Consider the following 60,948-nt stretch of genomic DNA (forward strand, 5'->3'; position numbering starts at 1 on the left):
TACTATCATTATTCTAAAGCAGAGTTCTACATGCCTACTATAGGCATGTAGCATATGTCAAGCGTCAGATTTACGGGACAGCCACAATATTAGCAGGCAATAGTTCGGCAAAGCCAAGATCTAGCTAGGCTTCGGCTAAAGACTTAAGAAACTGAGACGATGACTAGGGCCCCACATATAGCATATTCTTTAAAAATATTTTCCATTATTTGATGCTTTTCACTAATAAAATTATTTAAATATAGCAAAAGAAAATAGGGTGTGGTCTTTATGCAAAATTCTGATTATGATCTTTGTTGGCCGGAGGATGGATTTTTTATATGTAAAATTGAAAGAAAGTATTGATAGAAATTTTGCTATGTACCTCCTGAAAAATTTTGTAAGATGACTACTGGGAAATATGCATGAAATAATTAATAAAGGAAAAGCATAATATAAAAGTGGTATATACTCTTTCAAATTTTGGAAGAATGCAAAGTGAAGGGGCAAACCCTGGTGGTCTTCATTCACCAATCGAATTAAAAGTGATGTTATATATTGACACTTCAATTATTATTAATGACATTTCATTATAATTTTAGCAAATAGAACATGGAAAACATAGAGTGTCATTAACAAAAAATTTGAACGTCAATTGTTAGCCATGAATTAAGGTTACTGAATTTTCTCAGTTAAAGACACTAGCAATTATTTCGAATTTCTCGCCATAATATCCGAATTTTCCCAATTCTTTTTCTCCTACTCTACTTGTCCAATATTTCCAAAACATGGACATACTCGATCATCCCTTTTCATTTCTTTCTGACTGAGATTTTTATTTTTCTTGTGAATATATTCCCTCATTGACATTTGAGAATTGAAAAAACTAAATAAAAATATTTATATAATTGCTAGGGAAGTGCATCTTGTAAGTGGTTGAGGGAAGTGCAAGCAGCTAGAATCTTGAATTTGATTGAGATGGCTCTTAAATCATCAGTAGCTTCTTTTCTTTGTCTCTGAAGTGTGTTGTTGTGAATTTGGCAAGGCTTCGCCCCGGCACAACTTTTGTCCAACATTTTCGCCAGCACAGTATTCAGTCCAACATTTTCTCCTCTTTGAAATTTTAAAGCAATTCTGATCTACAGTTCCATATTGCCATTCGTTTCATGATGCTTGGGTAAATACAGCAACAGTTGACAGATTGGTCGATAAATTGAGACTCAAAACTAAGAATAATTACTAGCAGAATATCATTCTCATCTCCCCAGTTTCCAAATGTATAATCAAATTTTGTAATCTCAACAAACTCACTTTTTCCAAGATCAATCCTACCTCAAAGCATAGATCTAATTGGACTCATATGATACATGAAACCAAGAGATTTCTAACTATGAATTTTGAGATAAAAGATTTTGGTGATGCATCTTTTGTGTTAAGCATACAAATATATCGGGATCACTCTCAGGGTATTTTGGAACTATCACAAAAAGGTTATATCGAAAAGGTTCTTAAAAGATATGACATACAAAATTATAAATCAGGTGACACCTCTGTGGTTAAAAGAGACAAATTTAGTCTTTAGTGGTGTCCTAAGAATGGTTTTGAGGAAAAAGAGATGTAAAAGATTCCTTATGCGTTAGCAGTGGGGAGTTTGATGTATGCTCAAATTTGTACGCGTTCGGATATTGCGTATATTACCGGGATATTGGGTAGAAATTTAAGCAATTTTGGATTAAATTATTGGAAAAACAACCAAACGGGTCTTGCGGTATTTGCAGAAAACAAAAGACTACATGCTCACGTATTGAAAATCAGATAAACTCGAGGTCATTGGATATACTGATTCCGATTATACTGGATGCCAAGATACTATGAACGAAATGTAAGGATATATCTTCTTGTTGGCTGAAAGTGTCATATCCTAGAAGAGTGCTAAACAGTCTCTTAGAATATCTTCTACTATGGCCGCAGAGTTTATGACTTATTATGAGACATCCAACCATGAAATTTTGTTGCAAAATTTTGTTACAAGATTACGTATAGTGGATAGTATTGAAAGGTCATTCAAATTATTTTGTAATAATAAGTCAGCAGTTCTATATTCCAATAACAACAGGAGCTCGACAAAATCTAAATATATAGATATCAAGTTCTTGGCTGTTAAAGTAAGAGTACAGAGTGGATAGTTATCGATAGAGCATATCGGGACAAACTCCATGGTTGTGGATCCGTTTATTAAAGAATTGTCATTTAAAATGTTTCATGAGCATACTACTCGTATAGGTGTCATGTTATTAAATGATGCACCGTTTTAGTGGGAGTTTATTATTTTAAATACTTTTACAATAATTTTCGGTTATTAATGTTTTAAGGATATTTTATACATAAATAAAGTTTGGATTTATTACACTCTGACTTTGGTATGGTTTAATCTCATGAAAATTTAATATGGACCGGTTGAAAATGGACATTTTATGATCACATTACATAAAATTTTCATGCTATACATCTATATCATGATTCATGTCATTCAATTATATCAATATATGTGACCATTGATGGGTCGAGTTACGAAATTGTAACAAAGGCCGCTTTGATCCTACTCTAATGTGATTGCTGGACTGAATGACTATAAATTCATTTTAGTAATGACAGTAGAGTTGAGCTCATACGGTTAATTGCAAAGTACAATTATAAGATTACACATATAGTCCAAGTAGGAAATTGTTGAATCCTTAATCCAAAGTTGAACTTATATGTGAATGATTATGTGTTGCATACTGTCAAATAAGGTTAAATTTAATTAATGTGATCAAACATGGTTTAAATTTAATGTATCTAGTAGGGTATATGCCTTTAATGTGGGGAGATTATTTTCTATTTTTATGATGGGTTGAAATAGGAATTCAAAAAATAACAGAAATATTATTTATAAATAGGGTTATGGTCTCCAAGTCATAAGTATTTTTGAGAGCAAATGACAAGGACCTCAACGTCAAAAATTAACAGTGACTTTGTTAAAAATATGAGTGAAATTGGAACTAATATGCATGGGTTATGTAGTAGAAGTCAGTTGAGTTCAAGAGTCAGGAGGCGAGGGTTCAACGAATCAGACATGCATTATAGTACTGATTGAAAAAAATCATGATTTCTCAATGAAACCAAATTATAAAGTACAATGATATTCAAAACCACTAAAGTCATCCAACTCATTCGATCATGCTACATAAGGCCACCTTCGTTTAAGGAAGAGTTTGTTGGACATTTTTGCCCCTAAAAAATATTCCTGCATGAGTGAATGCCTTGTAACCAGATGATTTATCACTAGCATGTTTATGTGAGTTTAATGATCTTTTTGGTCACAAAAAAGTTTAATAACCAAAGGATGCTATTTTGAGTAGTTGAGCGATCATTCCGGCCATTCACTCTATTCCCAATTAATCATAAAGTGAGCAAGTAGCGATCCATTCAATAAATCTTTTCACTACTCGCGAGGAAATGATCCCACTGAAGAAAGGAGAGCCTGGATGAAAGCTGCAAATGAGGAGACCTCTTGATGAACCCTTATCTTCGCAACCTTATTTTTATTTTTCTGCTCCTCTGCTATCAATCTATTGACCAAACAACCCACAGAAATGGATGTTCTTTCGGAGGACATCCTGATGGAGATCTTGGTGAGATTACCCGTGAAATGTTTGTTCCAATTCAAATGCGTTAGCAAATCTTGGTGCTCTTTGATCAAAAGCCCCCGTTTCACGCATTTGCATGTCACTCGAGCCAAGAACGGCGATCAGGAAGGTGTCATCCTGGTGAAGCGCTTCATCAAGGATGAGAGAAAAATTGTTTTATCATTCCATTCAAAGGATGAATCTTTATCTCTCCAGGTTGTGGCCCCTGATTTTGAGGTGCCGTACTCAACTTACCTCAATATGATTTTGGTCGGCACATGCCATGGCATAATTTGTCTTAAAAGTAATGAATCGGGTGGTATTTATTTGTGCAATCCTGCAACTCGAGAGTTTCTTACACTCCCTGATCCTCCCTTTCGTTGCCCACAAGGGTATTTTTGCCAGCTGGGTGAAATGGGGTTTGGGTTTGATGCAATCAGTGACGATTTCAAGATCATCACTTTTACAGAAATTACTCCTGACGAATACAATGATGATCTTAATTCCTGCAAAGTTGACATATACAGTCTCAGTACTAATTCTTGGAGAGAACTCGATCCAGACGTCACCCTGCCGGAATGGGTGTATAACCCACGCTTCTCTGTTTTATTTAATGGATGCTTCCATTGGTGCACACCATTAATTACTGATTCTTTTGGCCTCCAGATCCTTTCTTTTGAATTTAGCACTGAGCAATTTCGAGAAATTCAATTTCCTGATGGAGCACCAGACACTGAAGGAGAATATGGTATGCAGAAACTCATTGTCTTGGACAATTCACTTGCCTTGATGTGGTATAACATTACAGGGAGTCAAATTTCGGATCAGCATTTCGACATATGGGTGATGATGGAGTACGGTGTGCAGGAGTCTTGGGTTAAAAAGTTTTCCATAGGACCACTCTCAGGAATCGACTGCCCGTTATCTTCGTGGAACAGTAATAAACTGCTTTGGGAAATGAGCAATGGACAGTTGGCTTCATGTCCTGTCCTAGGTGATAATCGAGGAAGTCTTACAAAATACAACATTCATGGGTCTCCAACCACCTTGCAAGCTGATATTTATCATGAAAGTTTGGTTGCTCTCGGTGAACTATGCGGTCGTCGAATGAACTGAACTGGAGATCAAATGGGGAATTGGAAAAATCATGCTCGTTAGATGCGTTTAATATTGGTCGTATTTTTTTTGGTTTGATGCCTTAACTTTTACAATAAGTCTTTTCATTTGAATCATATGTTAGAAATTTGAACTTTAAGATTGTTACTTGGTGCATGTTTGATCTCTGAACCTTAATTGTTCTTGTTATATCAAAGTTAAAGAGGAGAAGAATGAGTTCCCCAAGGCTTCCCGTTGCCTAGAAAGTTGGACAAATTACACTTTATCCTCCTGTGATTTAGTGTTTTCCTACATAATCTTTTATAGTTTCAAAAGTTATACATAACCCCCTCATGATTTGAATTAAAGTGTCAAAGTGACGAAATGATCATTCGTAACGGAGTCACTTAAAATGTCAAAAATACCCTTATGTAAAGTTGAAAATTATTTATTAACCAAGGGGGATTATGTGTATATTTTGAAAATCATAAGGGGTTATATGATAAAGTATTAAATCATAAAAGAGTCATATGGTAAAACACAAAATCATACGGGATTAGTGTGTCATGTATTATTTATAAGGGTAATTTTGACATTTTTAAAGGTTTAATTACAAATGATCATTTCCGTCACTTTGACACTTTAATCCAAACTATTATGGGATTAAGTATAGTTTTTGAAACTATAGGGGGTTATGTGAAAAATTACTAAATCACAGGATGTAAAAGTGTAATTTGTCCTAGAAAGTGTAATCGAATACTAGAAAATTCAACCCCGATACAATTACTCTGTCTTTATTGCCGGTGACCCCTTTCGTTTTTGAAAGAGATGGGAGTTGTAGCATTGGAATGAGATATTTATCCCTTACATGTGCTTTGGAGTACTTTAGTAACCAGAATTTGCAACTGGCAAAATGAACCAGAATGGAGAATCAAGTAACTTAGGAGGCGCTTGGTTCTTGCTTTGGAATTGAAAAGGGAAATGGAATAATGGATAGAGGGCCCATTAATGAGGATTTTGGTCAATTCTTCCCAATTTAGTCGGGAATCATGAATGGCCAAATTTTAAGACATGATTTCAATATTTCAATTCTCATTGTATTGGATCAAGTGCACAGTATTAAAATTATTGTAATTTCAAATACCAAAACCCCTAAACCAAGCGGCCCATTGATTTAATAGAGAAATGAGTTGGATGGTTGAGAACAAGGGAGTATAAGTGAGAGGGTTCAAGGTTCAAACAGAACCCTCTCACTTACACTTAAGAAAAAATTAACTTACTTTAGTCAATTGTGTGGACAACGAAAAAGGGATTTTGCATGTTATTGCAATTTCAAAAATAACTGATATTTAACCATGGTTTTCAGCATTTGGAGTCCGCAGTATGAGTCTCGCTGGACTTCAGTTTTTCGAAGAGTGAAAACTTTCAACTTCTGCTTCTTTATGATTCTGTCGAGGGGATTTGGAAACCATGGACCAAGTTCTTTTCCAACATGTGAACTATGTCTGCCGCAAACATTGCTACAGAGGTCCTTATTTGGAACCACAAAATAGATTCACATATCAAATTAGTTAGAAATAAAATTTAGGAACTACATTGGCACTAGTACAAAAGTTTATAAACGAAATTGGCTATTTACCCAAACCAATTTATCAAACTATCACCAATTTTGCCGGTCTTACGGAATGGCGGATTAGCCATTAAAATTTCTTGACTATGAATTGCATGTCTGCATATAGTTGATATATGGTTTAATTGTTTTTCTTTTTCATTTTTTCCTTTCTCCTATCAATTCATGCCATAGAAATCTCTCCCATATAATATTACCTTGTGGACCAATAATATCAACAGATTCAGTACTATTTTTGAACTTTACATGAGTCACAAAAATATCAAATTGCTACAAATGACAGTGGTTCTTATGAAAATACCAACCGAAATACAAATACACAATGCTATTAAACACTAAACATGTCGCTGTTCATCCTATTTCTTAACTGAATATGAGAGAAATTTCCAAGTTGATGATGAATTTTAAAAAATTTCTGCAAAAGGGGTGTTTTAAGTGTAGAATTCCACCAATGCAATGCCCCATTGAATTTCCAATCTGCAAAAGAAAAAAAAAAAAGAAAATTACTTCATACCTCGCATTAAACAGATGTGAGGCACGGAGCCTTTTATTTTTCGATCCAAGGCTCATGTGTTTCTTTTCTTTTCATTTTTTTGGGCAAAACTACGCAGGCCGTTTCCTTTTGGAGTGTGGATTTTGTTTTTTCTTTTGTGAAATTATGGAGAACGAATTTTGATAGGTTGCAATTTGTTGCTAAATTTATAATTATTTGTCCCTTGACCTTAGCCAAATATTGTATTAATTGATGAATTCTACTCATATTTGGTTAATGGTCCTAATTGTGTCAAACATTTAGCCATAGATTGCCTAAACTTCAGCAGGAATATGAATGATTTACAGGAGTTGTAAATTGTTTGATTCTCTAGCCTATAAGTTCTTGGGCGCTAAAGCAAACATTGCAACTTAGCACATGAGCAACATGGCTCATGTATGGTACCATTTTTTCCCTTTTTGTATTAATCAAACAAGTCACATGTTGTATACTTGACCACAGAAAAAGAAAACATGTTGACCATAAAATGTTGCTTGTTTAAAATTAAATAAAATACTAATGCTATTACACCTTTTACTTTCCCAACTTAACAATAGAAATCAGTTTATCAAACTATCTCCAATTTTTCCAGTCTTATGGAATGGCAGATTAGTCATTAAAATTTCTTGAGTATCAAATACATGTTTGCAAATAGTTGATATATGGTTTAATGGCTTTTCTTTTTCATATTTTTTCCTTTCTCGTGTCAATTTATGCCATAGAAATCCCTCCCAAATAATATGACCCTATGGACCAATAACATTAATAGATTTAGTACTGCTTTTGAACTTTATAGGTTTGGTTTGTTCTTCCACACAATTTAAGAAAAGTTAATTAATTTTGTTGGAAGAATAAATCTAGCGTATCATCTTTCTAAAATTCCCTTACATTAAATGGAGTATAACTAATTAGCTTTACATTAAATAAGTTTGGTTATACTCAATAACAACTTACATTAAAAATAAAGTATTTTAGAGAAATTATAAGTTAACTACATTCTTCAATTGAATAGTGGATTATAATTTAGAAGAATGAAAAAGTAAAATAAACCTAACAAAGTGGGACATAGGAAGTAAAATTTAATCAGCAGTTCTATAAATAGGCTCAGTATAATCTTCCACTCTCCACAACCAAAAATTTTATGTGCCAATTGCTATACTGTTGTTGGGATGATGGGCATAGTGTTTAAACTTGTCCTTCTGATTCTCATGCTTTGCCCCCTAACAATCAACTCAAGCTTTCAGTACCTTACCTTTGTGCAACAATGGCCGAGAGGCTATTGTACTGTTAATCCAGCTAATCCAAGCAGATGTCAAAGAATCCCTCTACCAACCGTTTTCACAATCCATGATCTTTGGCCGGGCAACTTCACCAAAATTTTGCAAAATTGCACAAAGACTTCATATACTCAACTACAGGTAATTTCTATCGGGCTTTCTTATGTCTTGAACATGAAATATGCACTTACACAGATTCACTAATGTAATTATCATTCTTGTAAGCAGAATTTCCAGGATTGGAACAATAGAAACTTACGGTGGCCAGACCTCGCCAAACCATTGCCAACTATGCAAAATTTTCAAGAGCCGAGGTTTCAATCATTTTGGAAACATGAATGGAAAAAGCATGGGACGTGCTCGGAAAACATGTATCCCGAAGCTACATACTTCAGCAGGACTATTCAGCTTAGTCAAAGACATAATATTTTGAACTATCTCGCCACGGGCAATATATATCCCGGCAGCAATCCTACCGTAAGTTCGGTAAATTCTACAATTTACAGAGCTATCAGTAACCATGTGCCAGATTTGATGTGTGTGACTCCTCCCCGTCAAACTCCAGCCTTGGTAGAAATTGGCATTTGTTTCACTGCTACTATGACAACGATTATTGATTGTCCTTCACAATTTCTGCTAACTGGGAGTTGTGGCATCGGCACGATAAATTTCCCTGCATAAATCATCTCACCATTTCCACCACACTTTAGTACTTCTGATTTAAAAAATGGCATTGAACATCGTTATTGTGATGGAAGATCATGTAATAAATCAAATGAATTCTGAGATGAAGTGTGTGAAACAAGGATAATGAAGACAAGTAAAAGTTACAACATTACAAGAGAGCTATTATGGTATTATTGACTAGCTGTCGGATTTCATTCATTTGTCAGCTTTTACATTTCAAACTGAAGCATCAAACTAAATTCAATCATTAAATTTAGTTTGTTTTCGTTGCTTAAGTATAAGTTTCTTCTGACATTCATCTATATGACCATGCCTTGAAACAAATTTTAAGGTTTAGGGTGACAAACAATGTGTGCAAAGCAATTGCACCCAGAAGTTGTTAAAAAAAGGGAGACTTTTATAGTTCTATGAGATGTAGTCAGTTTACACTGCGTTCAGATTGAACTCAATGGAGCACTTATGCACATCAACTGTTCCTCTCTTGTTAACCAATTTAGATCGTGCTGGAAATAAGATGCACAATAAATAGTTCACGCTCTAAAGCTGAATGTAGATGGATCTTCTTTGGGTAATCCAGGACCTTCAGATGGAAGGAGTGGGGATTATACGCGACAATTTTGGTAATAAATTATTGGGGTTTTCAATTTTCTTCAGCGTTAAAACTAATACGGAGGCTGAATGTCTTGCGCTTTTAGATGGTGTATGCAGCTTTTGCCTCAATCAAGGTTACTATCAGGTGGAGGTGGACATAGGTTCCAAGATTTTGGTACAAATGATAGGGCAAGACAATAGTTCCCTAGAAGGTCATTACCATTCTCCACCAAATTAAGAGTATGATTCAAGGAAAGAAATTTCACTTTTACTCGCACATTAAGATTAACAAATTCTGTGGCAGATGCTTTGGCAAATCTGACTAGCTCTATCCAGACAAGTAAAACGTACAATCCTCTCAATTTACAAAGTTGGTTAGGCATGCTAAATTTAGATAGAATCCCTTGGTTTTTGTAATCCTCAATTAGCTTGGAAGGGATTAGTAACCATTGTTTATATTTTGTTGCTTCGGTTTGCCATTAAAAACGATAAGTGGTATTGCATATAAAGTAGTTTTCATGTTAAAGATAATCTATCCAAATATCAATAAAAATATTCACTAAAATACCGATTCATTTATCAACAAACATATATAAGAGATTTTGTTTTAAAATAAAAGATAATTGATCTAAAAATAAATTACTCAAATACCAATTTGCTTTTCAGCCTTTACATTTAAGATTAAAACAATTACAATTTAGCATAAAACCCGTGTTTACTATTGGCTTCTTTTGAGAAGAGAAAAAAAAAGGAGAAAAAAATCAAGGCTCAACTCTTTATGATATTCTATTCATCTACTTGGCCTAAATATAAGAGAGAACTACATTTTTTATCCCAATGTTTAGTTGATGTGCAAAACTAGACCCTAATATTTCAACCAATACAAATGCAGCGCCCAAAGTTTTTAATTTTAGGAAATTTAGAACAACTAAATATTACAATATTTAATGGTGAAAAACAAATTGGGATTAGTCAAAAGTTTTAATTTTACATTTTTGGTCCATAATTTTTGAAATTTTGAGCAACATGGTCCTTTATGTTTTAAATAGTTATATTTAAAGTTTTCAAATGAAACAAAATGTGAACTAAAATTAAATGCATTGCAAATATGTTCTAAAATCCCTATAAAAATTCTTCAAACAATTTCACATTGACACAACTTTAGACTCATTAGCACTTGTAATTTGTCCTTCAGGGACATCGATTTTAATCGGAGCATTTTCAGCAGGAATATGTGATTTAGTAACTCTTCTGGAGTCATTAAATGCATCCGGTAATTGATTTGCAATTTTTTGCAACGAGAATCAAGGAAATTCAATGATATTTTCCAAGTGATTTCCTTTTTCAGTTGATTTTTATCTCCCCCTAATCGGAAAATGTGATTCATCAAAATGACAATCTGCAAATCTCGCAGTAAATAAATCACCTATCAATGGTTCCATATACTTAATAATTGAAGGTAATTCATAACCGACATATATCCCCAATCTTCTTTGGGGGCCCAATTTACGACGTTGGGGCAGTGCAATTGGGACATACACCGCACAACCAAATATTCGTAAATGAGAAATATTTGGCTCATAACAAAAAATTAATTGTAGGGGTGTCAATGTACCTCTATATATAGGTACTACAAGATTAAAGGAACATCAATCCTATTAAGCACCCACTATTACAAGAATATGAAGAAACTTATGAAACGGTTTCTCCACTATATGAGTAGATTTATGGATTGTAACTTCTATACATAATATAGCCATAAATCATGAATTAATTTTGTTGGGAATACAAGGGACATCCACACTTTAAATTGTTTCATAACATTACTTAAATTTTACAACTTTTTCTTTTTCTTTCATGAACTTTGACCTATGGCCTAAAGGGCCCTTTAATTGGATGGGTTTTGGGGAAAAAGTAGAGATACGTCTTAAGGTAATTGGCACCATAATGCTGTATGACCTTTGATTGATACTTGCGTATTGTCACGTGGCACACATAATATTTTTTAAGGTAGTGACCTAATTAATCAGAATTTTAAAATATAAGCTTACTTAACAGTAATTTTCAAGAATTTGCAAAGTTGGAAATTAAGCTTAATTTTCCTCTTGCTGTAAACTTGTAAGCATGTATATCAAAATTAATAAATTAGTTAGTCTATTGGTAAGTGAAAACTATAGTGCTCTTGCAATAATGCAACACATAGTGAGGAATATAATTGTGGGTTTTATTGTTTTTTTTTTTTTTTGGTATAGGAAGTATAGGATTTTGGAATAGGTGATTGAAGATAAGTTGAAGAAATTTCGTATTGAAATTCTAGAAGGAGATAATACGATAGATTTAAACACTACGAAAATAACTTTCATGCAAAAAAGTGCAGAATATATTTTTACTTGTTGAGCTTGTTTCAAAGTTTTGATGCTAATTTTTTTTTTTTTGTACTTTAGTTTCATTTCATATGCAAGAAGACGTACAATTTGACGTGTTCAACTTGCTTTTGTTATTCGTTACTTAGAAGATTCTACACTGAATAATATATTTACATTCACCAAATTATTGAAATTTATTTCTTTTTTGTTCATTAAAATTATCTTTTTGCTTTACGAGGCAATTATGAGCTATTGCTTCACTATGATGAGTGAATGCAAGAAACATATTTTAGAACATTTCAAAATATAGTACAATTTCATTGTGAATTTGTCAAAATTAAACACTATAAAATGAATAGACTACATATGTATCTTAAGCTAATTTCTGTATAAGCTTCCAATTAAGCCTTAATCTGATGCTAATTTACAAAATTTGAGGTGCCAAGAGTAAGAGATTTGATTTTAAGTCTCACGATTATGAAAAAACAATTATGAGAGTTTTCATCCCACTATTTGTGCATTTTTTTCCTCTTTTGAATGGAAGGTTACAACACGAGAACTAAGTAGTCAGTCATCCACCTTAGAGATCCAGTGTATTAGTTTGCAACCATTATTTGTGCATTTGTATGATGTTGTGGGCTGTTAGTTGACAATATGTTAATATTTGTTTTCAAATAAAAAAAAATCATTACTCCAGTTGGCTATATCCTGTTTGTCTATAGTATTTGACACAAGTTGAGGTGACAAAATAAATTACGAATGAAATAATTACCAAAGAAACAAAAGTTGAATCAAGATGTTGTAAAACTAATAAAATGAAATACTACAATAGGAATTGAAGAAGTATCAGAGAAAGGGATAATGATATCCTTATATTTCAGCAAGATACAAAAGTACTTCCAAAGGTTTTCAATGTACCTCTATATATAGGCACTACAAGATTAAATGTACATAAATCCTATTAAACATCAACTACTACAATAATATGAAGAAACCTATGAAACGGTTTCTCCACTATATGTATAGATTTATGGATTGTAACTTCTATACATAATGTAGCCATAAAATCATGAATTAATCCCCTTGGGAATACAAAGGGACATCCACATTTTTTGTTATTTCACAACACTCCTCCTTGGATGTCCATTACACAAAGAATATACCTTGTTAAAACCTTACTAGGGAAAAACCCAGTGGGACCAAAAACCCTAGTGAAGGAAAAAGAGTACACTATTCTTGTGTAATAATTTCTCCCTCTGATGCAAACGTCATTTGAGATCTTTTAATCGTCGCATTCCAATACTCTTCACCAATTTTTCAAATGTCGCAGTTGGTAATGCCTTGGTAAATAAATCGGCCAGATTATTATCTGATCGAATTTGTTGCACATCAATTTCACCATTCTTTTGCAAATCATGAGTAAAAAAGAATTTTGGTGAAATGTGTTTTGTCCTATCTCCTTTAATATATCCTCCTTTCAATTGAGCTGTACAAGCTGCATTATCTTCATATAATATAGTTGGAAAATTTTCTTTTCCGGAAGATAACCCACAACTCTTTTGGATATAGTGGGTCATTGATCTTAACCAAACACATTCTCGACTGGCTTCATGAATTACTATTATTTCAGCATGATTCGATGAAGTGGCGGCTAGTGATTGCTTTGTAGATCGCCAAGAAATGGCTGTGCCTCCATATGTAAATAAATAATCAGTCTGAGATCTTGCTTTATGCGGGTCGGATAAATACCCAGCATTAGCATAACCAATCAATTCAGGTTTTGATTTATTTGAATAAAATAAACCAAAATTATTGTTCCTTGGAGATAGCGAAAAATATGTTTAATACCATTCCAATGTCGTCTTGTGGGCGAAGAACTAAATCTTGCTAATAAATTTACTGCAAATGATATATCAGGTCTTGTACAATTAGCAAGATACATTAGTGCACCAATTGCACTGAGATATGGTATTTCAGGACCAAGTATCTCTTCATTTTCCTTTCGTGATCTAAAAGGATCCTTATTAGGATCTAATGATCTGACAACCATTGAGGTACTCAATGCATGTGCTTTGTCTATATAAAATCGTTTTAATACCTTCCGGGTATAAGCAGTTTCGTGGACAAAAATTTCACCTTTCAAATGCTCAATTTGTAAACCAAGGCAAAATTTTGTTTTTCCAAAATCTTTGATCTCAAATTCTTTCTTCAAATATTCAACACTATTTTGAATCTCTTCAGGAGTTCCAATCAAATTTAGATCATCAACATATACAGCAATTATCACAAAATTTGATCCATTTTTCTTGATAAAAACACATGGACATATTGGATCATTGGTATAACTTTCTTTTGTCAGACATTCATTGAGTCGGTTATACCACATACGTCCAGATTGTTTGAGCCCATACAGAGACCTTTGTAATTTAATAGAATAAATATTTTTAAGATTTGATTTGCATGCTTCAGGCATGTTGAATCCTTTGGGGATTCTTATATAAATATCATTTTCAAGATTTTCATATAAATATGCAGTAACAACGTCCATTAGATGCATATCTAATTTTTCATGTACTGCAAAACTCACAAGATATCTAAATGTGATAGCATCCACTACAGGTGAATACGTTTCATTATAATCAAATCCAGGCCGTTGTGAAAATCCTTGGGCTGCAAGTCTTGCTTTATACCTTACAATTTCATTTTTCTCATTTCTTTTTCTCACAAATACCCATTTATATCCTACTGGCTTTACACCTTCAAATTTTGGACTACAAGTTCAAAAACTTTTCTTTTAGCCAGTGAGTCCAATTCAGATTGGATCGCATCTTTCCATTTTGGTCAATCATTTCTACCTCGACATTCATCAACCGATCTATGCTTATGATTCTCGTTTTCTGCCATAATATCAAGTGCTACATTATATGCGAAAATACTATCAATAATTATTTCTTTTCGGTTCCAACTTTTTCTTGAAGTGACAAAATTTATTGAATTTTCTATAATTTCATTCTCTTCAAGAATTGGCTTTTTAGGAGCGACCTCTTCAGGAGGTTGAATTTTGTTACTAATTGTTGATTCATATACTTCTCTTTTCTTTCGAGGATTTTTATCTTTGGAACCAAGAGGTCTCCCACGCTTCAAGCGTGCTTTAGACTCATTAGCACTTGTAATTTGTCCTTCAGGGACATCAAATTTAATCGGAGTATTTTCAGCAGGAATATGTGATTTAGCAACTCTTCTGGAGTCATTAAATGCATCCGGTAATTGATTTGCAATTTTTTGCAAATGTATAATGCTTTGAATTTCTAATTCACATTCTTTAGTATGAGAATCAAGGAAATTTAACGATTTTTTCCAAGTAATTTCCTTTTTAGGTTGATTTTTATCTCCCCCTAATGTCGGAAAATGTTATTCATCAAAATGGCAATCTGCAAATCTCGCAGTAAATAAATCACCTGTTAATGGTTTCATATACTTAATGATTGAAGGTGATTCATATCCGACATATATCCCAATCTTCTTTGGGGGCCCAATTTACTACGTTGGGGTGGTGCAATCGGTACATATACCGCACAACCAAATATTCGTAAATGAGAAATGTTGGGCTCATAGCTAAAAGTTAATTGTATGAGAGAATAAGTATAATAACTTGTCGGCCTAATTCTCACAAGTGTTGCTGCATGTAAAATAGCATGTCTCCAAGCAGATGAAGGAAGTTTAGACCTCATCAACAATAGTCTAACAATTAATTGTAACCGTTTAATAAGTGATTCGGCTAGACCATTTTGTGTGTGAACATAAGCTACAGGATGTTCAACAGTTATTCCAATGGACATACAATAATCGTCAAAAGCATGTGACGAATATTCACCAGCATTATCTAGACGAATTTTCTTTATTGGATAATCTGGAAATTGTGCTCGCAATTTAATTATTTGAGCAAGTAATCTCGCAAACGCCAGGTTGCGAGTAGATAATAAAAATACATGTGACCATCTAGTTGATGCATCAATTAGCACCATAAAATATCGAAATGATCCACATGGTGGATCTACAGGTCTACATATATCACCATGAATTCGTTCTAGAAATGCAAGGGATTCAGTCCCAACTTTAACTTGTGATGGTCTAATAATTAATTTCCCTTGAGAACAAGCAACACAAGAGAATTCATTGGCTTTTAATACCTTTTTATTTTTCAATGAGTGGCCATGTGAATTCTCAATTATTCGTCTCATCATTATAGATCCGGGATGTCCGAGACGATTATGCCAAACCATAAAATCATTGGAATGAGTAGACTTCTGGTCTACTAGGTGATGAATTTCAATTGTACTAATTTGTGCATAATATAAGCCAGAAGAAAAAGAAGGCAATTTTTCTAATACGCATTTCTGCCCAGAAATAATACTTGTGATTAATAAAAATTCACCATTTGTCTCAGTCATTGTCTCGATATGATATCCATTTTCGCGAATATCTTTAAAACTCAATAAATTTCTCCAAGACTTGGGAGAGAGTATTACATTATTTACGACAATTTTAGTCCCTTCAGGGAGAAATAGATTGGCTCTTCCGGAGCCTTCAATCAATTTTGCACTACCACTAATGGTATTAACATTTGTCTCTCCCATTTTTAAACAAGAAAAATATTTTTTATTTTTCAATATGGTGTGCGTAGTAGCACTATCAATGAGACAAATGTCATCATCACTATTATTTAATCCCAAATATTTGACATCCATTTCTTCTTCAGGAAGAAAATTTTAAACAAAAATAAATATTAATAAAGATGCGAAAATAAATATTCAATAGCAAGAAAAATTACATAAAAGATAAAGCATCATAAAAATATTTAAATAATCATGGAGTATTTGTTGACATCTTCAGGATGCTCAAAAAATCAGCAACATCGAGGTGTGTCATATCAGCATCATCACCATCATCATAGTCATTTTTTTTTATCAATGAAATTTGTCTCAACGCCTTTGTCTTTCTTTTTCAATGATGCTTGATAGAGGTCAACAAGATGTTCGGCCGTACAACAGGTACGGGACCAATGACCTTCCATATCACACCGGTAGCATTTTTCTTCATAAACTTTCTTTTCTCCATTTTTCTGATCGTAGTTATTTTCCCTCTTTTGGGAAACATTTTATTGTTTGCCACGTTTAAAATTTTCACGAGGCACAAATTTACTACGATCACGTCCACGGCCACGGCCACCTCTACGGCCACGTCCACGACCTCGACCATAATTTTGAAATTGGGTCGCATTCGCTTCAGGGAATGGATTTGTACCAGTTGGTCGGGACTCATGATTTTTCAGCAATAATTTATTATTTTGTTCAGCCAAGAGAAGACATGCAATAAGTTCAGAATATTTTTTAAATCCCTTCTCTCGATGTTGCTGCTGCAGGAGCATGTTAGAGACATGAAAAGTAGAAAATGTTTTCTCTAACATATCTTCATTAGTGACTTTTTCGCCACATAATGATAATTGAGAAGTGATTCTGAACATGGCTGAATTATATTCGTTGACAGATTTAAAATCTTGCAGCCGTAAGTGAAGCCAATCATATCGGGCTTTTGGAAGAACGACCAACTTCAGGTGGTCGAATCTTTCTTTCAAATCTTGCCAAAGGACAAGAGAATCTTTGACAGTAAGATACTCTATTTTTAATCCTTCATCTAAATGATGACGAAGGAAAATCATAGTTTTGGCGCGGTCTTGGTTTGAGAATTCATTTTTTTCAACAATAGTGTTACCAAGACCCATTGCCTCAAGATGGATTTCAACATCCAATACCCATGATAAATAATTTTTCCCAGAAATATCAAGAGGTACGAACTCTTATTTTGTAAAATTAGTCATAAGAAATTAAAATAAGTTTTTGACTTAGAAATTTACCTCAAAAGTCACATGAAGAAATACGGGCAGAATTTCGGCAAAATCTTGTGCTTCACTTTTGTTCAAAGTAGCGCATCCGTTTTCACCTTTTGCTCAAAAGTAGAGCTTTCGTACTGATAACGTGTTGTAAAACTAATAAAATGAAATACTACAATAGGAATTGAAGAAGTATTAGAGAAAGGAGTAGAGAAAGGGATAATGATATCCTTATATTTCAACAAGATACAAAAGTACTCCCAAAGGTTCTCAATGTACCTCTATATATAGGCACTACAAGATTAAAGGTATATAAATTCTATTAAACATCCACTACTACAATAATATGAAGAAACCTATGAAACGGTTTCTCTACTACATGTATAGATTTATGGATTGTAACTTCTATACATAATGTAGCCATAAAATCATGAATTAATCCCCTTGAGAATACAAAGGGACATCCACATTTTTTGTTATTTCATAACACAAGAGGAGTTTACTGCTACCTTTGTTTTTCTTTTTTTCCCTCCTACCACTCATCCACTCTTTACTGCTACTTTTTCTTTCTATAGTAATAATAAATTTTCTGCTACCCAGTTTAAACATCCAGACTTGGTATTTGATTTTTTTTGGAATTTTTTTTGGTATAGAAGACAATACATATTAAAGCAACTTGATATTTGATAATTGGGCCTAAAGTCCGACTTAATAATTTATTTTTTGGGTTTTTTGTGGGTAATAGGGGACTATACATATTAAAGCAACTTGGTATCTGATACTTGGGCCTGAAATAGTTAAAAGTTCAAATCCGTCTACGACTGTGACAACCATATCCTCTAGTCAAATAGTTATAATGATTTCTTTCTGCTGCTAAGAAAACGGAAGGTGTAGAGGGAGCACATTTCTTACAGACAATTTAGAGCTTTGTTCAGGCATTTCTATATATCAACTAAAAGTTTCACTTTTCTCCAATTATATAATGCAGTTTAGTTACGTTGGTCTTCTATGTATACTATGGAACTAAATGTATCAGATACATGCAAGAGATCAACACAAGTAGGAACTTGACAGAAAAATGTACACATAATATGGCTGTATAGTTCATACTTCAAAGGAGATTCACAACATAAACAGGTTAATTGCGGAATTGGTCTACTTCATAAACAAGTTAATCTTAAGGTTTCTTTCAAAATGATATAACTATGTACTTCATCTGGTTCCACACAAAAGTATCCTAAAAGCAAAGGGACTGGACTAGGTCGGATATCACCCTTAAAACAATCAGGATTCTGGTGGATGGAATTCTGTAGGTACCAGAAATAAAAAGTCTAGTAGAGGGGCTTCTCCATGTCATGTGAGATATTCTACTGCAAACAGAAAATTAAAAAATGCAGTGGAATCACCATAAAATCAGCGAAACAGAGAATTGGTATCGTGGAAGTTCTTTATGAAGAAACAGACATGTTGAGAACAGATCTTATAAAGGCTCATTCTTATTTCCCACCGATACAACCTTTGATCCAGATAGACAAGCTGTACTGTGTTATTGAGTGGATAGTTCCACAAATAGGCAACAATTTCATTGAATCCATAACATCCTTCATTGTAATATGTTGTGTGTGCTAGCCTTGACGAACTTTGTTCTTTTTTCACTTTTGGCTTTACAAATTGTAGCTCTACTCATGTATAGACAAGTGTTTACTATAACTTCCTGAACTACTCTAGCATTTTCCAGAATTGGTTACATTAATGTCCTTGATTCCTTTTCTGTGCAGATTGGAAACACAACGCAAATTCTCTTTCAGAAGTCGCAGCATTAGTGGGTTGATGACTATAGCTCTTACAGCTGTCAATGACTCGTGACAGAAAAAATTAGCATCAACAATCCAACAACGCTTTGCATCTCCATTTCTTTTCTTAATTTCTATATTAAGCTTGTCAGTTCATTCTTCTTATTTGTTGACAAAACCTTGCCCCAATTCTTTCACTTTGCTCTGGCCCTTCAGCAAGCTTTAGATACTATTTCCATGTGAATTTGTCGCTTGAAATTACAGAACCACACAAATCAAAATAACCAAATCTCTTGTTGGTGCACATGAATGTACTGTTGTGTCTTGCTGATCAACTGAGCTACGGTAATGGGTGAAATAGACAGTCGGCTATAGACCCTTCATAAGGATGAAGGATCCAATTGCGGTCTCAGCAGTCAGGGTCCAACCAAGGGAAAAGGTCGATTTTCTAGATTCAGTTGAAGGCAGTACAAAGCACAAATGCTACAGCCTATCTATTTGGGCAAAACAGGGCCAAGGATTCCGTGTCAACAAAATCACAGGTGATTACATCTATTCTGATGGCAGGAATAATTATAATTTAATTAATTAGTCTTTCTTTCTTCTGAAATAGTAGGCTGTAGGAAGAGGAAACCATGTTAATTGTTCTCTATTCCTGCTGATATTTCACAACCTGTCAAAATCTCAAGTCTGCCAGGACAGGGACACATCTTAGGTTGGCAAAAATGATTCATAAGGATGGTGGTCACCTAATGTTTCAGCTTTCACTCTCCCGGTAAGTTTTCGCATTTAGCAATTTTTACCCATCTCAAGCATAGCACAATTCAATTCCTATCTATTATTAGAGAAAGGATGGATATTTCTCTTTCATACCAAAGGAAATGCAAAACAAAAAGTCTAAGTCAAAACACAGACACATTTATATGACAATTAAAGATTCTTCATCAGTATTAATTGAGCATCATTGGGCCAGGACTTAGACAAAAACCCAAACATATTTTTAGATATCAATGGACAAGCATTATGTGCATAATTGTTACATGTAAAATTACTTACTGAATGCATGAATATAAAGCAATGAAAGGAGTAGGATGAGAACCACCATGGAAGGGCATCCTTTAAGAGTAAAGACATAATTTTCAGATGCAGGCTTACTTGCTAGAAATGGTGTTCAACCTCTTTCAGTTAATTTCAGCAATAATTTAGTGGTCACTTACGTTTGCTCCTGACAACTCAACGCTTTCTGCTTCCATCTACATCAGCGAACCTGGCATTTTGCCTTGCAGAACCTACCTGATTCTCATCTATCTCACTCTTGTTATCAGCAGGTTGTTGTTCCCCTGGATTAGATTCCACATCTTCCCTTGATACTGCAGTTTTAGGACCATCTCCTTCTATCTCTGAATTATGCTTGACCTTATCATATTCCAGGCTAAAACTTGTGTTGGAAACCACATTGCCACTGAGATCCTTCTTTCTTTCTCCTTCTATCTCTGCTTCATCCTTCTATCTCTGCTTCATCCTCGACCTTAGCATACTCCTGGCACCTTATCATACTTCTGGTTATAAATCCTGTTAGCAACCACATCACCACTGAGATCCTTCTTGCTTTCTCCTTCTTTCTCTGCTTCATCCTTGACCCTAGCATACTCCTGGCTAAAACTCACATTGGCAACCACATCTCCACCGGGATCCTGACTGCGTTCTCCTTCCATATTTGCATTGTCCTTGGCCTTAACATACTCCTGGCTAAAACTTGTTTTCCCAACCACATGACCACTGAGATCCTTCTTGCTTTTTCTGGAGTGAAGTTATGCTGTTATGTGAAAACCATCTATAGGCTTGACCTCAAGTTCAAATTTGTCTTTCTTCAAGTCTAGCTCTTCTACGTCACCATCATCGTAGTTTACAGTATGAAGTATCTTCTCTCTATTGAAGGATTTAATTCTTCCTGCAAACTATTTTCCCAAGTCTGGCCAGTAAACTTTTATTCTCATTGCCACAATCCTTTCAATGTCGTTCTCATTCAAATCCACCATCTGGAATGAAGGTACCTCCTTCCTTGGGCGAAGCCTGGATGAACATTTGTCAGTAGGAGATGCGATAGCAATTTCAACATCTGCACTGCGCTTTCTCTTTTTCAGCTCCTTTGTAACATTAAGATTCTGTTCCTCCCCAGTGACATTTGGCATTTCAGCTTCTTCATTTCCCTGGACGTTGTTACACACTTGCTACTCACTTGGCTCTGAGTTAGCCTTTCCCTCGATGACAATGCTCTCATCTTGACTGTTGGCATCTTCCTTCAAAGCAACGCCATCCATATTGCTCCCTGATGCTTTATCTGTTCCCTTATCAACTTTTACTTCTTGAATTCCACGTCTCTCCCCAAACCTGGTCTTCATTACACAGACTAGGAGCTTAAGGCACTTTAACTTCGTTGAACTTAAATACTAACCCTGCAAAGAACAACTAATTCATAAAACAAATAAAATAAATTCAGCACAGGTGATGTAGTTACTTCGTAACTGCCAAAGGAGTCAGCCATTAACAACATCCATGGTAACTTGCATCTATACACCCCAAATAACAAAAACTCTATTACTCAAAGAAACAGACTAAATTGCTGCAAATAAAGACTCAAGTTTTCTGGAAAGAAGGGATTTGAAATATCAGAACAGTGGGATGCTGGGATTTTCAGTTTTACTGCTATTGCTAACACAAGATTTAGTATCAAATCTTCACATAGAAAAACTTTGAACATGATAATCGGATCCCCAAAGATACTGATTTTCAGTGCAAAAGATTGCACGATTTTGAACCTCAAGAACTTAATCCAAAGGAGTCCTGAATTTCAACAATATTGAATTTTTTACAGCTCCTATGATAAAATTCGTGTCCAAAGAACAGAGTAAACCATAGGCATGGGCAAAGAAGCACAACAATGTAATAGACAATGACTAAACGAACAAGAAACTAATGGTGTTACTAACTACCACAGCAATTTTACCAGGGCCTTTTCTAATATCTGAGAAATCGGCATAACAATCAAGGATTAAGCACACGATAAAGAAAACGAGAGAAAACAAAAACCCACCACAAGAATTGTACACCTGCAGAAAAACAAGTACTTATCAAACAAATAAATAACCAAAAAAATTGGTAAAAAAGGCGAGTTTGATCAAACCTCATTAGAATGCTAGAATGTGAGAGCAAAAACAAGAAAGCCCGGAATTGTGTGAAGTCCTGAAAAGTAAAGCCTAAGCCCCATTGCATGGACTGATGCACTGAGGCAGGATATGATTCTGTACTTGCTTAAGACTAAGGAGCACCAAAAGGACAAAAGAGGTGCAGTTTTCAAAGGTACAACTGCCAAGAAAGGGCGGGAACCAAATGACACTTGGTGCTTCTCTTGGCTTAACACACTTTTTTTTCTTTATTCTTTTTTGTTCAAATGTATTGTTGTTAGGTACCACAAGTATATATACGAAGCATGTTGTTTTTTATCTGGCAGAAAATTTTGGAAATGGAGTAGTTTTAGAATTAGTAAGGTAGATGCAATGAAAGATATTGTGTAAACCAGCATAATTAAGTTGAATGGAAAAATATTAGCTGCATTATGTGGGTTACGTGATAATGCAAAAATACCAATTAAAAGCCACAAAGTATTATAAGGAGCCATTTCTCGTGTCATGTTTGAATAGCCCGTCATCCTTATTTAATTATTTGGTGATAAGTACATACCGTGCATTACATATGTTCCGCTCAATAAAATCTAAGACTTTAATAGTCAAATTTATTTGTATATCTAAATGAGTTCGAGATTGTGATCAAATTTGAGTTGTTTCGAGTAAAAATGATCTTTTTATGGAGTCAAACAAATGATCTTTTTATGGAGTCAAACTTGAGTCACGTTTGAGTAATTTGAATTTTCTATAATTATACTAATTCAATCAAACTTATATCAGGTAATAAAATACACTGTTGTTTATGTTTGACTTGATTAGTGAGTGAATCAAGATTGCACAAACTATTAACAATTGAGCTTAATTTAAGTGTAAAACAGCTTGGTTCGTATTTCAACTCTAAAGAAAAGTGGATAAAATTTGCATAAGGTTTTGGGCACGTGAAATTCTTGATATCATTAGTGGCTTTTTGGGTGTTCATAGTACAATGCATATCCATCACAACATGGCGTATGCCCTATATACCAGTATTCAGTCATTAAAAGTTTCTCGTTTAGCAATTTAAATTATAAATTTAAATGCAGACCTCATAATACTAGTGCAAATTTTATCCTCCTTCGTTTGGCATTGCATCTACCATTATAGATTTCTATACCTAATCCATTCGTCCAACTCTCTACCAAATCAAAAAAAAGGGATAGTGACTATATACTTTGTAAAAATAATATGCCAAGTGCAGGAAAAGTGAGTACATGTAGTAAGGGTAATTATCTTATTCTTAACCGAATTCCGATGGGGAACTAACTTTGTTACTGGGGGGAAGAGAAACTAGAGCGAATTAGACGTTACATTTTTAGCTTAGAATAATACCTTTTTGTGTTTCAAAATCCAAACTTTGTTAATGGGGAGTGTGTTGAGTATTCTTCCTTAAACGCCTAGACTAAGTCACTTAGTTGGACAAGAAAAGGAGAAGTTAATTGATAGTAGCACAAAAAATTTTGTGTGAGATTATTTTTGGAATGGTCACACTCTATGGTACCTAACAAGCTAAGTGTAGTTATATATTTATTTGAAGAAAAGAGAGAAAAATAGAACCTGTATTTAATCCAACAAAAAAATGAATATAGAAAAATTGGAAAAACATTTTTTAGGAAGTCAAGAGGAAAACTTGTACTCTTGGCACCTGTAATCCTGTCGACAACTGATAATATTTGATCACACAAGAAGAAAACTGGCCCTCTTTTGCTCTGATGCTCCTTCTCCTCGGTACAAAATCATGTACTTCCCTCAATAGTCACTACACTAATCTATAAAAAATGGACTTAGGCTTACTCTTGAGGACTTCACAATCCTGCATTTCTTGTTTTTGCATCTACAATCTACTCAGGTTGGTTAAACACGCCTCTTTTTAATTTTCTGAACTACTTGATTGAATATTTTCTTTGCAGATGTACAATCTTTGTGGTCCTTTTTTCTGCCTTTTTCATTTTACCCTATTTCTCTAGAACTTCTGAGATGTTAGAAAAAGCCCTGGTCAAAATGTTATGTCTTACCTTCAAATTACAGCATTTTCTTTCATGAACTTAGATCTGCAGCCTGAAGTGTAGTTTAATTGGAAGAGTTGGGGTTGAATTTGAAAAGAAAGAGCAAATGGCTATGTGGAATATTAAGAGGTTGACATTGTATTAAGAATGTACTTATTTAATATCAGAACTTGAGAAACTGAAGGCACAGAAGATTTTAGTGCCTTTTGAGTGCAACAATCCTGACAAATGAGAAGATTTTTTCAATCTTTTTCCCTTTCATTCTTTGGTATCTAGTGGTCATGAGTATACATGATTTTCTCTGCTTTAATATCATTTTTAAACTATAGCCCAAAATTTGGTAAAAAATCTTGTGTTAGCTGGCAAAAAATAATAAATTTGGAATCCCAGATTCCACTGTTATGGTGCTTTAAGTCCTCCATCTCAGAAATATTGTGACATATCATTTGAATGCCTTAAGTCCATCAGCGATGAGCATTAATTACTATCCATATAGAATAGAAGCTGAAAGAATTTCTTTCTTTTTTTTTTCCAGTTTGAGAATTAATGAGTTTGTATGGTAGCCTCTGTATTTTTAGAGAGTTACTTTGAAGAGATCCTAGGATGTTACTATTCAACTAGGCATTGTGTGAAGAGGAGCTCAAGTGTTTGAAGGACTCCTTGAGTAGCAAACCATTTCAAGCTTAGAGCATCCACAATGGTTTACACTCTTTAAAGTGTAATCCACATGTCACGTCAGCATTCTACTTTCTCCTCTTTTATTATACTTTCACTCACAATGGATTACACTCCACAAAGGGTAATAACATAGGTTCACAATTAAATCGAACATTTATTTTAATAATGCATAACTCATATCCCATAAATAAATAAAGTAATTTTTTAAAAATAATTCTGTTAATTTTAAAATATAAAGTATTAACTTTCATTAAATTTTTTACCTTTTGGTTTTTTTATTTTCTAAAAAATAATATTATTAATTTTTGGAAAAGAAATAATAGAGTTGAGGAAAATGAGTGAGAGAGTAAAAGAAATAATAGAATAGAATAGTAGGATATGAACAATAATGAGTGTGTTGTGTGTTTATACAGGGAATTAAAACATAACCGTTGGGAAAAAAATGAACGTTGTTAACTTCAACGTTGCTGGTATAAATTTTGTCATTACTAAATTTTGACACTGACCCACCCATTACACGCATCATTCTGATGATGCGTGTAATGGACCCGTATCATTGTAGGCATTGCACGCATCATTACATTCCATTGCAGATGCCCTTATGATGATTGTGGCAATTTAGATTGGTTTATGGACTATTGGAATTTTTCATATTTGGGGTACATAATTATATATTTGTGTGTGCGCAGGCGCGTGTATATATGTCTATGTATTCGTATGTATGTATGTATGTATGAACTACGAATAATATTGTTAATGACACATTCCTTTGGCAGTTATGAAGTAATTACATCACCTGTGGTGATTTCCTGTGAATTGATTCTGTTTTGTACAGTCAATAATCTAGTTCATTAAAGTGATCAACCTCGCAGTCTTTTAATGAAGACTGCTTATACGTAAAAGTTGACAAGAAAACAGATGAAGCATCAAGAGACAATATTAAGGAAATTGCTTTGAACAAAGGTGGCAACATCTGAAGAGTTGCAGTTGAAGAAAGAGAAATTTGCAGTAGACGTAAAACCTAAAGATAGTTTTCACATAAAAAAAAATAGAACTCTGCTCCAGAATAAGCAAGACATATTCTCCATAGGGTAAGTTCAAGAATAATGTAAAGAGCGGAAGGTATAAAATTCTGAGTCAGCAGAATCAAAGGAAGGATTTGAATGATCCAGAGAAGCAACCAGAGTCGAGTACAAGTATTAATCAATGGACTGAAATGGAAAAGTGTATTAAGCTGCAACTTACATCAAGGTACAAGTTTAACACTTTGCCTCCTTAACTATCAATTACAGAGCTGTAACTCGGTAAAAAGATCAAATGTCCGTCTATTTTGTAGGTAAAACAACAACCACCATTTGCTTTTTGAATTATATTCTCAGTGAATTTATCTCTTTTTTATATTCTCCGTAGAGATAAATAGCAAGTCAAGATTAATCAAAAAATGATAAAATGTCAGCAGCTAAGCGACTATTAAAAAAGGGCCAAAAGAACATTTGTAACTCCTTTTTAAGTAAACGAACTTATTGTCTTTTCAATTGTGAAAAACTTGCTATTTTTATCATGTATAGATTATTAAATTATTCTACTACACCCTACATTTTGTCAAGCAAATCATGTTCGATGATTTCCAGCAATTTATTTAGTGAAATTCCTTCCTTTTATTTAACGAAAAACAAGGGAAAAAAAGAGAGGAGAGAAAACTTGAGGGCACCATATTGCTATGATTGTTAGTCTAGAAGGCAGAGTGCTAACGGGGAACAGTTGAGGCGAAGTGCACCATATTTTGTTAGTTCTCGTCGAAGCGATGTAGCAGTTCAACATCTTGATGAACCAGTAAGAAGTGAGGATGCTATTGAGCATCTTAACCTGGTGCAAGGAGTGAAATCACTTTGTCTAAGAGAACACATTCTGGAGGTATTTCCCTTTCTGTTTTCCTTATGCTTTGGCTTGTCTCAGTTGACACTAACAAGTACCTGTGTTTTATGATTCTTTTTAATTTGCATGAAGGCTCTCTATGACGCCAGATATTTGTTGCCTACTTTCCAAAAATTGACCACGTTGGAGATTGAAACGAGCTGCTTTTGGGAGGACATTGATCATTCCCGTTCCTGGAAAACAATGCCAAGCTTATTTCAGAAAGTTGCTTTTCATGAAATGAGTTAAAATGAACTGTTTTATTATACTGTTCAATCGCAATGGGCTTTCTAGAATGTATCTTCTTCAAATGGACAGGTAATTTTGGAGAATACCGCTCAAGACAAGGCATTTGGCTGCCTCCTTCCTTCTGGAGGCTTTCCCGACATGCATCATGAAACAGCTCAAGGAAGTACACTTCAAATTCTTCCGCGCTGAGGAATATGAATTCAAGCTAGTTGAGTATTTTTTTGCAGAATGGACAAGCTTTAAAGAAGATGACCGTTGGCTTTCTCCAGAACTCGTCAGTTGGCGAAAGAATATTATTGTCAATGCAGAAATGCTCTGAAGATTGCCTAATTATTTTGGATGAAGAGTAAATGTATTGCAGGCTTGCAGCTCAATCTCTGATGAATGGTAAAAGACAGGATCATGTCTTTTCTCAGCTATGTTTCTTTCACCCTGTATGACGCCTATGCTGCACATCTTTGCTTACAGCAGAGGAATTTCTGGTGAATCAACTTTTTTTTTTTTTGTTTTTTAAGCTTGTGAGGTTGTTTATGATTTAATGTGAACCATATAGAATAACAAAATCAATTAGTTGGGCAGAGTCAACTATAAGCTTGTAGTACTTTAGTGGTATTTATCAAAAACTTTAGGTGTCCCTTATTTGTTACAGGCGATGGAAGCTCAATCACTTTGTTTTGGTTTTTCTCCTGACCATCCATATCTTCTTCTTGTCTTTTGTCATGCGAAGAACAAACTCAAAATTCGAACTTTTTGGAGTTGCAATATGTGAAGGAATGAAAAACGAGGTGATCGTTCACTACTGATGAGAGTGCAGACTACAGGATTTTGAGACATATTCATGATTAAATCTCTCAAAGTCACTGTTGTGACAAAGAAAGTCTTCATGATTGAGGATGCCCCACAGTTTCATGGGTGTTGGCTGTATATTATTTATACCGGGAAGTGAGACTCCCATTTGGAAATGAAAAACCAATCTTCGCGAGTTTTATATTGGTTGCACTTTTTTCTGTGAAGTACAAGAACTCGATGGTTGTCTAGGAACTTCAGAGTAGATATATTTGAGATCAATTGCTGCGTTGATTTTCATGTGCAAAAACCTTGGCTTATCTAAATCCTAGTCAGCTGGAGAAACTGGAACTGGATTTGTAAACACCCAATTCAATTATTTATTTTTTATTGTTTCCCTTCTAATCTGAATCATAAAGGATTGTATTTGCTGGATATGAAAAGTAGTGGATGATTCTAGGTTCCGTTTGATAAAACTGAATCTGAATTCTGAATTTTGAATTCTGAATTCTGAATACTGAAACAATTAATTTGCTGAATATTAAGCACTGAAAAGAGATATATGAATATCTGAATCTTAATGCTGAACATATTTATACTGTTTGATAAACATTTATAACTTAATGCTTAATAAGCTAAATTGTACAATTTTGCCCTTCTATCTTTTAATCCAAAAAGGAAATAGAACCTATGATTTAATTAGCTTAAAATTGTTAGGTATGAAAATGCCAATATTTATTTTTAAATCAAAGTACTATAAAAGAAGAAATATATTATGGAAAAGTCCAAATATCGGTGCACATATATTTGTAAATCAGAGTTTGATAAGAAAAGTCCAAATATAAGCAAAAGGAAGCTGCAATAAACAAGTTTTAAATTCACACCAAATTATATAGAAATTTAATTACTTCAATGGAAAAATGTTGACGCAAAACAACAAATAATCAATTGGAAATAATGAATTTGAGATCGGTGAGTACGGTAGCAATAAAAAAAATTGGGAGGAAAAAAATGACAAAATTATGAAAGAGTAGAAAGATGGAAAAAGATAAGGAGTAGACAGATATGAGGAGCATGGAGAAATTATAAAAAAATCATTAAATAGGGAGAAAATAGAAATAGAAAGCCATTAGACAGAGAATGTCAGGTTGTTTAATTAGATAAGGATTTTGGATACAGAATATTAGATTGTTTAATTAGATAAGGATTTTGAATGTAATTAACAAACAAGGATAGATTTGGTAGATAAGATAAAGTAGTTGAAGTAAATCTCTTGATTCTGATCAAATTAAGCATTCAGTTATGATTCTTGTGCTAAAAAAAATACATACAAATTCAGCACCACTTAATAAGTTTAGCAGAAAAATTTTTATTTATCAAACACCCAAAACATCTAAATGTCTGAATGAATTCAATTTCAGCACTTTTTTATGTTATCAAACAGACACTGAGACTTGTTCAGGGTAGTCCATTGCCTGAAGAACTGCACTTAGGCTACCCATGTAGATGCTAAAGCTGAAGTCATTAATAATGGAATTTAGGGATTGTGGAGTCAAATAGTCCTGAATAATCTTGATTAAGAGTTCTATGTTCGACGGCATTATCGCAAGCATCAAGTTATCATCATCGTCCCAAGTCTCAAGTATGGATCAGGCGTGGTAGCTAAATGCAATAAAACTTTTTGATGCTCTTCTCAGAGCCAGAATTCCAGGTGGGTTGACTCGATCATCAGCCAAGAAAGCTAACGTTTATCCGAACCGGGCGCAAAGTCACTTTTCAGAGATGGGAAATGTTAAAGCAGACGAATGTTGGCAAATTTTCAGTACCTTCATTTTGAATAATAATAGACATTGTCATCCAAGAAATGATCACAGGATTGCAAAAATTACTATGGGAATCCGTGTGTTGCACTTTTTTCTCCCATAAGCACCAGCCTACTTGTCAGTTACCGTAATAATACGCATGACCAATCGGAAAGCTACAATGCAGTAAACACGATTACTATTCCAATCTATCCGGCCCACCACCACCGGAGGAGAAACATATTGGATGTGAACATTAGAATTCACAAAACGCTGAAGCTAGCATCAAAATTACATAATTCCAGAACATATTTACAGCTACAAAGGTATGTACAACAGTTGCAATTAACTGCATGCCACAGCGACAAAGATGTCTATCAGCACAACGGTTAATGCCAAGGAAATAAATAAGATCCTCACACCAACCTCGAGTTTCAATAGTTCTGATCTAAAGATGAGTGCTGATTCATGGAAGCAAATGCACACACGAGATTCAAGTGAATGCGTCCTCACGGTCTCCTTCTGCAGTCTCACCCTCCTCCAAGTTGCTGAACTCCAAGAAATGGGTGGGCCGATGATCCTCGTGATAGTACTCCCTAGGTGTTCCCAGCTTCACTCCATACTTCATGCTCGCAGTATGCTTTACTCCCATGAAATTGTAATTCCATGGTCCATTATCTGGGATCTGAAGATCAGAATGGTGAAAAGCAACATTAAATACAACAAAGGATATAAAGTTACATCAACAAACAATTTTTGTATCACCAAATAATACTTGGTGGTTGGCATGTCCTTACCATGTAGAAACCAAGGAAGCGATCACTTAGGAGCATCTGCACCTTCTCATAGTGTGTGGGCATGTAACCTTGAGGATTACTTCCTGTATCTTTGTTTGCGCGTCCCCATTCATAACCTGATGGCGTCAACTTATATGCAGTTAATGAGCAGGAACCGGGTGTAAAACTGCAAGTTAGTATAATGCACTTCTCTCCATCCCATTGCTTGTTGTTCTCCAGAATTCGAGCATGATTTGTCAGATCCTAGAATGCCCCAAAAAAATTTCATGTTAGATAAGTTGAAAACGAAAAAGTGCAAGGTACAAGTAGTATGGATATGTCCTGATTTCGTACCAACATGTAGAGCATCAAAAGCACAGATCAATAAATAAATGTATATAGATGACAGAATAACTTCCAACCTGAGAAGACAATTGAGGAAGTTCATTTGGCTGTGTATGCATCCATCCCAAAGGCTCCAAATCATCGAGGAAGTCATGCTCTGGAAGAGCTGATGGCAGATGCACTTGCTGATGAGTTGCCCATTGTGGTGGCATGGCAATACAACGAATTTCCTTAACCTGAGGATTATCTGGCGGGCTAATGCCAAACATATAGCCTGCAATTTGAGTCCGCAAATCTGCAATGCAGATGAACTTCTTCAATATGTTTTTGGGCATAATGTAAGTGTAGCCAGTTTCCTGCAAAAGAAGCAACACAATTATATCAGAAAATTGAACCCAATCTCCCAAACAAAAAAGGTTAGGCATGTAACTACCTTTATATCCTCAGAATTTACATATATATGATTGACTCGGAGATAAAGATTTGTCGCTGAAATTGCTCTAACACGCCAGTCAGTTTTAGAAATAAATGGATTTTGCTCATATGGGCTTGTAGTCGTAACAATCAGTTCATCCCCATGGACATTGGTGGTTTTTGTGGTGACTGCTGTCAGCTGACTTGCTTCCTTGGCCTAAAAAATGGAGAAAAATGATCAAGTTATATACCATAACAGCATTCAGCTGATCACCTTTCATGCCAGATAAGACACAATCAAAACATTAACTCACATGCTTTTCGACCTCAGCAATTTGTTGTCGCTGCTGAGAAGGTGGAGTAATTTCAGCTCCAAGGATTATATCACGAATCTCAGATTGTGTAAGCGCTGAAGTGTTCACGTTGTTCTTTTTGGCATAATCTGACAATATAAGATCTCTCAAAGCAACCTCAACCTATATAACAGAAGTCCACCATTAGTTGTAGTACTGAAGAAAGAATCCAACAAAAATTCAGTCACAGAAACAGAAAATCAGATTTTGACGTGCTACTCTTATTCCAAGAGGAATTACTGAAGGAATATTTCAGTAAAGTAAGTTTACCTTCATCCACTGATCATCTGTAAGAGAGGGCCAAACGTGATGTGGTTCAGTGACAATTGTCTTGTCAGGCTTCAGTAACATCTTTGCCTTCTCATTGTTCGCATGGAGTGCACGCAAGATTAGAATCAATCTGGAGAAAGCCGTATATGATGAAATACTTTTGAGCCAATCATCGTAGATGTTAAACAAAACCATTTGTGGTTCTGTAGCTTTCAGTATCAGATCACCAAATTTCTCAATTTTCAAGCATGCTTGGAATGGTAGTTGAAGCTCACTTCCTTTAATGACAATATTTGGAAAGTCCAGCAGGTGAACCTCCAAGGGATCCAACATTCCCTTACGAGTGACAATGATCTGCTTTGGCTGTTCCTCAACAGGTAAAGAACGTACGAGGGCCGCTACTTCTTCGGCAGTCTTCCACTTGGCCAGCTGTCCTAAACGCTTTTGCCCAGCCCAAACACTAGTGTGAATAACCTGCAAAAGGCAAACATCAATCGCATGCCAGAAAAACAAAGAAAAGAACCACCATAAGTAATGCCAAAAAGCAAACCTTGAGAAATAGCTGCCCTGTCCTCGGATTGAAAATGAAGATGGCACCATTGATGGGTTTTGTAGTTAGATTGCCTTCAAATGTCTTGTGAATTGTCACCCTGTAGACATTAGTGTCATCAACGAACCAGATTATCTGGTTACTGAAGATTTCACCGTAATTTTGAGATGACAGGTATGGCTCTGTTGGCTCTGAAGAATACAGTTGTAAGCCTTTCCTTATTCGTTCCCTCAAAACATATAAAGCAGGATTTGACTGCATACAGAAAATGGACAGCTTGTGATCTTTGTATGAACAGTCATAAATGAATCAAGAGAAAATAAATACCAACAACATTCCAATCAAAAAATTTAATGCACCTTCATGATTTTATTCATGGCCTGAGCGAGCAACGGTTTAGAGCCGGGGAACCAGTTACCAAATGCGGAATGCAAGTTGTAAGCAAGATCAATCCCAATCATTACCCCTGGAAAGAGCAATAGACTATCAAGATTGTGGAGAGAGAGAGAGAGAGAAGCTATTCCAAAACCTATGCTGATGACGTACCAGTTGGTGAAGGATATATAGACATGTTGTCTGTTGTGTAATCCATAAATTTTGCCCTAGTGTACCGCTCAATGTCATGAGAGTCATAATCACCCCAACGAATCTGAAAGTCTATCCAATATTTATTGCTAGCCTTCTGATCAAAAACATCCTTAGACTCGGCCACAAGACTAGGCTTTGACATAGGCCATCTATGGGCCGCAAAAAGAATAATGTCAGCACAAGAGCTGTTCATTTTGTAGCTTTTTCTTGGATGGATAGTTTCCTTCTGCACAGTCTCAATTTCCAATGCATCAAGTTCTTGATCTAAGACCTGGCAAAGATCCATCACAACGCTTTCATGAATCTTCTGCCACAAGTGAGCACGGAATATCTGTATTAGAGATATCTTCAAAGTTGGGATCTTTCCATGCATAAATATCCCTGTCAAATCCAGCTGCACTTGGAAACCAACATAAACATTTGCTCGATTTATTGTGGGTGACCACCAAAGCGTAAATCTGCGGTTAGGGATTTGGTTGAGCCCAGATCTCTGTGCATTCGTTAGCTTCTTATACTTCATGGATTCCTCAAAACCTGATGCCTTTTCCCAGAAGAGACCCTCCCAAGTAGGGAAGCTGAAATGACAAGGTAAACAAATCAGATCCAGGAATGGCTAAGAAGAAATGAACGCACGCAATCAAACAGGAGATGTGCTCAGGCAACTCAACTAGCCAATAAACATACCCAGTATCGACTAGTAAGATATCCGAGCACAAAGGGGACAGAGAGAGAAAAAAAACTTCTAGACAGCCTGAGCAACAGAGAAAATGTTTTTGGCAAACTAATGACCAGACAACGGAATCTGGGACTTTTTTTTATTTTTAAATACTTCTCTTTTTTATTTTTTTTTTAAAACATGGAGTTTCCCTTCCACATCAGATGATGACATCTTAATACCATGGATTAAAAAATAAATACACACACGTATGAAGTAAAAGGTTACAAGAATAGCCCATGTGGTGCAGTAGTAGGCAGGAATGAGACCCAAGTAGTCAAAGGAAGAAATATATTTGAGACTTACTATGTCCCTTTGAACAATGTGTGCTCCAGAATTCCTTCAACTCCTCCTAGTGCCTGAATAACATCAGTTCTGTAATTGTTCAAGTTCCATAGCTTACCATCATGCCTCTGGTGCGTCCACCAAAACGGGTTCTGTTTCAGAACTTGATATTGCTTAAAATCTGTTCTCACTCTCCATCCCTTGTCATATGCAAGGGTGTGTCTATCTTTCTGGAATAAAGTGTTGATTCGAGGAATTCCACGGTCCCATGAATCCTGTAAATAATTAATAAAATATTAGAAGTATTGGAGTAAATAAAGAAGAGCTAAATGAAGCATCGCACAGTTGAAGCTAGTTTATGTGTCCTTTTCAACAAGATCACAACAATTAACAGGCCCACAGCACAAACTAAATGAAACAATTTTCTGTGCAAGCACTATGTAACTAACTAACCTGACTTAAACAAGGCAATGGAGATAATAAGAAGGTCCTGATTACTTAGTATAAAGTCTTTAATTCATACATAAAACACAATAGAAAAGGAATTTATGAATCCAAATTATCAGCAACACTTACTTCCAGATCTTCAAGAGTCAAACGCCTGTTCTGTGCCTGAGACTCTTGTCTCTTTAACGCATATTCAGCCCAAACTCGCTGTGAATCTATGAATTCACTCTCCCATGGCTGTCACAATATTAAGGCAGAGTTTAGAGGAGTTTAGTTACAGCAAATGAAGAATAAAGAACATTGCAACATACACAACCATGATACCTGTATATAGCGATAAAGATTGGGAATCAACTGGTCTTCTTCATGACTCATTCCACTCCTGAAATGTGTCACACCTACATCTGTCTGCTGACTGTATCGGAGATCACTCTGTGGAATCAATATGTGACCCATTGACAACATCCCTAGTCCCCCAATTTCCTTCGGTGTATAAAAAATAACAGGAGGAAACCTATATGAAGGACTCATTTTAGACTAAAGCAAACAGCAATATTATAGGAGAAAAAGTTAAAACAAAATAAACCCAGAACGAATGAACTTTACCTGCTTGGCATTTTTGAATTTAAACCAATCTTAATACGGGTCTGAATTTTATTTTCACATTTAACCAGTAAATCCAGCAATTCCTGTGTATGAATAGTTGCTTCCCGGAAATATGTCATTAGACCTGTCATATTAAAATCAAAGCACATCAGCTCAAAAGTAGCACAGGATAGAAGCACATGTGAGTTAGGACAAGCACAAATAATTCAAGAGGAGGGAATGTTTTGGTACCTATCAAAGCTGTATTCCATTTGTTGACAATTTTGGTGAACGTTGTAGAACCCGATGACATAAGAATCTGCCTCACACGATTTTCAAAAACCTTCATGTGCTCATCATCAACACGTAAGAAAGCGACAGCAGTACGCTCTTTAGTCTGCTCATTCTGCAAGTTCCAAACCCCATCTCGAGTATTGCTGAAAGCTTCTTGACTCATCCTTATCTTTGGCAGTATACGAACCTCTAAACCACACATGCTGAAAAGCAAGTTGGGATTATCTTTGCTATAAACAGAGACAAAGCTGTTCTCCCATTCTAATGTGGTAATGCTTCTAGGAAGACGATTCTTCATGTCCCAGAACACACTTCTCCCAAGATTGACTGGATTAAAAGATTGAGCAAATATCAAATAAGTATTTGGATGAAACCTGTAAAAAAGAAGTTAAAACGAAAATTCAATAGAACTCACCATCATGCTTCATAAGCCTCATGCGTGCATCTCTTGGCCAGCACTTCTTGTTGTTATAACCCACCATATTCTCATTATTGGGATCAGGATGCTCAGTAAGGTACCGCTGGATAAGGTCCCGTGCCTCTTCCTGAGTAAATCGAAACAATATGTGCACCTTATCAATGTAACGGGAGTACAATCTTATGGGGTGTCGTGTCTCCACGTTAGTGTCCCAGTAAGTTATGAACTCATTCGGCATCTGTGGAGGACCAGCAATTTCACTGGCTCGAGTCAAACCAAGAAGCAAAAGATCCAGCACTAGTCCATAGTACTGTACAACAAAAGAAGCAAATTGCAGACCACGAATAAGGCCATAGGAGTTGGTATGACTCATATCCTTATAGGACAGCACAACATTGTTCTTGGCTGTGACATAATCAGCAATATTGTGATCAAGAACCAACCTTAGAAGCCTATTTAGCATGGTCAAATCAATTTTTTCAAAGAATTTTTCCAATTTGGTTTGAAGCATCACAACACATTGACCTTCACTTGTATCCCAAATGCCTTGCAAGTTATTTATGCCCTGACACCATTTATAGACCAACAATGGGGGTGGCTCTGAATCAGCTGGCTTTATCCAATTTGGAAACAAGTGGCGCTTGTCGCCTTCATACCAGAGATATTGGTCAAGATATGCATCTGTTATCTTCTCAAGGGGTTCAATCTCATAAACCGGTATCAAATAGCTGTATAAATCCATGAACTCAATACCAACTTCTTTGAAGGCACGCTGGGTCAGAAGATGACGTTTAATCCGTGACAAAGCCTCGTGTGGATTATCATATGCTTGTTCAATGAGACCCAACTCTTCTCTTTGTAGTTGATTTAACCTCACAGCCACGCTATAAGATTCTTTCAACCTTTCAAGGGCAAGGATAAGAAGCTTCGTATCATGCTTGTATGACAAGGGAGGGAATGGAATAGGTGAGAATTTTCTAGACTCCAACCAGTGGACAGTGGTAGTGTAAACGGCCACAGCTTCTTCAGGTGTCACATATGGGCCATCTTTTAGATAATTGTGCTGACGTTCCTGTTCTGCTTTAAGCCAAAGACGGGTCAATCTTCCAAGGTTCTTACGACAGACTGTTTTGTCTACAGTTGCACCTCTTCGTATGCGTTCACGATTATAATGAGCAACATTTGTCCACCAATCAGCTTTTGACTTAACATAGCGGAGAATCATGTTCTCAACTGGAACAGGCAGACCAGGTACCTTCCAGGGAATATTGGCTTTCCAACAACGCCAAGCTTCACTTAGATGCTGCAAGATAGTTCTTGACTTATTTTGCTTAATGCCTTCTGGCATGGCATCAAGAACATCATGCATTACGGCAGCACGAAGCTCCAAATCAAAATGGCTTTCGACACGCTGCTTGGTAACGGTTTTAGCGACCCCTTTAGAATGTCGTCCCTCAAATTGTCTTGCCAATAAGTTTCCCAACCACCGCTCCAGAAGAGGGACTGTCCCACGAAGGAAAAACAACCACACTCTCCACATAGGTGCCCAAAAACCACAACCTGGTCCTTTCCCAACTGGCCCAGTATTAAATCGGTAGTAAATCAAGTGTTTCAAATCCTTGCACATTCGTATCTGCCGCATAAGCCTGTATTTATATCTGTACATACCTGTCAACTGCCCAACATGCGAAAAAATATATTGCAAGCCATCTGCCAACTGAAATGCATCCACATTTCCCAAGCGGAACTGGATATTTGCATCAACTACAAGCTTTGTCAACCGAAGTATTTCACGACAAAGATGAAAAGCATTTCCAAAACGAGACTTCTTGCGCTCCTTTGTAGTAAGAGTCTTCACAGGTTTCAGGTTGAAATTATAGTCCAGATGAAGATAATTCAGATTTTTCCTGTGAATCAACAAATTTAACATATTGTAACCCTGTTTACAAACTTGGAGCCCAGCTTCAGCCCAATCAAGTTCTGTAGTTTGGAAAAATTTTGTGGCTGCAAGAGAACGAAACAGGTGCTTCTTTTTCTGAGCCTTAGGTGGTCTATGATGCAGCTGATTTAACACAAAACACTTCAACAACTTCTGATAACTCACACGAACTTTGACAGGATATGATGGAGGACTGCAAACAAAATAAAGCTCAGAAAGTTTAGAACCCTTTGATAAATATGGATAGAGGAAAAACAGCATATCAGAAGTACAGATACCAAAACTTACCAATGTTCCTTATACCACTCAGATACAAGAGGTATATCTTCAGCTCGTCGCATTCGACCAGATCTCATGTTAAAAGGTCGTGGAGCAAAAAGAAGTGATATACCGGCAGCAGTAGTATCAGTATATAAGGGAGTACTTCTTAGAAATGGTTCAACCCCTTCAGGTAATGAAAAGTCATCATCCCCCTCATCCTCATAATTCTTCTTCTCCCACCTGTCTTTATTGGAGCTGGTTATGGGGTGAATTAGAGGATCATAGTAAAATGCAGGCAGATCAGGATCCTCTGTCTTTATATACATGACCATAGGGGTGTGATACACTCCAAGCTTCACCTTCCGGGGTCTGTTGCTATACAAATGAGGGAATGCAATTCTGTACTCTGTCCTTAGAGGTGACCTTATGATAAGCTTGTTGATGTCATTAAACTCATTCCAGTCTTCATCTCCTTTTTCCATGTCCCGATACAAAGGTTCAAATTTAGGGCCACCTGAAGAAAAATAAATTACTGAGTTACTGAAGAGAACAAAATCCAACTAGGAAACATGATGAACTTAAGCACATTTTCTGCAAGTAAATGTAAAGTTCACTAAAAAGTTGACGGGTTTAATTTTCCATAAATCATCTCCAGTTTTCAGAAATCAAAATCAAATTAAGTGGAGAATTACCAGGTATGCACATGTTCATTGCTTTGGCAGTAAAAAATGACTCCATATCAAACAGGTAGAAATAATTGCGATCAATGAGATCTGATAGGAGCTGCCCAGCAAGACGATGAAGTGTTGCCATGATTGGGAGGGACAAATGCCATTTTTGGTAGCTAGGGCCATTTATAAGCTTAGTTTTTACAAGAGGCTTATGATCATAAAACCAAGTATATACAGCAGAATCTTCTTCCTCATCTAACTCCAGCTGAATTGGCTCCAAAGGATCCACATCCAACAGATTGTCAGCATAATCTAGTGGAGGCTCCTCATCATCAAACGGAGGAAACCTCATCCTCTTGAAATGCCGCCGATCTCTCTTCTCCCTTCGCATCATAATCCACATTGTACCCCACTGCAGTATTAGTTGAAAGCAAAATCAAGCACATCATTATAAAGTTGCCATGTATTACAAGAAAGAGATAAGAGAAATACAGTGAGACGAGTCCTCCAAACTACAATTTACTAAATAAGAAGTATAGGGGCTTGAGCAAATGTATAGACAAAAAAGACAAATAGTATAGAACCTAAAGTGTGAGGATATACCTGTGCTAGATAAATCGGCTCAACAACCCAAGGTATTTCATTCACAAATGTAATTGCCCCAGTTATATGATATAAGACCTTCACATCTCGGACCTATAAACACATACAACATCAGAAGATCAAGACATGGATTAGATGCATAGAAATCGTGGTGACTCAAATAGCCTGCAAAAATTAGAAGGTGAAAATCATAAAGGAGATAAGTGATGATACCTGTTCCCAAGGCATTGGCATGTTCTCAAGGAGTTTATAGACAGCATGAGGTACAAACTTGAGAGCTCCTAGGTATACACGTTTATCATGTCGATATTTTTTTGAGGACATATCACCATGATCCCTGTAAAAGAGGAATTGCAAAACCATTATGTATGTATACCAAGGAAATAGACAGTGAAACATCTGACCATCTATTGCAGATATACAGCTTTTCTAAGACAGCAGTGAATTGACATGTAAGTTCAGGAGAGTCAGGTCAGAGACCTGAGTAATGGAGAAAAGACTATCAAGATTGAGCAATAAGCATTCAAGGAGGAGAAGGTCAAACATTTAAGAATGGATTATCACAATGACAAGAAGTCAAAATCCCCAAACTTCCACCAGGAAAGTGAAAACATAAAACCCTAATTTTAGATAACAAATACCAAGAAAGCTGTCCACCAGTCAAAGCATTGCCATCTTATAGCCAATCAAAGATAACATTACATATCAAACATGGCATAAGAAATAAAAATTAGTCACAACAGTAGTGTAGAAATATGTTAAGCTAGGACATACTGATGCTACTGACAAAAATGTTGACCAAAACCATTTGCTGCAGGAACACATATACTGAAGATGTCTGAATTACATGTTCATGTCCTATTAAATAATACAGCACAAAGAGGAACTAAAACTTCATTATATTGAGTTCCCATCCTGAAAAGATGATAGAAGCTACTTCGATACCTAGGCTAAGACAGTAACAATAAAAAAATGCTATGGAGTTATCATTTTATATATCATTCTTTGACATTAGCCTTTCTAATGACCCTTAGGCAACTAATCCTAGTCAATAACAATAATATGTTAAAAAGGAATAACTATAACCAACATTCCACTTATTTAGCTATAGCTCTCAATTTGTGGCCAGCTAATGCATAGCTAATCTTAAAGTATTCAATTGTTCTTATGGACCTTAAAACAGAAACATCATTTGGAGAAATATATAAACAAATAAGTTTCTGCGTCAAACGACAGTATAGGCTTTTATAAATTTCAGATTAGTTTAGAGCAAAATGATTAAATCCAAGCGTTGCAGGAGCTTCCTTCCAGCTTCTTCAATTTGTGGCCAGCTAATGCATAGCTAATCTTAAAGTTTTCAATTGTTCTTATGGACCTTAAAACAGAAACATCATTTGGAGAAATATATAAACAAATAAGTTTCTGCATCAAACGACAGTATAGGCTTTTATAAATTTCAGATTAGTTTAGAGCAAAATGATTAAATCCAAGCGTTGCAGGAGCTTCCTTCCAGCTTCTTCACTTCACATAGGTCATGAAAAAACTTAAATACGACTCCATGCAGCGGCACTTTTTTACACAAAACCTCCCATCAATGGACAGAATATTGATGCAGAATAGATATTAAATAGGTTAAAACCCTTAGCGTGCAGTTTCAATTCTCTTTAGATCATCGATTATTTAATGTAACTGAATGTAAAAGAATGACCATACAAACGTGTAACTGAAAGCCAACAGCAACTTACATGATTGTCTCGTGGTCAAAGATTCTCAATGGAACTTGAATTCTTGAAGTCAGAGACTATTACTTGTGAGCCATTAACCAAGCCATATGTTTCTTTATTTAAAAGGCAATTAGGAGAATGTACCCTACAACTGCATCACATGGATATAATTGACCAGCTGAACGTACTCCAATAAACTCATGATAAAAAAACCAAAATCCCAACAGTACATGGAAAAAATGACCTTAATCCACAAGTCACGAATAATTCCACCATCCCCAACCCCATCTTCAAGCCTCACAATATCTTACGAGAAACTTGGACCAGTGAATTCATCAGACATTCAACCTTCCAAACATCCCCCTCCCCCCCCCCCCCCCAAACAAAAAAAATGCATCCAAATTTAAAAAAAAAAAAATCAAAGTCATAGTTGAAAGAATTCCCAAAATGCACACAGAACCTTTGTTCCAAGAAACGATTGACTCATCAATAAACACAATGATTTCATACCTCAGCCCTCCGTAAATCCATCAAACAGTACTTGCATTGACAAAAACCAACCTAATAAGATAACTAAACAATCAACCAACCAACTAATCAAAACAAATACGTATTCAAACCAAAGTAAGCAAAAACTCACCTTATAATTTTCCTCACATGCTCGGGCGGCATGTCTTCCTTCTGAGTTTCAACAAATCCAAACTTCCTCTTGTCACCATACCTCTTCGAATTAAGCTGCATCCATTTACGAGCCTTCTCCTCGAGCTGCGCCTCAGACGGCAGAACAGTATAAGAAGCAGGCGGTGGAACAGGCGGAGGAATACCACCACTAGGTCCTGCTCCTCCACTAGTCCCCGGCGGCATTGACGGCGGAGGTACCCCCGGAGGCAGTGGCGCCGCCATATTGCCACCACCACTACCGTCGTTACCACTATCGCTCCCCCACAAATCTCGCGAATTTCCAGTATACATTCTTCTCTGCTGAATTTACAAACAAACCATAACTATTTGACACTGCCTGGAGAGGAATTCGTGAATCGATACAAGAATCGAGCGAAATAGGGAGAAATCTGATTTCTTAGGGGTTTTTTCTTAATCTTTTTTTTTTTCCTTTTTGAAAACGAAGGAGCTGGAAAGAGCGCGAGCAATTTGGGGTTTATATAGTGATGGGTGCACGTGGGGTTAAGGCGGTTATTGAGGCGGTGCATCGGACCGGTATCAGCCGATTTGACCCCCCAAAAGTGGGACTAAGCCACTATGAGTATGGTCTGGAGCACATTTGGGCCTCGATTCTAAGCCCATTTGCGCAGTGGTTTCGTGAGACCTTGAATTCAGTCATATGTTAAACTAAGGTTCGTTTGATAAAACTGAATCTGAAGTCTGAATTTTGAAATCTAAATACTGAAATAATTAATTTGTTGAATTTTAAATACTAAAAAGAAATATATAACTGTCTAAATTTTAATGTTAAACCTATTTATTCGGTTTGATAAACATTTATAACTGAATACTTAATAAGTTAAATTTGACAAATTTACCCTTATATTTTTTCATCCAAAAAAGAAATAGAATCTATGATTTAATTAGCTAAAAATGTTATGTATGAAAATGATAATATATATTTTTAAATCAAATTAATATAAAAGATGAAATATATTATATGAGGAGTATGAATAAGATGTGAAAATCAATCAAAAGGGAAAAAAATAGAAAAATCATTAGATATAAAATATTAGATAGTTTAATTAGATAAAAATCTTGAACATGATTAACAAACAAGGGTAGATTTGATAGATAAAATAAGATAATTGAAGTAATTCTATTGATTCTTATCAGAATTAAGCATTCAGTTAGGATTCTTGTGCTGAAAAAAGTATACACAAGTGCAACACTACTTAACAAGTTCAGCAAATGGATTTTCATTTATCAAACACTCAAAACATCGTCTGAAAAAAATTCAGATTCAGCACTTTTTTATGTTATCAAACAGACCCTAAGATGAGTTCAGACGTTAAATTAGTCTCATTTTTCAAATAAAAATAAACTGAACGCTACTTATAAACAATTAATTTAAGTTCGTTTATGCTCGATTATACATTTATTTAAGTTAGTATCTTTAATTTTTTTCTTAATAATTAGTATATAGATTTAGGTTGTTTTGATTATATAAAATTTGTTTTTTATAAAAATATGGACCATCTTATCATTGATAAAATTCTTCTCATTTAATTAACTAATTAAATTGGTTAATTTTAAATTGCAAAAATTAGTAGTATATAGATTTAGGTTGTCTTGATTGTATAGAATTTGTTTTTTTTTCTGAAATAATTAAATGGTTTAATTTTTAAAATTGCAATAGTTATTATCTAAGATATTCAAGTATATTTAAATTTTTTTTCAAGTTCGAACTTGTTACTAGTGTGAAAATTTAAACTGAGATTTTATTTACGATTAATTCTCAAATATGTTAAACTAGAGTTCGAATTAATTAATTTTTAGACTCGACTTACTTATATAATATGAGAAATTAGAGCTCGAACTAGTTGATATTTAAACTTGACTCTTGAGATTTTTTTATTTGCCAGTGGATTTTTGGGCACTTTAATGAAAGATGGGACTTGTTAACTTAATGAACGGATTGAAAGCCGAAACCTTCTCAATTTGAGTTCCCGCCATCTCGAAATAATGGTATATTTATTGAATCACTCCCTCGTTCAATCAATTATTCAATTTTAGGGTTTCTTTCTCTTTCTCTGTATTGGGTTTCTTTCTCCGGCGGGAAATTAGTTCCGATCCAGCAATCTGCGGCGAACAGATATGCCGGCGTCGACGTCGCTCTCCTCGAAACATCATACACTAATTCAAGCTCTACTATCCCGGGGACCACTCAAGGAATCTGAATTTCGCTCCATTTTTCACAAAGTCACTGGAAAATCTCCAGGTCTCTCTCGGTCTCTTTACTTCGTGTTTAAGTAGGTTTTTCCGTCTTCTTGGTTTCTCCGTCTTATTGGTTTCTCCTTTTAACCGAATTTAATGCTGTTATAGTTCATGTAGTGATGATAATCTGTAATTATATAATTTTGTCCTTGTAAACCTTATTTCTATGAAGATGTCCCCTTTTTTTTCACTTGCAAGATCCTTCTTTTCCGTGAACAAGTTCTTTATATTGAGCTTATGATGGTTATGGGAACTCGCAGAATTATGTTCAAAATATAAAAATAATAAAGCGTCAAGTTTTGTCCTTTTCGACCTTTTCTTTTTAAGTTTTTGAAGAAAAAGAAAAAAAAGCATGAGCTCTGGACATTTTTTTACAACTCTGGAGAATGCAGATAAAGCTTTAAATGTAAAGTTGGGTGTCTCATGCTTTTTGGGTATGGTATGTGTTTATAATTCTGTTTGTTTGTATGTTAGGTATTGAAATCTTAATTATCGGCATGATTTTATGAAAAAAGCTGATATCTTTCAGTAATATTTTTGATAAGAGATGGTAAATGCCTACTCTAGTCGTGCGTACTTTCATGTGTGATTGATATAAATTGTTTCATTTAATATTCCTCTGAGTCCATATAAAGAAGGTGTATGTAGGAAAAAGCATGAAGGATTAGATACTCCTAGCTAGCAGCATTATGGTTATTGATTGGCTTTGATATAATGGTTTGGTATGTGTTTGCAGATCATCAGGTATTCAATGATTACGTTTCCGACATAAACGATGAATTAAGTTATGTTCAACTTGAATTGCGCAAATGCCTAAATCAATACGACGGGAAGGCGTATTATGGTGTGGTCAACACTGTTTCAGATGAACACTCCAAGCTTGGAACTAAATACAGTGTTCCTCAAATTGCTTTATATAAAGGAATTGTAAGTTTCATGTTCAAAATAGTTTCTCTGCTCGTAATTGTAGAACTTGCTAGCTTAGCATAATTAAAATTCAGAATCAGATCTGGAGGTCGTATCGAAAAGAGAAGAGGACTGGACTTGGTTGTATTGGGTTGTGCTGGGAATTGAAGCAGTTCAAGAAATGGATGGGGGGATTCAGGGTATGTGGCCTTGGGGGAAGGGCAGCAGGAAACTGTTGTGTTTTGGGTGTTGGCTGCATTTTGGCAGTCATGGTGATATCACAGATGCAAGCTGTTTTGCAAGAAAGTTTGCATTGTGTAGGAGTGGCTGGGGCTGGGGTAGATGAAAAGAAGGAAAAGAAAAAGAAAATGGCAGAAGGAATAACAGACAAAAACTACACAATCGTTGTAGTGCACTAAGTTGTGGACCTACGCCCTTAGCTAACCGAGTCAAACATTAGTATGTGGACAAATTTTGGATGTACAGGCCCAATCAGGAACTACCTTTTGAGGGTCTCAATTCGAAATTTTTGTTTCATAATGTAGTGGTCTATTTGGAGCTAACCCTGAGGATTACTTGTCACACACAGCACTCACTTGGATGCTTTTCTTGCATAATCTGAATGCAGCTTAATTGAAGTCTCCCTTGCACCAAAATTTTTTTTTTCTCTTTTAGTGAAGAGGTGCTTCCATTTTCCTATTGTGAAAGTCTTGTCCAATGAAAACAAGGAACAAAAATTTGAGGTTGTACTTGCATGCAATATGGCTAACTGCAGAGCTACTCATCTTTTTAGCAAATTTACTGCATAGGACTGAAATTTCTAACTTTTCTTTCCCATTTCTTGAGTGTTCATGTTTTTGATTTCTGAGTACTGAATGGCTCCAATTACAAATGTTAGCTTGAAGCTATTGTTCAAGATACGGCTGGTGAAGGTAGCATTTCCAACATTGATGCTCTTAACATAAGGCTGGAGAACCAGGTTTGACATAGTCAGATACTTCATGATCCTGTATTTACAAATTATGTCTTTTCTATCCCAGTTCATTCATGTACCATTTGTACCTTGAAGTGGTCTTCTAGTTTGTCTGATTTTGTTTTGACCCGACAATTTCACCTTGCTAACTTTTACTATTTTTATCAAATGAATCCAAAAGAAATGCCCCCCACCCCCCTTTGTTAAAGTTTCATATAACTTATTGATCAAGGATCTTTAACTAATTCTTTTTGCACCATCGTTTGTTAACTGTCTAATGGCTACCAAGCAGTTTAAGACACATGTTCTCATTGAGAGTCATTTCTCATTTGGTAAAAGGTGGTATTATTGGTGTCATCAATGGATTTTTTTTCTTTTTTTTTTTTGTTTTGATTTTGTTCTTGTAATGGCTGTCAACTTCAACGAAAGAGCACCCTTGTAGCAAGAAAGTCATTTATGTTGTACTTAACCATGGCCTTAAGTTGTTTTGTTCTGCCAGTTGAAAAATTTTAGAGCTATTTTATGCTTTTTAAGTTAGTTATTTTAAGCTCATTTCAGGCAGTTCCAACTATTTCAATGTTCAAATTGTTCATGAAGCTTGTCTATCAACTTCATCTTTTCTTACATAACATAGCATTACAATGAACTGCCTTTTTTCTTGTGTATGAAAAAGTTGCATTTCTGTAGCATTTCAGTTTTAATTGTTTTTTTTTTAAAAACTTTGACACTTGGTAAATATTAGCTGGTTATCTGCTATGGGAAATCTTGGAAATGATGCAAAATCGACTTTGCTTCTTGTTCTGGAGTCCATATGCTGTTTTTCATTTTTAAAAACTTTGTTCTGACTGAAGAAAACGTGACAAAATTATTAAGTATGATGGACCCTGCACTTTAGACTAATCATTGCATCTGGTTGAGAAAGGAATATGTTACTATCATGACACGATAGAAGTAGATATTAAGTATGCATTAGGGATGCATTTTTTGTGAAAGAAGGAAAAAATTACTTTTTTTTTTCCAATTTCTATCTGTCATTGAATCTTTATTATCCTAGAATTATTAGGGTTGTAGGCTTCCCACTTCCAGACTGTATGGTGAATTTTTGATCTATTCTCAATTCTTTGGTATGGCTCTGTACTCCTGGACACTTGTAGTTACATTGAAACTGCTTGTTATCGAGTTGCAATAGCAACTATGTTCTTGAATTTGTGTTTGAGCAGTTTTTTGTCTCGATACTGTAAATGCATTTTCCCTGCTGATTATTTGCTACCTGTTGCATCAGGAATGTGATTATTTTGTAAGTCACATTGGCAAGGCCTTACAACTTGGTTATTCTGATCTTCCTGCGAAGAAATTGCATTTTCAAATAACTGATGGGGTTTTTTACCCCCTCTTTTAATAGTACTCCGAAACATTGGCATTTTCTGGCTGTAATTTAACTGAATTTAGATTGGCAAGTATTGCACTTGTAACTTATTTGTCGGGTATGCTACCTTTCCTTTCTCAGAACTTGCTTAATAGACATCTGTAGTTTCTTAAGATGCATATCTCCTAGTATATAGTATTGATTATTGAATTGATTAGAAATGAATAGAAGTGTTTATCTAAACCTCTTCCTGCTTCAGGCGCCAGTGTTTGTTTAGTTGGAGCATGAAAGTCAAGTGTGAATGAGTTCTTATATATTGGCTTAACCAGTCTTTTCTCAATTTCTTTTAGGTTTTAAGTGGAGTGGATTCACAGTCACAGGATAATTCAACTGAAATCCCCTCCGCTTTGAAGAACTTCAGCATGTCCCAAAAAGATAAAACTCTTGAAGAGTTTGTGCACGACCAGTGGCTTTGTTCAATATCTGATGGACGGATTGGACTTGGGGTCAGATCCTTTCTTGATTTACGAAGTTGGTTCCATGATAATGAAGTTCCCACTTGTCAAGTTTGCAACGAGGCGGCAGTAAAGGTATGTGTAGTATGTAATGTATCTCTCCGCTGCATTTTGAATTTTGTTTTATGATGCTGAAACAGTGTCATTTTCTTTGGCTGAGAAGTCTATAAGGTGGCCAGGAAGTTCAAACGCATTCGATTTACATATCAAGGAACCAAATGGTTCCGTGACGCCTCCTTTTTTTTATTTTTAAAGAAGTGGCAGCACCTACACTACCTCTACTAAGGGAGCGCCCAACTCGGGCAAGGGGGGCTAGAGGAAGAGAAACCTGCTTCTAGACTAGAGAGGTGCACTACTGCACACACTGGATTTTACTGCTGGTGCAAAGGTTTGAACCTTTGACCTGCAGCTAGAAACGCTTGTTATAGTTTGCCTGATGTTTAACTCATCTAACGTGAATTAGTCGGCTCTGTGACACTTAGTGAACAGATAATAATCCACGAATTTGTTGTACATAAAAGGCATATGCTGTATAACGGCTGCTGGTTTGCTCTGTATTTCTTAATGTAGAGGTTATGACCTCGACAACTGGTCTCTAACATGTCCAAGGTACTGTTGACCTGACTTGTTCAGTTTTGATTAAATTGTGCAGGCAGAATTTTGCCAAAATGAGAATTGCAACACGCGAGTGCACCAATCTTGTCTGAAAAAGTTGTTTTCTCTAGCAGGGGTATTACTTTTTCTTAGCCTTTTTTTTTTGGCAATGTATCACATTGTCATTGGGATTGATCAAACTAATCAATATGCCAGTTATAATTCACAGGTTAAAAGAGTTTGTCCAGGTTGTGGTACACAATGGCGTTTAGTGGCTAAAAGAGAAGCTACAGAGGAACAAGAAGCAGATGATCAGGATGGTCCCTCTGAGAACACGTCGCAGCCTGATCCCTCTGCAGGAAAGAGGCGAAGGACCTCCAAAGGAGTTGATCGCAATACCCAGGAGTCAGATTCTACTATAACTTCTTCAACCCTTTCTGGCTCGAGGAGGTTAACTCGAAGTTCCGCCAGGCGCGCTGCTGCTGCTTAAGCCTTAATGTACATTCTGTTAGTTTTGCTTGGTTCCAGCTTTCCTTGGAAACACTGCATCCGAAACCTAATATGCGGAAGCTTTTGAACTTCGCTTTCTTGGCTCCTGTTAATTATCTTTTGTATGTGTATAGTAGGAGTATATATCTCAAGCTCAAAGTAAGTTGCCTAGCCTATGGGAGAGCTCAATATCTGCAGAATGAGAATTAGCCTTTGGTGTGTCTGTTTAGTATGGGTGTTCAAATTTGTACTGTCATTCAGCATTTTTTTCCAGGGACAAGGACTAGCAACAGCCTGTCAATGGGAGGGGTGGTGTATTAGAATCACTCGGAGATGCTAGGTAAGTCCGGGTAACAGGGGCAATGAGAAGATTAAAACAAGAAGGCTAGGTGGATACAATTGTATGTGGCTAAAATACTCTGGAGTTCTCTAAACTATTATCACCCTAAAGCTTGTCAAAAGTTTCAAACAGCCCAGCAAAATTCTAATTTGGTAAATAGGTGATCCGCCCGACTCTTTAAAATGGTCAAGTTTACGGAAAGTTCTGCCCAATTCTGACACTCCAAAAATGAAAAATTAGAAAACCTCTGGCTGCTTTGTGGTGTTTTTCTTTTCTGATATGTTTTTATGATTTCTTTCCTTTTTGTTAATTAAATCACGGTGTACGGGGATTTAATTGTGAGTACTATATTAACAAGGCAGCCACTTTCAAATTTGTAAAATTGAACTTCAACAGCAATATGCCTAACACAACAAACAAAAAAAGAAACACAATTAAAAAAAAAAAAAAAAAACCCCCCTTCGTTTTTGTTGGGTTACAATTCTTTCATGTTAATACTCATTTTAATATGGTTTTGTTCAAGATAGTTGATGCAACCGCCAAAAGATTAAGCACCTAAAAAAATCATGGTAACTCAATTAAATTTATGTTGGAGTATGAATTCTACCTGTATTAGACCAATTACCTATTTTGTGTAGTATGGATTGTATTTTTCTATAGAAAAATTTCGTCATTTTTTTGTATGAATATTTCTTCTGTGTAATTTTTAAAAAGAGTAAATATATATTAACAGTATATACACTATTATGATTGAATATACGATAAATATGTAAAATTTAAATTTCAAATTCAGAGTCGATTATATATCAGGTATTTGATGGTAAAAATATATATACACTGTTAGTGTATAAAATATTATTTTATCATTTTTTATGTGCGAGTACGCAATTTTTAACTTAAATTCTTCAATTTTTTGGAAAAACTCTTAATAGAAAATGCAATCCAAACATGAAGAGTTCATCAAATACTGTGCCAAATAAATCATTCCTTATCTCCATAAGAGAATCCAAAGCCTAGGATGAATATTTAAGATGATTCCAACGTTGCGTATCCGAAATGTCTCCTCCTTTCAAGCTCTCCCATGAAGAAAACATCAAAAAAAATTGCTCTAACGCCTGACTCAGACTCACCATTAAAGAATCCAACAAAATCCCATTAATGCTATCCTCATACGATTTCCAATTGCTACATGTAAATGTCCCATTAGATCCCTGCCCACGCCACCTACACGTGCATATCATGGGTTTGAACCAACAAGGACATGTCAATTCCAGGATTATTATTTAATATGATGAATTACTTTATGGTATTTTGGATTCTGACCACTAAAATCTTTGACTAATCTTAGATTGTAAAACTAGTATTAGTACTATAGTTCATCTGGCAAGTGAGTTTTTTGAATATTTATTTAAAAATTTATTATAATTTACTGTAAAATTTTTTTAAAATTTTTTTAAAATATATAAATTTTTAAATATTTTAAAGTGTATAATTTATAAAATTTATAAAATTTTTTAAAATTACTGTAGTTAAATTTTTTAAAATTTTATAACAAATAAACTTGATAAAAAATTTGGCTGCCAAATTGGAATAGTAACAAGTTTTTCACTTTTCAGCACTTCCATCTTGTACACGTAGGTTTTAAGGAAAATAGTTTTTAAGGATTGAGTTTGTACACCTCATCACTCACCCGAAAGGCTAAAAAACCCAACTTTTCATCTGTTGCTCTCCAATTTCTTTTTATGTGATCCTGTTTTGTTTTCTTTGGAAAGCAATCATTACCCAATTATTGATTGATTTCCCGCAATGGGTTGATCAATCAGGCTTTTAAGTACAATATCTTATCTGGGTTTTGCTGTTCTTGGTAGGTTTTGCTGCGTTTACTTCATTTTTTGCACTGTTGTGGTTCTTTATTTGGCAGGCAAATTTTGGCCTTTTTTGGGCACCCCTTTTGGTCTCTTTTGAAGTTTCAGGACCTTAACTTTCATTCTTCTTTTCTAGGAAATCTTGGAACTGTTGAAAATTTCGAGGGATATTGTGAAAAATTTCGAAGGGTGTAATACTAAGACAGATGTGTAAACAATTTGGAGCGGTCTGTCACTTACCCAAAAAATTTGGAGTGGTCTGTGGCCATGTTTTAGTGTAGCTAATTCTTTAGTATTCTGTTACTGGAAGAAAAGAGTTGGTAGTAGTTGATCACAATGTTTAGCCTTGGACCTTTTCTCCCCTGTTTCCTTTTGATGTTGCTACTCTTGTGGTTGTGGAGATAAGGACTTGCTGGTTTTCTGTTTTTCCTTTTTTTTTTTAAACTTCTTTTCGTGGTAGTTGCAATTGTTGCATGATGCTGAATGAGCCAGTTTGTGCCAAAAGATTGACTTGGTATCTGTCCCATTTTGATCTAAGTTTTCTTTGCATTGTCTCTACGCAATATTCAAATATGTGTTTTTTGAAGTGAGTCACAGTAAGATTTTTTTATTTTGTGGCGGATTTTAATTGCCTTGACTAAGTCGGTCGATTGCATCATTTGATTTTCTTTATTATTTTCTTCTACCTTTTCTTTTCTTTTCTTTTTGGTGCCTGTGTGTGTGTTTCTTTTATCAGGAATGGCACTTTGATTAATTTTGCCCCTTTCTCTAGTGAAAAGTAATGTTATACTTGTGCGGTTAAAAGGTATTTTTCAGGGGTGCCTTATCTCAGTAAAGCACTGGTGTATGTTTCTTTTTTGCTTAGAAACATGTTTACGGGTTCGGTTGATCTGGCCTTCACACTAGTTTTTTCCTTTAAGCTTGACGTCACCAATTCTCACATTTGCTCTGCAGAAAAACAGAGTAGCAGTCATGGTTGTTTCATTTCCGTTCTTTCGAAATTAAACATTCAAGTCATGGCATGTCTATTCAGTAACTTTTTTGGCATTTTGGTTTTGAGCAGGTCAGCTGCAGAGGGAGCTGAAACCCAATGATGTCAAACATTTCATCTGATAAAGGTAAATTTTTCGACTGTCTAATGTTGTGTGTTTTGATGCTCAAAAAGTTAGTTTCTTTAGATCTTTGGATTAAGTTAATCCATTTTTTGCCATGTCTGTCAGATATAATTTGTTGACAGAGCTTGTCTTACCGTCAAGTTAGTTATGTTGTTGTACAAGGTATTTTGCATCTGATATGATGCTTTAATTGAGGTCTGCAGTCGATAACATTTTTGTGTTAAGGACAGCCACGTTAATGGTGCTAGTAGGTCTTTTCATGGTTTTGACTATTCTTTGTTTATGAAGTGAAATTGCAGTACCTTGTCTTAATTATATGCATAAACTGAGAAATAAAAATCCTTCAAGGTTTCTCCGCAGTTATTAGTTACTCATAATCGTGTATATAAAGATTAATGTTTTGCTAACCAAAAGTTTCAAACGATCAGCTGTTTGCTAAACAAGTAGATTTCTCTTAACCTGCAAGGGCATTTCTGGTTTGCCATTTTCATCAGTATTGACTCACATAGTGCACTGCACCATAGCTTTATTTTGGAAAGCTCTGATCAGCATGTTTGAAGTAAGTGTTAGAGGTGTCAAAGTAGATTGTAGGTATTCATAATACACTGATCATACTTTGTTCTGGAAGCTTTATGGGTAATGGTTAAACTACATCGGTTTATGATCCAATTCCTCCACCTTCTCCAAACTGGCCCCATTCCTGTACATGTTTTTCCTTTTCCTATTCTTGTCATTTTCTTTTTTTTTTTCCGCCCTTTTTTTTTGTTAGTTCTTTTTCCTTTTGTCTTATTATCAAATAAAACTTTAGCCCCCATCACTTACCCTTATGACGCGCCGCTAGACTTGGGTGACCAACAGAAGCCACGCAATTTATCTTGAAAACTTACCAAAATTTATGCAACCTAGAAACTTCCTCTAAAATATCTGCAACTAAATAAATTAATAAACATAAATAACTGAATTCAGGGGCATCGGAGAAGGGCTCCGCTGCCAACTAGCCAATCCTTCATTGCATACCGCATTGTTTCAGATCCAAATGGTTCAAGGAGAATTTTGCGGTAAGTATCTTTCCATTCAATGGATCGTAGGCTGGCATTTAGTTCAAGATTATAATTGGATTTTTAGGCTTTTGATCTGCCAGTTATATGCTCGTTCACCTATTAATGGAGTTGCACTTTTATCCTTGAAATAAGAGCATCATTTGTTTTTGACAAATTTTAGGCCTGGTCGGTGCCACTTTTACTGATGTGTTAGGATTTTGAGTTGAGATGATATTTAGATTCTATTTTTTCTGGTGAACAAACACTAGCATGTGGCAGGCTGACAGCTGTGATCTTTTGTGGCTGTTCATGCTTTTGTGCATTTGGTTGTGGTTTCCATACTCGTTATCATTGTTTTTAGATTATTGTTCAGTAGATGGATTAAATTGGATTAGATGGATTATCCACAAAAATTACCAATTTAAATGGTTGAGATGGACAGATCATTTGGAGACAGTACAGTTTCTATTGCAATCCATGACCTTTTTACAGCCAGTGTATTTGGAAGGAAACATGGCCTTCAAACGAATTGACACATCTAGTTAGTGTTGAATGAATTTATTCAAAATAAATTCTACAATTGATGCTGAGTGCTTCTAGTTGCATTGTTGGTTTCGTGCTTGCTTTGGTATTAGACAGGTGTAATGCCTCCAAAGTAGAGTCTGTGTTTTAGTCAATATGGCTGTAGCTGAAGAAGCTGTTAACTTGTCCCATATTTTGACTGGTATTTTCATATACATATAGATGTGTGTGTGTGTGTGTGTGTGTGTATAGATGCGATAAATATGCATGTCTAAGAGTTTTGAGAATATTTGATTAGCACCTTGTTAATGTTGATGATTCATATAGAACATGTCAGTAGTGGCATTTTCCAAGTTGAGTGGAAATTCTTATTCTATTAACTCGTAGAAGTAGTGTTGAACAGTTGATATCTCATTTTCAGGATAAATCTATCCTAGCACACTAAAAACTTAACCTGGTCAGAGGTATTTGACTGGTGAACAGCAGTGATAACAGCACCATAGCCAAAGTCTTGGTCCGACATGGCTCCTGGAGGCAGTGCATATGAAAATGTCTGTGAATCCCACATTGCATTCTCGGATTATGGCATTGTACCTGACAATCCAGAATTTATAAGCTCCCCTTATGGAGAAGTGGCTGCAGTTGTCAGTGGGAAGCTTAGGATGCCAACAGATTCTGCTGTGCATGACCTGCTGGAGTGTCCTGTGTGTATGAATCTAATGTACCCTCCAATTCTGCAAGTAAGTTCTGATTGGATTCTTGTGAGCAGCATTCATGTATTTTAATTCTTTGTTTCCATTGTTTACCAGTATAGCGTATAAAGTTCTTTACTGTGGAGCTTATTCTAGGATTTCAGCTGATAGACTTGTGTTGAGTAAATTTTTGTCTCAGCACTTCACAGCATTCACCACTTGTAATATGCAAAAAGCAGGATTGTGAATGGACCAAAACTATTCCACGCTTAAATACACTTTCACAAGTCTATTCTTACCCTTTTGCAGATTTGGCTTTTTATGCTTTGCTCCATATTGTAGGGTGCACAAGCAGAATTATAAGATAGGATATCATAATTTACTCTGTGCTTATATATGACTCTGTTGTAGAATAATCTATTATGTCATACTTGTTGACATTTCTACGATTTTTTTGTTTGTTTAGTGTCCAAATGGCCACACACTCTGCTCAAATTGCAAGTGTAAAGTTCGTTGTTGCCCAGTATGCCGCCGTGAGCTTGGTAACATACGGTGCTTGGCCTTGGAGAAAATTGCAGAGTCACTAGAATTGCCATGCAGATACCAGATTTTTGGTTGTCAAGATATATTCCCTTACCATAGCAGGCTTAGGCATGAGCAGCTTTGCCAATTTCGCCTGTACAACTGCCCTTATGCTGGAGCTGAATGCTCTGTCACTGGTGATATTGAATACCTTGTTGCTCATCTCAAAAATGATCACAATGTTGACATGCATGATGGATGTACCTTCAACCACCGTTATGTCAAATCCAATCCACAAGAAGTTGAAAATGCCACATGGATGTTGACGGTAAGCATTCTCCATCCATTCAAATGTCAAAATTTCTCCGAATTGTTTAGTAGGAACAAACATGAAATTTAGTTTCTCCACTGAAGAATTCCTTTTAGCGTGTTGCACACTGAACTTAATCGATAGGGCATGTTTTGTGATCTCCTGAGTATTCATCTATGTGCCTTAGAGGGCTATTGTTAATTGAAATTACAAGCTAGTCTAACATATTCATGATGTCCCCCCCCCCCAACACCACAACCCCCCAAAAAAAAAAAAAACCCCAAACAACCCTAGAACACCTTCCAATAAAGGAAATTCATTACATTTTCTCTATAACCGTGCTGCAAACTCCTTGCTGCTTTTTCTGTCCATTTTTTCTCTCAATCTTAATTGGCCCATTGGAAATTTTTTTGGATCATAATCCTGCAGATTCTCTCAGAAGAATCCAAATCTAAAATCTGGAGCTGTATCTTTATCCATTAAAAGAAGAGTTGAAAGAAAACAAGGTTTAGTAGTTATTTTCACAATTGGATATTCTTCTAGTAATTTAGGTTGGTTGCTTAGCTGTTTCAACAATTGCTTATTCCAAAGTATAATCTGTTCTTTGTCTGCTTTGATGGACTTGTGGTCAGAAGGTACAAAAGGTGATGGACAGCAAGGCTTTTGCTAGCTTTTCTGACGTGCCAAAATTTAAACTATTACTGAGAAATGTGCTGGATGTTGCATCCTATAAAATTTGTCCAACAGATGTGCACTTTGGTACATGCAACAATAGCAATCAATATGGAATGGTGGGTAAAATTTGTTAACACCTGCTGGATGATGTCAATTGACTTTTCTGAATGGCAATCCAAGCATTGCTTTTGCTGTATCCCCTTAAGCCTAAAATGGGGGTTTGGTGCATGAATTCTGGAATTAGGAAAATAAGAAAAAAATGTAGTTAGACAGGAGTAGATATCACGTCATAATATCAAGAACAATAAAATGGAACTAAGACCTGAAAGTTTTAATTGCTCCTGTGTTGTTAGCTTGAACTTTGTAAAGAAAAATATCCTCTAGTGGAAAAACCAGATATATTTTTTTTTTCTCTATCTCCATCCCTGACAAAGTATAGATGAGAAGGGAGATGCAGCATGACATTTACATTTAATACATAGGTAGAAGTACAAATTCTTACATGGTAAGCAGCCTAGTGGGGCAAGTGACCTTTCCTCTGAATTTTTTATCTGGTGCATGTTCAGGGGTGGTAAAGTCATTACTGAATAAATTTTGCATTCATGGAACAGCTACATCTTTTTATTGCAAAAGAGTGAATCATCTCTAGTGAGTGCCTGGTTTGGGGAGTGAATTTGGTAATCAAATCTTATAGTAAGATAGTGATAACTCTTTGATAGAGGCTTGAAGTACCATAATATGATAATAAAATAGAGTAGACGATAGGAGAGAAGAAAGGAGAAAGTGAGTCTGTGTCTACTTCCTGTCTTGCATGTACTTCTGCTGCAATTCATAGGCAAAAGTACATGGTTTGGTATTCATTTCAGTAGGTTTGAAGTAGCAAAAACAAGCAATTTATTTTTTGAGTAAATGAAGTTGTCACATGGAAGAGGGATATGGATTTCTTGTATCTTCTCAGGGAGAGGATCAACATCGACTTTTTCACATGATTTGGTTGTTTGTGTAGAAGTTACTGATTCAGTTGATTTTTTTCCAGGCCTAGTTGACTATATTGAACAGGAATTCTAAAATAAGTAGGATTTTTTGTTTTCTTCTGGTTGGCAGGATGAGTGGCCTACGAATGGGTTGTTTTCCTTACTATCCACATGCATAACTTTTCATGTTCACTTTCTTGCTTAGTAAACAATGTTTTCCAGCGGTTAGTACTGGAACCAATCTTTACCTTCTATAGGCTGTATAGTTATACAGATAATGCTGTTTGAACAATGGAAACTGGAACGTCCAGTGTAAACTACAGCTTGGGCTGGAGATTTGGTTAAGAACTTTGGATGCTGCCATTTTGCTCTGTTATTGGTCGAAGATAAGCTGGTCAGAATTTTTGACCAAGTAGTCTTGGGAAGATTAAGATATTTTTATTGATCATATTACTTACCTGGTTAAACCTTCTTTTTGTCACATAAAACGCTGGCATGCTTTCTTGGAAATGATGCTTTTGAGTTATTAATACATGAGAGTCGTAGTATGCCTTTGTAAATTTAATTCTCGCAATAGTATTACATACAATCAGAGGAAAAGAAAGAATCAGATGTTTCTACGTCCTACCAAAGTGCATGCCTTTGTAAATTTAATTCCTGCAACAGTACTACATGCAATCAGCGGAAAAGAAAGAATCAGGTGTTTTTGCGTCCTACCAAAGTACACAAGGTTTTCTGGACACATTAGAGGTTTGCCTGTTGATTTTATCAAATGTAAACCCTGTCTTCTTTTTTTGTCTGCGCAGGTTTTTAACTGTTTTGGCCACCAATTCTGCTTGCACTTTGAGGCGTTTCATCTAGGAACAGCTCCAGTTTATATGGCCTTCCTGAGATTCATGGGCACTGATGAAGATGCAGAAAAGTTTTGTTATAGTTTAGAAGTTGGTGGAAAAGGTAGAAAGCTAACATGGCAAGGTGTTCCAAGGAGCATTCGCGACAGTCATATAACAGTTCGAGACAGTTTGGATGGATTAATTATTTATAGAAGCATGGCACTCTACTTCTCCGGAGGGAATATGAAGGAGCTCAAGCTTAAAGTGTCTGGCCGTATATGGAGAAAAGACATGTAAAAAAAAAAAATTCATGGTAGTGTTATGGTGTCTTCTGTTTCTTTTGGAAAAGAGTTAATGGTGATCTGTGTTAATTTCTAGGATTGGTGGATGAATTTTGCTAGATATGTAGTTTGTATAAAGAGAATGGAGGTTCTTGGATAATTTCGGTTTGATAGATTTATTCTACTACAACTTAGAGGTGGCTTTTCCTTGGTATATAAGTTCTAGAGTTTCCTAGCTCGAGGTCTCTGCTGTTTCCACACAAACTCAAACTATTCTACTTGCTTCTTACCTCAATATAACTACTGACTGTTGATTGGTTTAGTAGAGTCTGAAAACAACTACAAATAATCTGGAGGGGTGGTGGTTTGGAGGCCTAATGTTTTCTCTATGGCGGTTTAGATAGGGATGGGTAGAACCTGAAAAGGAAGTAGGGAGAGGAGCTATAATGGATGTACCATTATCTAGGACGAAAAATGACATTGTCAAAATCTATATGCAATCTTTAACAGATTTCACGTTTAATCATTTGAAGAAATTGTATCCATAGTCAGCATTTTCATGATCAATATGTCAAAACCTACGGTGATTTGTTGTTAAAGCATCTTCATTTACATATATGCATTACAGGCAGCAAGAAGTTCATCCTTCTAATCTTTTAAAAAAAGGACTGGTCCAGTATTCCTCTGAATCTGAATGTAAACATAAAGAAGTATTCACAATCCTTTTTTATCTAAGACAAGGATTTTCAGATTCACATTTCCCCAGTTCATCTGTTCTTCCTTAATCTCTTGAACCAAACTTCCAACATGGCTCGGACACCGATGCACCTGAATCAATTCAAGAAGGGAGCTCCTCCAAGTTCAAGCAGCTTTCCAAAACCAATTTCTGAAGACAGGGGAGATGATCACCGGAGCACGTCCACCTGACAATGCACAACAATTCCAATTTCAAGAATTTGGGTTTAGGGAATTCCCCTTCTTCCATGTTCCATATTTCTTCCCCACCAGCTTTTGTACCCAGTAATTTGAGAACCTCAAGATTAGGTAGGCTTCCTATTGAGGAAATCATACTCCAAGGAAATGCTTCCAGGGTCAACTTTTTTAGATTCATGGGGAAACTGAACCCATAATCCTTATCTTTCACACGGTAAAAAGACAGCTTCAGTGATTCCAGTCGTCTCAGAAAGTCCATTGCCACAATCTTGCTCCAATCCCCACATGCTTCTTCTGTTTCATGGAGACTACATTTCAGTTTGCGGATATGTGGAAACTTCTTCATTATCTTATCCATGCTTTGCCCCAAGTCAAGCTCAAGAGCTGATATAGTGTCTAGGTTACACAAATCTGAGGAGCTGTCCAAGTTGTCTTTGGCCAAACTAAGATCAAAAAACTTACCACTTACATGGAGACACCTCAATGTCTGCATATTCCAAACAGTATCTGGGAGAAAAAGTCTACCATGCAAAGATTTTAGAATAAAAGTTTCCAAATTCCAAAGGTTTGCTATTGATGATGGGATGTAATTCATGCTACCTGCAAACGCCAAGTATCTCAATTGAACAAGCAAAGTAATTTCGCCAGGAAAAACAAATCCCAGATTAATTTTTCCCAAATCCAACACTCAGAAGTTTGAAGACGCAAAAAATGGATGATACATTGTATGGAGTTCCATATTCCTCGCTCTGGATGGAGACCACTAGAGAGCTTAGAAGAGGACAAAATAGCCTTGACTTCTGAAAATGCCTTGCTTTAGAGTAAATAAACAATCGACGTGTATTACTTGGCTCATCAAACTTAGGAAGTCCTGCATCATCACGTCTCAACTTTAGAAGATTTTCTTCTGTGGCTTTTCTCAAACAAAATTCATGCAACAAGTCATGGATGCGGCAAGTTTTGACTCCACCCGTAGATTTTGGTTTGTCAACCATAACCAAGCTTCTCACAATTAGATCCATTATGTAGTCCTCAGCTGTGTCCTCTAGGCTCTTTACCTCCGTCTTTTGAACAAAGCCTTCAGCAATCCACAACCGCATCAATGTCCAGATTGATATCTCTCGGTCTTCTCGAAATGCTCCAAAATAAAGAAGGTATGGCTTCAAATAATGAGGTACATGTTTATAGCTCAACTCTAATATACTTTTGCAATGTTCTGTGCCAGACACAGTGTCCGAACTTAGACTTTCTGCAATTTCTTCCCAACCATCTTGCTCTAAATTATTTAGATAAGAATCCCAGCTGTGATAACAACTGTTAGAGGCAACCCTTTACAACCTTTTGCTATATGCTTTCCATGTAGAAACAGTGCTGGAGGATTTCCACCTCTTTCTGCCAGCTTCTTTTGTAGTAATTCTAAGTACTCGTCATCAGTAAGTTGACGAAGATGGAGAGGTTTACTTGCAGGTTTAACTTCCAAAACCAAGTTAGAAATTCGACTTGTTAAAAGAATTCTGCTTCCATTGGCATCATTAGGGAATGAAACTTTTAACGCATTCCAGGCCTCAATGTCCCAAACATAATCCAAAACTAGGAGATACCTGCCCCTTTAAACAATGGTAGGTGCTATAGCAAGATCATCAGCATCCATCCTAGAGTATTCA

The 60,948-nt window shown here is 35.7% G+C and overlaps 7 protein-coding genes across 9 annotated transcripts; 4 read left to right on the plus strand and 3 right to left on the minus strand.

Moving 5' to 3' along the window:
- Positions 1 to 4,225: 4,225 nt before the first annotated feature.
- Positions 4,226 to 4,763, plus strand: LOC113760237 (F-box protein CPR1-like). The gene is made up of 2 exons (XM_027302801.1): positions 4,226 to 4,231; positions 4,314 to 4,763. The coding sequence occupies exons 1-2, from the start codon at positions 4,226 to 4,228 to the stop codon at positions 4,761 to 4,763; spliced, it is 456 nt and encodes a 151-aa protein (XP_027158602.1).
- A 3,289-nt stretch (positions 4,764 to 8,052) lies between these two features.
- LOC113751722 (ribonuclease S-2-like) lies at positions 8,053 to 8,874 on the plus strand. Its single transcript, XM_027295837.1, has 2 exons — positions 8,053 to 8,322; positions 8,410 to 8,874. The coding sequence occupies exons 1-2, from the start codon at positions 8,074 to 8,076 to the stop codon at positions 8,860 to 8,862; spliced, it is 702 nt and encodes a 233-aa protein (XP_027151638.1). The 5' UTR covers positions 8,053 to 8,073; the 3' UTR covers positions 8,863 to 8,874.
- An 8,109-nt stretch (positions 8,875 to 16,983) lies between these two features.
- On the minus strand, positions 16,984 to 17,607 carry LOC113760249. The gene has a single exon (XM_027302809.1). It carries the CDS (start codon positions 17,605 to 17,607, stop codon positions 16,984 to 16,986), a length of 624 nt encoding a protein of 207 aa, XP_027158610.1.
- Positions 17,608 to 30,445: 12,838 nt separating this feature from the next.
- Positions 30,446 to 42,266, minus strand: LOC113780551 (pre-mRNA-processing-splicing factor 8A-like). The gene is made up of 20 exons (XM_027326349.1): positions 42,043 to 42,266; positions 39,892 to 40,015; positions 39,679 to 39,771; positions 39,097 to 39,487; positions 38,432 to 38,918; positions 36,202 to 38,336; positions 35,745 to 36,113; positions 35,514 to 35,637; positions 35,232 to 35,421; positions 35,037 to 35,144; positions 34,482 to 34,735; positions 33,419 to 34,035; positions 33,232 to 33,338; positions 32,873 to 33,127; positions 32,323 to 32,796; positions 32,014 to 32,175; positions 31,719 to 31,916; positions 31,363 to 31,641; positions 30,962 to 31,204; positions 30,446 to 30,849 (listed from the first exon to the last, which is right to left on the minus strand). The coding sequence occupies exons 1-20, from the start codon at positions 42,264 to 42,266 to the stop codon at positions 30,658 to 30,660; spliced, it is 7,026 nt and encodes a 2,341-aa protein (XP_027182150.1). The 3' UTR covers positions 30,446 to 30,657.
- Positions 42,267 to 43,997: 1,731 nt separating this feature from the next.
- LOC113773479 (non-structural maintenance of chromosomes element 1 homolog) lies at positions 43,998 to 49,411 on the plus strand. Its single transcript, XM_027318153.1, has 6 exons — positions 43,998 to 44,343; positions 45,076 to 45,266; positions 46,144 to 46,224; positions 47,935 to 48,174; positions 48,752 to 48,829; positions 48,923 to 49,411. The coding sequence occupies exons 1-6, from the start codon at positions 44,220 to 44,222 to the stop codon at positions 49,181 to 49,183; spliced, it is 975 nt and encodes a 324-aa protein (XP_027173954.1). The 5' UTR covers positions 43,998 to 44,219; the 3' UTR covers positions 49,184 to 49,411.
- A 1,807-nt stretch (positions 49,412 to 51,218) lies between these two features.
- Positions 51,219 to 58,377, plus strand: LOC113777363 (E3 ubiquitin-protein ligase SINAT2-like). Of its 3 annotated transcripts, XM_027322410.1 has the most exons (6): positions 51,219 to 51,386; positions 52,451 to 52,505; positions 53,469 to 53,560; positions 54,486 to 54,804; positions 55,223 to 55,606; positions 58,044 to 58,377. In XM_027322410.1, the coding sequence occupies exons 4-6, from the start codon at positions 54,586 to 54,588 to the stop codon at positions 58,365 to 58,367; spliced, it is 927 nt and encodes a 308-aa protein (XP_027178211.1). In that variant the 5' UTR covers positions 51,219 to 51,386; positions 52,451 to 52,505; positions 53,469 to 53,560; positions 54,486 to 54,585; the 3' UTR covers positions 58,368 to 58,377. The 3 variants fall into 3 exon arrangements, with proteins under 3 accessions (XP_027178211.1, XP_027178200.1, XP_027178205.1); XM_027322399.1 differs by lacking the exon at positions 53,469 to 53,560; XM_027322404.1 differs by lacking the exons at positions 51,219 to 51,386; positions 53,469 to 53,560 and adding an exon at positions 51,461 to 52,362.
- An 812-nt stretch (positions 58,378 to 59,189) lies between these two features.
- On the minus strand, positions 59,190 to 60,384 carry LOC113760260 (putative late blight resistance protein homolog R1A-3). The gene is made up of 2 exons (XM_027302819.1): positions 60,132 to 60,384; positions 59,190 to 59,884 (listed from the first exon to the last, which is right to left on the minus strand). Exons 1-2 carry the CDS (start codon positions 60,382 to 60,384, stop codon positions 59,190 to 59,192), a joined length of 948 nt encoding a protein of 315 aa, XP_027158620.1.
- Positions 60,385 to 60,948: the final 564 nt, after the last annotated feature.

Source organism: Coffea eugenioides, chromosome 1, assembly GCF_003713205.1.
Source record: "Coffea eugenioides isolate CCC68of chromosome 1, Ceug_1.0, whole genome shotgun sequence".
Lineage (NCBI taxonomy): Eukaryota > Viridiplantae > Streptophyta > Magnoliopsida > Gentianales > Rubiaceae > Coffea > Coffea eugenioides.

Bases quoted from the DNA above. Each gene is read 5' to 3' on its own strand.
- LOC113780551 (XM_027326349.1), bottom strand. From the start codon at position 42,266: ATGCCGCCGGGGACTAGTGGAGGAGCAGGACCTAGTGGTGGTATTCCT. The intron at 39,772-39,891 runs GTATCATCACTT...ATGTGTTTATAG, and splicing joins TGCCAATGCCTTGGGAACAG to GTCCGAGATGTGAAGGTCTT. The intron at 34,036-34,481 runs GTAAGTCTCAAA...TTGTCATTTCAG, and splicing joins ACATTGTTCAAAGGGACATA to CTTCCCTACTTGGGAGGGTC.
- LOC113777363 (XM_027322410.1), top strand. From the start codon at position 54,586: ATGGCTCCTGGAGGCAGTGCATATGAAAATGTCTGTGAATCCCACATT. The intron at 54,805-55,222 runs GTAAGTTCTGAT...TTGTTTGTTTAG, and splicing joins TGTACCCTCCAATTCTGCAA to TGTCCAAATGGCCACACACT. The intron at 55,607-58,043 runs GTAAGCATTCTC...TTGTCTGCGCAG, and splicing joins ATGCCACATGGATGTTGACG to GTTTTTAACTGTTTTGGCCA.
- LOC113773479 (XM_027318153.1), top strand. From the start codon at position 44,220: ATGCCGGCGTCGACGTCGCTCTCCTCGAAACATCATACACTAATTCAA. The intron at 45,267-46,143 runs GTAAGTTTCATG...TACAAATGTTAG, and splicing joins TTGCTTTATATAAAGGAATT to CTTGAAGCTATTGTTCAAGA. The intron at 48,830-48,922 runs GTATTACTTTTT...TATAATTCACAG, and splicing joins AGTTGTTTTCTCTAGCAGGG to GTTAAAAGAGTTTGTCCAGG.
- LOC113760260 (XM_027302819.1), bottom strand. From the start codon at position 60,384: ATGCGGTTGTGGATTGCTGAAGGCTTTGTTCAAAAGACGGAGGTAAAG. The intron at 59,885-60,131 runs GTAATACACGTC...TGGCGTTTGCAG, and splicing joins TCCTAAGTTTGATGAGCCAA to GTAGCATGAATTACATCCCA.
- LOC113751722 (XM_027295837.1), top strand. From the start codon at position 8,074: ATGATGGGCATAGTGTTTAAACTTGTCCTTCTGATTCTCATGCTTTGC. The intron at 8,323-8,409 runs GTAATTTCTATC...TCTTGTAAGCAG, and splicing joins CTTCATATACTCAACTACAG to AATTTCCAGGATTGGAACAA.
- LOC113760249 (XM_027302809.1), bottom strand. From the start codon at position 17,607: ATGGGTCTTGGTAACACTATTGTTGAAAAAAATGAATTCTCAAACCAA.